The 58401-nt window shown below is 52.0% G+C and overlaps 2 protein-coding genes and 1 long non-coding RNA gene across 3 annotated transcripts; 2 read left to right on the top strand and 1 right to left on the bottom strand.

The window, feature by feature from the left end:
• Positions 1–3810: 3810 nt before the first annotated feature.
• LOC134472228 (uncharacterized) lies at positions 3811–5937 on the top strand. Its single transcript, XR_010042119.1, has 3 exons — positions 3811–3964; positions 5390–5517; positions 5812–5937. It is a non-coding gene; the product is annotated as an uncharacterized LOC134472228 (long non-coding RNA).
• Positions 5938–6947: 1010 nt separating this feature from the next.
• LOC101788027 (mucin-2-like) lies at positions 6948–24987 on the bottom strand. Its single transcript, XM_063233308.1, has 21 exons — positions 24675–24987; positions 23880–24014; positions 21991–22012; positions 21245–21333; positions 20949–21026; positions 20751–20849; positions 19487–19558; positions 18306–18428; positions 18091–18205; positions 16785–16837; positions 16605–16668; positions 16350–16488; positions 15514–15615; positions 14807–14867; positions 14653–14688; positions 14498–14565; positions 14305–14405; positions 14076–14219; positions 13136–13209; positions 12044–12980; positions 6948–11640 (listed from the first exon to the last, which is right to left on the bottom strand). The coding sequence occupies exons 1-21, from the start codon at positions 24783–24785 to the stop codon at positions 7334–7336; spliced, it is 6930 nt and encodes a 2309-aa protein (XP_063089378.1). The 5' UTR covers positions 24786–24987; the 3' UTR covers positions 6948–7333.
• A 21698-nt stretch (positions 24988–46685) lies between these two features.
• Positions 46686–49246, top strand: LOC134472157 (transport and Golgi organization protein 1 homolog). The gene is made up of 3 exons (XM_063233307.1): positions 46686–46756; positions 47935–48006; positions 49064–49246. Exons 1-3 carry the CDS (start codon positions 46712–46714, stop codon positions 49244–49246), a joined length of 300 nt encoding a protein of 99 aa, XP_063089377.1. The 5' UTR covers positions 46686–46711.
• Positions 49247–58401: the final 9155 nt, after the last annotated feature.

The raw sequence follows: 58401 nt of genomic DNA, 5'->3' as shown, positions 1-58401 counted from the left end.
AGATTACCTGAGTTTCTCTCAGCAGAACTGATAGGATTATTTCCAAACAATGAGAAGTATAAAACAAAAGAGGCCTTTATTCTAAGAACAGGGAGAGAGAGAACCAGCACCCCACTGCTGGAGTCTGGCTTTCTGTCTGGCGGACGCGAGGTGTCGGGGGTGTGTAAGTAGCCTCGGTTTGGGGTGGAACCTAAGGCGGCATCAGGGATGCACGGGTAGCCCATTGGTGGTAGGTTTGGCAGCACAGGTAAGTTCCCAGGGGCGGGAAAGAGGACATCACAGGTAAATTCCTAGGGGTGGGGGAGACAGGAGCTTCCTGGTTCCCCTTGAGGCTTTTCTAGCTACAGAGTCCTGTCTGGGCCAAAACCCATTCATATGCCATCTTATGATTATTATTATGAAAAGGAGGGAAGATTTTTTAAAACTATTTCCTGCTGGCAGGTGGCGCTGTACTGGAGTCTAGGGGAGTCCATGGGGTGGTGGTGGATGCCCAGGTAGATTCTGGTGCCAGGTGGTTTAGCCAGGACAAATCACTGGTGAATGCACGGATGTTAGACTGGAAAAACAAAGAGACATGATGTTATGAGGAGACATGGCACTGTCATATTTAAGGAGCCAGGTGAGGTAGAGGGAAACGTGCTTTTGATTTAGACATGTCATTATATCAGCATGACATTGAGGTAGGATCATTGTCACAGTGAGGTAGAATTCTGAAAATTAAGTGTGAGGTTAGGAGGAGTGATGTTATGAGAGGTGATTACTCCCCCATCTGAAAGCATAAACTTAAGAGGGTAGGTGTGTAAAACCTGTCGCCTGTCCAAGGAATGAACTGGAAAAAATAGGAGGAGTAGGGAAGGGGGTGGCTGTACCAGTATAGGGAAGGGAAGAGTTTAGGCTTTCAGGGATGTCACGCTTAACCAGACAGCTGAGGGTAGACAGAACTACCACAGTCATTGCATAGAGCATCATGAAGATGATCTTATGCATGATGTGGGAGTCTTTGGGAAAGACTGTCAAGAGTCCTGCTGTAGAAATGATCATGAATAGAACGGAAGAAATTAGGAACCAAAGTGGATAACAAAACATGACTTAGCCTGTTAACTGTGGCTGCGAGGCCTTCGTGAAACAGAGACAGGTGAGCGACAGAAGATGAGATGACCACTCAGAATGATCAGATTTAGGGCTGGGAGGGCACCTCTTAACCTGAGTGATGTGAAACCAGGATGGGAGTCCAGCAACTTTGACCACTGTAGGGGTAGCCAAGTAGACCAGATGGGGGCCACTCCACCTTGGTGGTAGTCCTGTGGATTTAGAACATTTGAGATAAATTAGATCTCCTGGGGATAGGGGAGGATCTGGCTTGGCTTCTCCAGAGGGTTGTGGAAGGCAGAGATCAGCATGTTGTCACAACAGGTGTCAGAGGAAGGAGAGGACTGGGACATAGTCAGCCAGGGGAGGGAGATTTTGGGGAGTAGGAAGATTGTGGAGTAAGAATGGCCTGCCGTACCTAAGTTCAAAAGGACTTAGGAAAGTAGGAGCCCGGGGGAGTGCCCTGAGCATGGCTAAGGCTAAGGGCAAAAGTTGAGGCCAAGGTTGATGTAGTTCTAAAGTGAGTTTTGTAAGGTGTGTCTTATGAGGCCACTTGCCTTTTCTACTTTTCCTGAGGATTGTGGGTGGTATGGGATGTGTAGGTGCCAGGTGATGTGTAAGCTCGAGAATACCTGTGAAGTGATCTGAGAAATAAGGCCGGACCATTATCTGATTGAATACTCTGAGGTAGACCAAACCTTGGAATGATTTCTTGTAATATGACTTTGGTAACTACATCAGCAGTTTCCCTGGTTGTGGGAAAGGCTTCTATCCATCCTGAAAAGGTACAAACAAAGGTGAGAAGATAATTGAGAGTGCTGTGGCGGGGCATGTGTGTAAAACCTATCTGCCAGTCCTGACCATGGGTGTGTCCTCGAAACTGATGGGTAGGAAAGGAAGGGGGTGCCATACATTCCTGAGGAGAGGTCCTGGCACAGAGGTCACATTTGTGAGTAATCTTAAGAATGATAGCTTTTAGAGGAAGGTGTGTGACTATTGGGGCTAAGAGTTTGTGTAGGGCCTGTGATCCTATATGTATGCTAGCAGCTAGACAATGGCAATGCTCTTTTTTCTTTCTTTCTTTCTTTCTTTCTTTCTTTCTTTCTTTCTTTCTTGGTACTGGGAATTGAACTCAGAACCTTGCGCTTGCAGACAGATAACTGTGCCACTGAGGTATACCCCCGGGCCCAGACAATGTTCTAGAAGCTGACTATATAACAGTAAGGGACAACTAAGTCCCTGTTCTCATTGAACTTACAGCCAAATAAGCATGGAAGAATCAAAATTCCTGACAAGGGAAAGATTGTCTGGTGCTAAGTGTAAGGAAGAAAAGGTGGATGAAGGTGCAGTTGGGGGACGCTACTGTGGACACATTGGACAGGGACTGTGTCTCTCCTAGGTGCATTTGAGGAGGGACCTGCAGCGAGTGATGCAGTGAGTGCGGGAGCAGGTCTTGTGGCCCAAAGCAGTGGTCTTGGAAGACAGAGTTGGGAGCGGATCTGTGGGCCAGGCAGGGGCCCGTCAGCCTGGAGCAGCAGGCTCCAGGGAGGAGTGGCAGCTGGGGGAACCCGAGAGTTGTTTAGGCCAAGATCAAGTAGAAGGGAAGCTGCTGGAATTTTTGAGCAGAGGAGTGTGTCGTGTAATGCAGGTTTTAAAAAAAATTGCTCTGGCTGCTGAAGGTTGAACAGTTTACAGCTGGGTGCCAGCAACAGCAGGAAACAGGAGCCTGCTGCAGGAGGCCGGGTAGGCCAGACGGGGGCTGAATTAGGCAATGGTGGGGCATTGCTCAGGTAGTGCATAGGTGAGCCAACAGAATTTCTTGATGAATTGCGGTGTGTGAGAACGAAAAGAGAACTAGAGATGATTTCAACCTCTTTTCTGAGCAAGTAGGAGAATAGGCTCTTATTTGCTTAGAAGAAAGGGAGCAGATTTTGGAAGGGCAAGAGAAATGGATTTGGAGATGGTAGTTTTTGATTTGTTTGAGTTAGAATTTCACTATGGAGCCCAGGTTGGCCTGAAACAGGTGAGCCTCCTGCCTCAGCCTGTCAAGTGCTGAGATTAAAGGCACGTGCTACCACATCTGGCTCACGACTCACTTGAGATCTGATTAGACATCCAAGTGGAGGTGCCAAAGTGGTAACTGGTTATAAGAACCTGCAGTTCAGGAAAACAGGAGACGTTTATCAGTGGGGGCTCGGGTGGAACCCAGAGACACCATTCATTTTTAAGTTTCATCTTGCTCTGCGGAGATGATCTTCAGGAGTCCTGGGAGCTGTGGAACATCAGGACGTGCTTTGAGTCAGGGATCACCAGAACTATGGAATATGTCTACTCTGTCCCTAGGTCCAGCCAGAGACTCATCCTTAAGAAACCCTTGTGAAGGGCCTCCTGCAAGCCCTGCCAGACAGCGAGCGTTGGATACACATACAGTGAAGAACAAGCCACAGTGGCTGTCTTCACAAAATGTCTCCTAGCAGATAAGGCCAAGAGAATGGAGATGTTAGTACAATGATTCAGGGGTAAGATGTGGATGCTGTTGGACACAAAGGAGGGGCATGGCTACTTTTTGTGGGGCCAGAAAGAGCTTCCCTGAGAACATGCTACGGGTGACTAAGGGAGCTGGGTAAAGGGGTGAAAGGGTGCATGGGGCGTTTCTAGGGGAGGCAGCAGCACGGGAGCGCAGGGAGTCTGCACCGGGGAAGGACAGAGGGAGGGGCAGTCTCAGACTCAGCACCCTACTAGTGAGCTAGGGATGTGTCCACATAATATGAGGCAGGGCCCTGTCTGTTTTGCTTAACCTCCACTAGTGGCAGATACTCCCCAGAGAGCCAGTTCCCTTGATGGAGATGAGGAAAAAGCCGCCAAGACCTTAATGGTGAGTGTGGGGTAGGATGTGGGAAAAAGCAGGGTGGGGGTGGCTCTGAACGGGATGCACCTGGGGTAGAGCAAATGGTAGTTGTGGGGGAGGGATGTATCAGGCACAGGAGTGGAAGCCAGAAGTGAGGCTCTGAAGGGTGTAAGGTGTGTACTGAGCAGTGTGAGTTCAGGAAGGGCCCGGATTCCACGTCACGGAGCTGATTGCTGGCCGAGTGTGCTTGTGTGGCAGGATGTGTGTGATGCGATGTTCTCCCTGACTCGGTGTGGATGTGTAGAGCTCTGGAAGGCACACCATGCAAGTACCTACCTGCAGGAAAGGGATTTGCATCCAGCCTATGCTGTGAGCATATGCCTTGCGTGGCTGGGGTTGCCCAGACTGCATCTCAGAGTGAACAAGCTACTGGTTCTGCTGGGGACGGGAGAGGCTCTGGGCTTATTCGGCACAGGGCAGGCACGCATGTAAACATTTTGGTTTTATTAATCATTTTAGGAAACCCATAGCTTTGGTTAAAAGTTTGCACTAGACGTTTTAAGAAAAATAAATTCACAGTCAGACACCAATATCTGTTTAGAAAATCAAGGGGTTTATATCCTGTGATGGAGCTGAGCCGGAGCCCTACTTCAAAGTCTAAAACTTTAAACATTTCCTGAACATCTCAGCCCACAGGCAAGACCTGGGCTTTGCTGTAGGGACTCGGTTCCCTTCCCTCTGAGCCACCTTAACCTGGGTGCTGCAGTTAAAGCTCAGTTCTGTGTTATTTCTATTGTTCCTTAATTGTTGCAAGGGCAGTAATTCCCCTCCTGGGTGGGTGTGTGACCCTCAGGACAGGGGCTATGCAGCAGTGTTTGAGAACAAATGGAAACATGGACATGAAATTGAATGGATTGGATTTGTTCCTTTCATAATAAAATCTAGAATCCCAACCTGCCATTTCTGGGAAGGAGGAGCTTTGTGTATTAATGGAACTGGTGCAGTCCCACACCTCGTTCCTCTTAATGAAAAACAGAGCTCTTTCCTTTAGGAGGACAGTTGAAAGGTAGCAGGAGGTTTTCAGGAATGACTCCAGAGCAGTGTCTTCCTTGGGCAGGACAAGTCAGAGGGGGGCGCTATTGACATTTTAGACAGGGCCACTCTTTGGCCTTGGGGGCTGCCTTGTTCCCTAAGGAAGTTTAGTAGCATCCTAGGCTCTGTCACCCTAAATCCAGTAGGCGGCACTTCCTCCCAGTTGTGACAATCAAAAATGTCCCCAAACATTGCTAAATGTGCCCTGAGAGCAAAATCAGCCCCAGTTGAAAACCTGCATCCTCTAGGAATTTTGGTTTGTGTAATTTTCTTATTTGGCACATTGTGGGCAACAGGGGAAGCACTGTTGGTGCTGATTTGCGAGCCACCATCTCTGCAGGATTTTATTTCATCTTCCAGGTAAAGAGGCTGATGTCACAACTTCAAGGCCCTGCTGAAGGTCACGCAGCCAGGTTAGCAGTTCAAGCAGGTTTGCCTTTGCTGAAGAAGCAGCAGGCCTGAAATTGTCCTGTGGTTTCATAAATCAGGTCGGAAAATATTTTTAAACTTTTTTTGGGTGGGGAGGTATGATTCCTCTTGTATGCATTAAATTCACAATATAAATATATACAGTGTGCCCTCAAAATAGACACCCTGGTCCCTGTACTACACTTGAGGCTCTGGTCTTATCTAGAACAAACACAGAGCAACACAATGGAACGGCTTCAATTCTACTTGTTACAAATTATACAAAAGCCAGGGCCTGATGGTACCAAAAGCAGCCAGTATTGTTTACATGAGGGTTGAATGCTAACAGTTAACTTTCTCCCATTGAATTCCAGAATCGGTAAAAAACACCTTGCCTTACAACTACAAACCAGGGAGTTGTCCTAAAGTGAGCAGGAGAACACTCAGAAGCAAATGGAAAGGTTGGTTTTCCTCCCTTGCGCTGTGCCATCCCGCGCTGATACCAGGGCCTCTAGTCCCTGTGGCCCGCTCCAAGCTCTGCACACACACCCCCCCTCCGCGGCCCGCAGTTTTCTGGCTTCCTCTCTAGCCCTGGGGCAAGCTGGGCCTCTCTCGGAGAAGCCTGTCCCAGAGCCAGGCCTGGAAAGACAACAGCGAGAAACTGTGGCAGGGTTTGCAGCAGCTCAGTACAAAAAAAAAAAAAAAAAAAAGTTTGGTTCGGGGCTGCAGCTGGCAGTTCGGATTTGGGGGCGGAGTCGAGGGGGGGTCACCACTAGGTCAGGTTCAAGTGTGCATGTGCACAGAGGGGCCTGGGCACTTATTGAGCGCCAACTGTCTACGTGGGGTGTGCTTCTCCTGTGCGAGGAGGTGGGGTGCGGGGTTGGGGTGGGCATGTGCCTGGGGCGGTGGAGGAAGGGAAGAGGTGGGGGAAAGAGACGGAGGAGGAGTGAGGGAGGGAGGGAGAAAGCCAGGAACGGGGCGTGTCCCTGATAGGGGCTGGCCGGCAAGCAGGCCCGGGATTCAGGCCAGGTTGTGGCCGTGGCTGTGTATGGGGAGCACTGTGTTCTGGGTAGGCAGCAGCCTATGTGAGCGCTGTGTTCTGGGTAGAGAGGGAGCACCAGGCCTTCAGGGCATCTTTAGTGGGGACAGGGAAGCAGGTGCAGCCCAGCAGCATCCAGCCCACGTGGGCCCTGGGCACTCCTGCCGTACTGAGGAGGTGACAGGCATCTGCTTGGTACTTGCCCTCCCTGTCTCTGGTGCAGCAGTGCACTTATCCCAGCAGAGAGAGGCCAGTGCTTACACTCTTTTGTTGCTGCTGAACATATTTGTACCTCACTGAAGTTTTTCAAAAAATAGTTACTGGTTGTGAGGTCTGCAATCCTAGCTGCTCAGGCAGCTAAAGCACTCAAGGATCACTTGAGCCCAGGGGTTTGAGACTGGCCTAGGAAAGAGAGTGAAACCTGATGCTAAAATGTAAAAAAACAAAACAAGTCATTCCACTATCCAGAAATAACTGTGCAATACAAGTACATTACTTTAATCTGTAGTTGGGGGCAAATCAGGAAACATCAAGGCTGCAGTTAACTGGAGAGAACTTTTATCAGTCCTAGAAATAAGCGCAGACCCATAGGAGAAAAAGGCGCCCAATAGGCGGCAATGGGTAGTCCTGGGGCCCAGCAGGCGGGGGTGGGTATTCCGGGGCCCAGCAGGCGGTGGTGGGTAGTCTGGGGCCCGGCAGGTGGAGGTGGGTAGTCCTGGGGCCTGGTACATGGTGGTGGGTAGTCTGGGGCCCAGCAGGTGGTGGTGGGTAGTCCTGGGGCCCGGTACATGGTGGTGGGTAGTCTCGGGCCCGGCAGGTGGTGGTGGGTAGTCCTGGGGCCCGGCAGGCATCGGTGGCTAGTCCTGGGGCCTGGCAGGTGATGGTGGGTAGTCCTGGGGCCCGGCAGATGGTGGGGGAGTCCTGGGGCCCGGCAGGTGGCTGTGGTTAGTCTTCGGCCACGGCAGGTGGCGGTGTGTTATCCTGGGGCCCAGTAGGTGGCAGTGGCTAGTCCTGGGCAGTCGTGGGTTGTCCTGGGGTCCGGCAGGTGGTGGTGTGTTGTCCTGGGGACCGGCACTTGGCGGTGGGTAGTCCTGGGGACCGGCACTTGGCGGTGGGTAGTCCTGGGGACCAGCACTTGGCGGTGGGTAGTCCTGGGGCCCAACATGGGGCAATGGATAGTTCTGGAGCCCAGCAGAGGACGGTGGGTTGTCCTGGGGCCTGACAGGTGGCCGTGGATATTCCTGGGGCCCGGCAGGCGGCGGTGGGTACTCTTGGTCCCTGCAGGGGGTAATGGGTAGTCCTGGGGTCCGGAACTTGGTGGTGGGTGGCCAGGTGCCCGGCAGGCGGCAGTGGGTAGTCTTGGGGCCCATCACATGGTGGTGGGTAGTCTGGGGCCGGCAGTCGGCGGTGAGTTGTCCTGGGGCCCGGCAGGCTGTGCTGTGTTGTCCTGGGGCCTGGCAGTTGGTGGTGGGTAGTGCTGGGGTCCAGCATGCGACAGTGGGTAGGCCTGGAGCCCGGCAGAAGGCGGTGGGTAATCCTGGGGCCCGGCAGGTGGCGGTGGGTATTCCTGGGGCCCGGCAGGAGGAGATGGGTAGTCCTGGGGCCCGGCAGGTGGTGGTGGGTATTCCTGGGGCCCGGCAGGAGGAGATGGGTAGTCCTGGGGCCCGGCAGGTGGCGGTGGGTATTCCTGGGGCCCGACAGGAGGAGATGGGTAGTCCTGGAGCCCGGCAGGTGGCGGTGGGTATTCCTGGGGCCCGGCAGGAGGAGATGGGTAGTCCTGGGGCCCGGCAGGTGGCGGTGGGTATTCCTGGGGCCCGGCAGGAGGAGATGGGTAGTCCTGGGGCCCGGCAGGTGGTGGTGGGTATTCCTGGGGCCCGGCAGGAGGAGATGGGTAGTCCTGGGGCCCGGCAGGTGGTGGTGGGTATTCCTGGGGCCCGGCAGGAGGAGATGGGTAGTCCTGGAGCCCGGCAGGTGGCGGTGGGTATTCCTGGGGCCCGGCAGGAGGAGATGGGTAGTCCTGGGGCCCGGCAGGTGGCGGTGGGTATTCCTGGGGCCCGGCAGGAGGAGATGGGTAGTCCTGGGGCCCGGCAGGAGGAGATGGGTAGTCCTGGAGCCCGGCAGGAGGAGATGGGTAGTCCTGGGGCCCGGCAGGTGGTGGTGGGTATTCCTGGGGCCCGGCAGGAGGAGATGGGTAGTCCTGGGGCCCGGCAGGAGGAGATGGGTAGTCCTGGGGCCCGGCAGGTGGCGGTGGGTATTCCTGGGGCCCGGCAGGAGGAGATGGGTAATCCTGGGGCCCGGCAGGAGGAGATGGGTAATCCTGGGGCCCGGCAGGTGGCGGTGGGTATTCCTGGGGCCCGGCAGGAGGAGATGGGTAGTCCTGGGGCCCGGCAGGTGGTGGTGGGTATTCCTGGGGCCCGGCAGGAGGAGATGGGTAGTCCTGGGGCCCGGCAGGAGGAGATGGGTAGTCCTGGGGCCCGGCAGGTGGTGGTGGGTATTCCTGGGGCCCGGCAGGAGGAGATCGGTAGTCCTGGGGCCCGGCAGGTGGCGGTGGGTATTCCTGGGGCCCGGCAGGAGGAGATGGGTATTCCTGGGGCCCGGCAGGAGGAGATGGGTAGTCCTGGGGCCAGGCAGGTGGTGGTGGGTAGTCTTCGGCCCCGGCAGGTGGCGGTGGGTTGTCTTGGGCCCGGCAGATGGTCGTGGGTAGTCCTTGGTCCCGGCAGGTGGTCGTGGGTAGTCCTTGGGCCCGGCAGGTGGTCGTGGGTTGTCCTGGGGCCCGGCAGTTGGCGATGGGTAGTTTTGCGTTCTGTTAAGGTTAAGAATGCTATGGCTAGGAGGATTGGGATAATTAGTAGTAATAGGTTGATTGGCGGTGGTGGGTTGTCCTGGGGCCCGGCACATGGTGGTTGGTAGTCTTGGGGCCTGGCAGCCGGTGGTGGGTAGCGCTGGCGCCCGGCACGTGTTGGTGGGTAGGCCTGGCGCCCGGCAGGTGGCGGTGGGAAGTCCTGGGGCCCGGCAGGCGCCGGTGGGTAGTCCTGGGGCCCGGCAGGCATCAGTGGGTTGTCCTGGGGCCCAGCAGGTGGCAGTGGGCAGTCCTGGGGCCCGGCAGTTGGCGATGGGTAGTTTTGCGTTCTGTTAAGGTTAAGAATGCTATGGCTAGGAGGATTGGGATAATTAGTAGTAATAGTTTGATTGGCGGTGGTGGGTAGGCCTGGTGCCCGGCACATGGTGGTTGGTAGTCTTGGGGCCTGGCAGCCGGTGGTGGGTAGCGCTGGCGCCCGGCATGTGGTGGTGGGTAGGCCTGGCGCCCGGCAGGCGGCGGTGGGTAGTCCTGGGGCCTGGCAGGCGATGGTGCGTAGTGCTGGCGCCCGGCACGTGGTGGTGGGTAGGCCTGGCGCCCGGCAGGTGGTGGTGGGTTGTCCTGGGGCCCGGCAGGTGGTGGTGGGTAGTGCTGGGGCCTGGCAGGCGATGGTGGGTAGTGCTGGCGCCCGGCACGTGGTGGTGGGTAGGCCTGGTGCCCGGCAGGTGGCGGTGGGAAGTCCTGGGGCCCGGCAGGTGGTGGTGGGTTGTCCTGGGGCCCGGCAGGCGGTGGTGGGTAGTGCTGGGGCCTGGCAGGCGATGGTGGGTAGTGCTGGCGCCCGGCACGTGGTGGTGGGTAGGCCTGGTGCCCGGCAGGTGGTGGTGGGTTGTCCTGGGGCCCGGCAGGCGATGGTGGGTAGGCCTGGCACCCGGCAGGCGGCGGTGGGAAGTCCTGGGGCCCGGCAGGTGGTGGTGGGTTGTCCTGGGGCCCGGCAGGTGGTGGTGGGTTGTCCTGGGGCCCGGCAGGTGGTGGTGGGTAGTCCTGGGGCCTGGCAGGCGATGGTGGGTAGTGCTGGCGCCCGGCACGTGGTGGTGGGTAGGCCTGGTGCCCGGCAGGTGGCGGTGGGAAGTCCTGGGGCCCGGCAGGCGGCGGTGGGTAGTCCTGGGGCCTGGCAGGCGATGGTGCCTAGTGCTGGCACCTGGCACGTGGTGGTGGGTAGGCCTGGTGCCCGGCAGAAGGCGATGGGTAATCCTGGGGCCCGGCAGGTGGCGGTGGGTATTCCTGGGGCCCGGCAGGAGGAGATGGGTAGTCCTGGGGCCCGGCAGGTGGCGGTGGGTTGTCTTGGGCCCGGCAGATGGTCGTGGGTAGTCCTTGGGCCCGGCAGGTGGTCGTGGGTTGTCCTGGGGCCCAGCAGGTGGCGGTGGGCAGTCCTGGGGCCCGGCAGTTGGCGATGGGTAGTTTTGCGTTCTGTTAAGGTTAAGAATGCTATGGCTAGGAGGATTGGGATAATTAGTAGTAATAGGTTGATTGGCGGTGGTGGGTAGGCCTGGCGCCCGGCACGTGGTGGTTGGTAGTGTTGGGGCCTGGCAGCCGGTGGTGGGTAGCGCTGGCGCCCAGCACGTGGTGGTGGGTAGGCCTGGTGCCTGGCAGGCGGCAGTGGGTAGTCCTGGGGCCTGGCAGGCGATGGTGCGTAGTGCTGGCGTCCGGCACGTGGTGGTGGGTAGGCCTGGCGCCCGGCAGGTGGCAGTGGGTTGTCCTGGGGCCCGGCAGGCGGTGGTGGGTAGTCCTGGGGCCTGGCAGGCGATGGTGGGTAGTGCTGGCGCCCGGCACGTGGTGGTGGGTAGGCCTGGTGCCCAGCAGGTGGCGGTGGGAAGTCCTGGGGCCCGGCAGGCGGCGGTGGGTAGTCCTGGGGCCTGGCAGGCGATGGTGCGTAGTGCTGGCACCTGGCAGGTGGTGGTGGGTAGGCCTGGTGCCCGTCAGGTGGCGGTGGGAAGTCCTGGGGCCCGGCAGGCGGTGGTGGGAAGTCCTGGGGCCCGGCAGGCGATGGTGCGTAGTGCTGGCGCCCGGCACGTGGTGGTGGGTAGTCCTGGAGCCCGGCAGGCGTCAGTGGGTTGTCCTGGGGCCCAGCAGGTGGCGGTGGGTATTCCTCGGGCCCGGCAGGCGGTGGTCGGTAGTCCTGGAGTCCAGTGGGTGGTGGTGGCATTCGTGGATCTGAAATGAAATACGCTCGGGCGCCGAGCGGGCCTGGAGGCCTGAATGGCACAGGTCCCGGCAAGAACTCGCCAGGATGTAGCGGCAGGTCGTGGCGACCGGGCAGCATGCCGGGCGCATAGTCTCTTAAGCCCAGTGGTGGGCCCATGCGTGTGACTGGAAAGCAAGAGGGACATGCGTACACGTCCTGAGGAGCAGCCCAGCTCTGCTGCAAGGGTTTCCCTTCCCCTGCACCAGGAAGTGGAGTGATGCACTGGACTTCACAGATAAGGAAAACTGAGGCTCAGTAAGGCTCAACCACAGCCTGACCCTCCCTTCTCCCACTGCCGGTGGCCTGTGGCATCCCAGGTGACCACCCCGCTGAGACTGGCACTTCGGCTTTGCCGAAAGGGCCCTTCTGGTCCAAGCAGCTGTGGAGGCTGCACTGGGCTCAGAGTGCTGGGCCTCATGCTTAGAGTCTGGCAGGCTGCAGCTGCCGATCAGGACAGGAGAGGAGAGAGGACAGGGTAGGCGAGAGGACAGGGTAGGCGGTGGTGCCAGCCCAAGTGTCCTACCGTACCGAATGGTGGCGGTGGCCTAGGAGGCATCGGCCGAGGCCCGAAGGGCCTGCAGAGCAGTGGTGGCGGTGGGGACCCATAGCCCATGTGGGGCGGCATGGGGCCTCCCAGGAACGGGGGCCCTGGATGGGCTGGGGGCCCCTTCACGGCCATGCTCACCTGCGAACAGAAGCAGGCCCAGTTTCCAGCTCGGCAGTGACACTGGGTGCCCGTCCCGAGAGGAGTCAAGGGATCCCCGGACCCTGCCGGGCCCTCGTGAGCAGCACGCCACACAGCGAGCATGGTCACCACGCTGTCCCCACTCGGGTGTGGAGATGAGCTCCAGAGGTGCCAGCGGGGCGCTGCGCCAGCTCGCTGCACTCTTGCCAGCATGAGCGAGTCCCTGGGCACGACAGGCAGACACAAGGGCTCCCAGGGACCCGGGGTCGCTGGGGAGAACAGGAAGCTGCCTCGGCCAGTTGACACTGCACAGGGAGGGGCTGGCGGAGGCGCCTGTGCCTGGGCTGCTTGGAAGGCAGTCCATGGAGCTCTGACCATTGCAGGCGGCCCCATGCGGTGCGAAGGCTGCCAAGGCAGCAGCCTCAGGACCCAGGAGGCACAGCAGCCTGGGCCGCCCAGGGTCGGATTCAGGGGGCCCTGGAACCGGCTTCCCACTCCCGGAAGAGCCCACGCCCACCTCATCCCCATCACTGCAAGGGGTCTGCCTAGCACAGACCATGAGGACCGCAACAGCTGCTCCCAAAAATCAAGGGCACGAGAGTGTGGCGATGCACACCAGTCATCCCGCACTCGGGAGGCTGAGGCGGGAGGACTGCTAGGGAACTGCAGGTCGGCTCTGGGTACTGTGAGGTCAAGTTCAGCTTGAGCTGCATAAGGAAACCCTGACTCAAAATAAGTACCAAACCAAACACTCAAGTCAGGGGCATGAGGTGTGCTGTGCTCCAGCACTCAGCACGTGGCCCCAGCCTTAGTGAAGGCCCCAGTCAGATGGTGACCTAGTCAGCAGGGTCGCCACGCCCAGGCCAGCTGGAGAACAGAGGGGAAACGGAGGGCCCATGGAGCAGCGTGGGCCAAGGCACGGGCTCCAGGCTCACCTTGGCGTTGTCCATGTCCTTCACTGGAGAGGAGCCGCGGGAGCTGCTGTTGGCCACGGGGCCAGGGCCGGGATCTGGGGGCAGACAAGGCATTCAGAGGACTTTCCCAGGACGAGGACGAGGACGGGGACGATGGCAGGGACGAGGTCAGGGACGAGGACGAGGATGAGGACGAGGACCGGAAGAGGCCACAGGCACGCCCTCGGAAGTGCCCTCGAGAACACTCCAGAGCCCCAAGGACAGTCCCTGGAGGGAGCAGAGGCAAGGCTGCCTCTGAGAGGCAGCTGCAAGGCCCCTGGGAGGCAGGAGGCCAGGGAGCCCTCGAGTGGAGCCAGAGGTACCAGGCTCACTGAGCAGGCGTCAAGTGGGGGTGGGGGTGGGGGTAGGGGGGGGTCGAAGGAGGCCTCTGAGCCTGCGCGGGCTCCACCTGGTCAGCACTTCGTGGACCTGGGGAGCTGGGAAAGCTGCGCTGTGGCAGCCCAAGCCAGAGGCGGAGGCTGCTTTAGGTCTCAGGCTGTGGAGGAGGAAGACAGGGCCGCGGAAGACTGAGCCCGCACACAGTGGCCACGTGCTTTGGGAGCAGCACACAGACCTGTAACACGCGGACCTGCCACCTCAGGAGCCTTCCCCGGTGGCCCGGAGTGGGATGAGTGGTGACGAAAGTGCGCCCACTCATTGAACACTGTGCAGAGAGGGAGAGGGCGACACTGCGGCCTCTGCCATGCCACAGCCAGAGAGGGTTGGGAGTGATGGGGTGGGCGACTGCTCCCAGGACCCTGCTCCTGCACTGCAATCGAGGTGGGCCTGCACAGGGCCCAGGGATAAGTGGAAACCCGAGCCGGGACTGCCCGGGCTCTGTACCAGAGCTCAGGGAACCATGCCCGGGGCAAGGCAGCATGGTATCCCGGAGTCCGGGACTAGAGGCCCTGGAGAGGCTCACCGAAGTCGGCTCTTGCAATGTCATGGCGTGCCAAGTTCAGGCTTGCAGAGGGCGGCCATCCAGGGGGCTGTGCGCCTGGGGGCGGGGAGCATTCACCGCCACTCACAGGGGACGGGCCAAAGGAGCCCTTCTGGCTCAGGGGACCTGAGGAGACAACACACGCGCTGGTTACCAGTTCTCTGCAGTGGCTAAGTTCCCCGAGTCCCACTCAGAAGGACAGAGTGCCCACCTCTGTGGGGCGCGTTCTGCACTCCAGGACAGTCTGGCATCCGATTGATGATCCCAGGCTCCTCTTTAAGCATATCCAGCTTCTGGGTAATTTCCACCAGCCTGCACACAGACACAGTAGGGCTGGGGGTGACCATAGCCACCCTGAGTGGGCTGAAACGTGGGCGCCACGCATAGCGCCATGCGCTGCTAACCTCTGCCGCAGGTTGGCGGCCTGCCGCTTCTCATCTGCCACCAGGCGCTCTGCGTTTCGGGCTTTGAGCTGTGGAGACAGAGAGGCCAGCTCAGCACAGTGGCTGAGTGAAGCTGGAGAGGGCGAGGCGAGGCGAGGCGAGGAGGAGGCTCTTACCCAGTTCTCATGGGCTTTTTTCTTCTCAGTAGCAAGCTGCAAGAGAACAGGGCAAGACGCAGGTTGAGGGAACAGTCACCGGGGCTGCAGCCCTCCATGACTCCTGTGTGGGGGATTAACGGGTGCTGTCACCACAGCGCACTCTATTCCTTGCCTGGTTTTTAAATGAGCGCTCCGTTTTCTCTAATTCTGCTTCCACTTCATGGATTCGCCGCCTAAAAATAATAATTAGCAGTTAGAATCAAATAAATTCTGCAACAATCTGACCATGTCTGACCTTTAAAGACTTCATCATACAGAAACATTTCATAACGTGATGAGTGCAGTGTGAACCTCAGTTTCCTGATTTTTCATTTAATGCCTAGAGATTATGAGTTGACAACTTGTCAATTTCCTTAACTGTCCTTGAATAACATTCTCAAAATAATCTGGCTAAGGCTACCTTCCCCATAAAGGTTTTCCCCTCAGGGGATGGGGATTTAGCTCAGCGGCATAAGCACCTGCCTTGCAAAGCGGGCGGTCGTAAGTTTGATCCCCGGTACTGATTAAAAATTAAAAGGTTTTCCCCTCAAATTATAGCCACAAGAAATGACTCAAAATGCTGCCCCCGGTCTGTCGGAGCACTGAGACTCTGGTGGGTGTGGATGTGTGACAGAAGCAGGCCGATTTCCTAAAAATGGGCACAGGACACATCTGCAAAGGAGCTTCGCTGTTAACAAGCTTCTGTCTGTTAATGTAGAACCCCTCCCTGTGTGAGTTAAATACATTCCATTCTTGGACTGCTCATGTGCTTCTGTGCCCATCTCTTCTATGTAACAAAGCAACTCAGCCCAGTTCCTCTTTCTCGGACGCCACACTCACTTGTAGATTTTCACCTCCTCTGTGGCCGGCACCACCTTCTCATCCACAGCCAACAGCGCCTGCTCTCGCTGCTGCTGTGCACATTCCGCCTGACTCAGTATCCTAGGAGAAAGGCAGCTGCCAGGGCTGAACTCGGCCCACAGGCCACTTCCCCACCCAGCAGCAGGCACAGGGTTTCAGGAGGGCAGTCAAGCTCCAGGCTCTGGGCCATTTGCTTGTGTTCTTATATTCTCTCACCTCTCCTTGTAATTGTCTAATCAGCAAACAGAACAAGTTAAGAGCACAGCATGCACCAGGCTCTAGCTGCCTGTGTGGGAGATGAGTGTTCCCCGAGGGAAGCCAGGATTGTCCAGCAGAGCTGCTGGGAAAGCAATAGGCGGAGTCCACCTCCCCCCATCCCCACATACTGTCTGGGAAGAGCTGTTTCTCTAGACCTAGGCCATGATAAGCACACAAGATAGGCCAAATGGGTGGATGGGAGACTTGGCCCCAGCCAGAAAGCGAAATGTGGGCCCCAGAGGCCAGTGCTGCCCTCCTTCAACCCACACATGGAGGACAATGCCAAAGATGCTGAACTGAGCCCTCGACAAATCCCTAGGCTTTAAGAAATAAGCAGTGGAGCTGAGGCTACAGAGGCAGGGACACTGGGCCCAACTGCTAGCTGGATGATGGTGATGGCGGACAGGCAGGAGCAGCCTCAGGTCGCCATCACAGGAAACCAGCAGCACCCTGGGCCCCAAGTTTCCTCTATGATCACTGCACATCCAAGCTGCTAGGCAATCAGAAGTGACAGGAATGGCCAGCATGAGACACTGGACAAAATCTCTGGGACTCACTTCTGCAGCTCCAGCTCCTTCTGGTGGGACAGCTCCTTCAGGATCTCCACCTTCTGCTGCAGCATGCTAAACTCCTCCTCCATCCGGGCCTTGTCTGCCTGCAGCCTGCCGCAGTCCTCACCTAGCTTCACGATCTGGTCTGGGAGGTGAGACACATCACCAAGGGCACCGCCAAAGACACAGAACCAGGCTCCCAGCATCCCTGCCTCATTCATGCCGGCACTCAGCCTGACCACCATGTGGTCAGGGACCTACCTTCCAGATCACATTTGGCAGACAGGGAGGCTCTCAGCTTCAACTCCAGGAGTTGGAGATCTTTCTGAAATACGGATATTGTGGAATGTGTCTGAAAATTGTGAGGGAGGGGCACAGGCTTGAAAGTAAGGCTCAGTCAGGACTCATGGGCCCCTGGGGGGACTCTGTGAAGGGACTCACCTGGGAGACATCCATCAGCCGGTGCATGTGAGCCTTGATCTTACTCTCCCCACCTACAAAGAGAACAAGTGTGGCTGTGTCTTCCTGTGCCGTTTCTAACACTGTTGTCTTGACTTCCACAAAACTAAACTAATGCTCATCAAACACTGTAAAGAAAAACAATTCACCAACAGAACTGACACACTGACTTTCATGACAACTGCACCCTTAGATTTTGTAAGCTCCTGCCAAGACAGCATGCCACCTGGCCTGTGGCTGAGCAAGCCTAGCTCTGCCACATGATGGTCTAGGGGGAGCTGGCCGGCGTGGGTCCAGACTCGCACTCTGAGCACCCTCTGCAGCTGGGCGGCACCCTGACCACTTTCCTCATCTCAGACCCTGCTGCTCTCCAGCCTCTGCCCTCACAGCCTGGGCTGTGGCTCCCCATCCCCACACTCTAGGTGACCCTGGCCAAGTGCCTGAGAACCACAGAACAGCAGAGGCCGTGAGTACGGACCCGTGTGTCATCTCCAGAAAGCTGAGTGAGTGTCTTCTCTGGCACAGAGGCCGACACAAAGGCAAAGGCTCCAGCGTACACATCCAGTTCTCAAGGGGTGGAAAAGCAGCTTTCCCCACTTGCCTGCTGCTACTGCACCCCAGTGACCCAGACATAAGTACAAATTATTCAGATGTTGGGAGCCATTGAAGCTGGAAACCGACCACATGTGCAGGGCTAGGGCATGGCTGGCCCAAGAACAAAGAGCCCCTGGGACTGCCATGTGAAGAAGCTGCCTCAGCCCAGAGATCACCAAACCCCAAGACAATCTGAACAGTGGGCTGCTAGGACAACAGGGCATCACATGACATTAAGTTGCTAAAACGTATAAACGCCCCTGCAGTAAGGGGCCAGTTCCTTTCTTCCCATGAGGAGGGTAAGGGCTCCACCTGACCCCAGATTTGTCTATTTTCTCATCCTCTTGTGGTCCTTCACACTAAGAACGTAAGAGCTGCATGGGTCAGTTGGGGCAAGAAGAAACTCAGCTGAGAAGCAGTATCCATGTATGGAATTAAAGACAAAAATGCTTAGGAGACTGAGGTAGAAATTTTGCTGTGGGTTTGAGGCCGGTATGGGCTACACAGTGAGTTCAAGGCCAGCCACTACATAGAGACCTTGTCTAAAATAACAATAAAGAGAAGAAGACAAAAAAGGGCCCTTGAAGGGCTGGGGATTTAGCTCAGTGGCACAAGCACCTGCCTGGTGAGTGCATGGTCATGAGTTAGATCCCTGGTTTAAAAAAAAAGGCCCTTGGGCTAGGGCCGGTCTTACCTCCCACTTCTCCATTGGCTAATTCACCTGGCTCACATCTGCCTGGACCTGGACCCTCAGATTCCGATCTCCTCTCCTCCATCCGGTTCAGCCGCATGATGCAGTTGTTCAGAGCCTAGCAGAGAAGCGAGCAGCAGTTAAGAGCCTCTCCATCCTCACAGTGGGTTTGTTTTCCAAGTGTTCATGATCAGGCTGGGCCGGCTGGGGTAACTTACACCAATGCTATCATCCTTATCATGGAGAGTGGCTTCCAGATCCCTCTGAGACTTTTCCAACGTCCTGACTCGCTGGCTGAGTTTAGCGTTCAGCTTCTTCTGGTCTTCAACTTCCTGCTCTAGCTGAAAGTCACATGGAAGGGTCCCTGCGGACTGGGGATTCCACAGAGGCACAGGACCATGCAAGTGGGATGGGGAAGCAGGAGTCCTGTCCCTCCTTGTCCCATCGCAGAGGCTAAGACTTGGTTCAGGCCTGCAGAGTGTGACTTCTACCCTGAGCTCTCAACGAAGCTGACCCCAGCCATCAAGTCCTTCTGAAAAATGCCTGTTGACTCAAATGCCTGACTTCCAGGTGGCACCCGTGGGCATGTATTGCTGGCGCTTAACATATTCCCACTGGCATGAACTGCTGCAGGGCATGCAGGACTGTCCTTACCACCTAATGGGACTATCCTGTGTATCCCCCTAGCAGGAACATAACCCATTCACATGGGAACTGCCGGCAGCTAGCTGTGGGATTTCTGGCCTCAGTGTGTGTGTGTGTTGATCACAGATCCCTGATCTAACCTTCCTATGGCCAATGTGAGGCAGTAACTATTAGAGGAGGCTTAGCAAAGCCTTAAATCTGAGGTTTAAAAAGTCAACCCCTGGCCTTGCTGAGGCCAAAGTAATGACTAGTATCTAACAAGACAAGGGCCAAGAACTGCCATCAATTTACAGAATTGAAAATCCACGAGAAACACAAAAGGAGCCTGTGCCCTCAGTAAGGTGCAAGCTGGGGAGGACAGACTCGATGCTCCCCAGCTTGCTGCAGGGGCCTGCATAAGCAGCTCCTCATGAGAGAAGATGACAGAGCTAAAGTCGATGGGTTTTGCACCCACTCTGACCAAACATTTACAAAATCTGCACTTTCTTCTCTTCTTCAGCCTTGTGTTTTCTTCCTGAACCTGGTGGCACTCAGACTTCACCTTCTCCTCACTCAACTTGCCTTCATTCAGGGTGACCTGAACCTAACGCACAACACGACTGTTCATGAGCCACGCCAGGGAGGGGCCCCCAGCCCTGCCCCTCAATCATGCACGGCCTCTGCCTTCCACGGCTCTCAGCACTCATCAGGTCACCACTGCTCCATGCAGCTGAGTCTCGACACTGACACCGGCAGGGAGTGTGGGCAGCCTTACCTTGGAAAATTCTGAGGCATTCATTGAAATAACCTCCTTTAGCTTCTCCACAGATTTCTCATTTTCCAGGACCTGCCACGGAAGCAAGGAACACACAGAACGCATTAGGACTGTGGGAGAAACACTGATACATATGCTAAAGAACAAAAACGTTACTACAAGGTACCCCAAACTATCCACTATGTTTTAGGTAAAATCGGGATTAAACATGGTCTGGGGAAAAAATCTGCTTAAAGAGCTGAGAGAAAAAACTGAAGTCAAGAGTTTCATGGCACCCTCAAGTTTTGGGGTAACCACATGACATAGTATAAAGAAATGTTCAAGCAAACCACGGAAAATGAACAGCTTTTTCTGGTGTCAGGAAAACAAGCCCCAAAAGGTCTGGAGATTTAGCTCAGCAGCATTAAATGCCTGCCCGCCAAGCACTGGGTCATGAGTTCGATCCCTGGCACCAAAAAAAAAAAAAAAAAAAAAAAAAAAGCTCCAAGATCACTTTAAACATGTTCTTGTCTGAATTAAAAATGGTAAGAATGCTGGGTATGGTGGAGGACGCCTGTAATCCCAGCACTCAGGAAGCTGAGGCAGGAGAGTTTAAGGCCAGCCTAGGCTACAAGGTGAGTTCACAGCCAGCCTGAACTGCATAACAGAACCCAGTCTCAAAAAGACAAAACCAAAATAAACCAATAGAAAAAAAAGTGTTTCTGGGGGAATAGAAAAATCTCATGTGCCAAATTTCTCAATATTTATGACAATACTGGCTCAAGGGGTGACCCTAACCCACCGTTCTTTTAACTGCAGGTTGTATGTCATAACTTCCTGCCAAACAGCATGCTGCACAAAGGACTGAAAATGGGCAATTCACCAGGTATGTGCTGAGCAAAGGACCAGGCCACACAGGAGGTGGGAAGCATGAGAACTCTCCTCACTACATTTCCGCTTAGGGGATTTGCAGACTATTCAAAAGGCACAGAGTTCACTGTGAAATAAAACCAGTTTACACAGACTACTCAGCTGGACCAATTTTTTAGTGACTGTGTGTTCTGGAGGACACAACTATGAAATTATCCAAGATTCAGGATCAAAACACTTCCCGTGCCTATAAAAACATTCTACTGAACTAGTACTAAAAATCCCACAAAATGGGTACAGGCATGTTCAGTTCTGTTATTCCTAGTCTTATGAAGTTAATAGCATGGAAACAGCTCAACTGATTTACGAAATAGCTAAAAATACACCTTTAGTAACACGCAGTGGCAGAACTCACCAAATCCTGATTTTTCATGTTGCGTTTCCGCTCACATTCTAACATATCACCAAGAGTTCTGGCCATATCATCCAGAAATTCCTTGCTTTCTTCAAGCACCTTGATTTTATCCAGAAGAAAAGAGATTAAAAGTAACAGTACGCATTAATGCTTGCTTTTGTTTTTAGACTATAATCCCCCAAAGAGAAGGACTTTTACCTTGTATTTAATTGCTTCCTCAGAGAGAATCCTATTCTGATTCTTGGTCTCCTGAAGAAGCCTCTGCGATTTATTGATCTATGTAAAAAACACATTCAGAACTAAGTAACAGAAGTCACTGTGCTAGTAAAACCTTGTTCCAAAGAAGCAAGCAGAGCGTTCCTTTTACACATGATGGTGCATAAGATCTGGAGGGCTCAGAGGAAATGATGAAGCGAGAACACAGGCCTTCAAAATACCGTAATAACTGAGCTACACCACAGACGCGCTAGAGGAGGGCCCGTGAGAGGTTCTACCTTCTGTTCATAACTTGACAATTTTTCTGCAAGTTGTGCATTGTCCTTTGTGGTAGTCTTCACCTTTTCGGCAATCTGCTGTTCAGTGACTAAAAAGAGGAAATAGCCAGGTTATTAGGAGCATTAAATGGAACTGAGCTGCACAGTGTCTCAGCAGCAAGGACACCTGTGAGGCTCTGTGAGAGACAGGGCTTAGCACAGCTACCTGCCTGTCCAGAGAGACCCGAAGCTAACAGCAACAGTGCACAGGACACTGTTAAACTTTAAGAAAACTATAGTAATACTTGTTTTGAGGAGATACCAATTACTGCAAAGGCAGGAGATACAGTAAAATGTTACACAGTTGGAGAGGCTCCTTTGACAAAAGGCACTTGTTCTCTGAAAACGGATCACTTCAAATGAATGTCATTTGCTACGAGAAAAAGAAACTTTAGGCTACAGATCTGCACTGCTGTCTCTCGAGCTCCTGTGCCGATAAACCTATAGGGGCCGAGGTGTCCCTAGCACAGACACACGGTCCTCTCTCCACGCCTGTGTGGCCCAGCCACGCTCTGTCTGCTCCAAGTAAGCAGTCACCCCTGCACCACATCTCCTAGCTCAGCCGGTACCATCACCCTCCCCACTATACCATGGTTAGTAGCAACAGTAAAATGTGGAGCAGTTAGTGAGTCAAATCAGACACCAAAGTCACTGTCACTCCTAGCCTGCCTAAAAGCCCTCCCAAACACCAACAGGAAGAGATTTACCTTGGTATATTCTCTCCTTTACCTAGAAGAGAAAGAGAGAAATTTGATGTCAAACATTTGATTAAAAGGAATACATAGTTCCTAACACAAGTCAGGATCATAACCAAGTGAAAATTTAGTAACTTTAGTTCAGAATAAACCCATACAATTAAAAATGTATTATAAATAGCCTCTGATACAGAGGAACAGTAAGGAGCGTGTCTTACTTCACAGCTACACACGGGCTTGTGTGCCAGGACCAAGTGAACACCAGGCTTCTGAGATGAGCATTTGGCTTCAACAGTGAAATGCTTGTTTTTATAATACACACATTATTGATTTACTTACTCGAAATTACTTGACAATCCCAAAAGCAAGCATGCAGTCTCGAAATGGGTGACCATATGGAGGACTGGCGAGCGAGATTACCAGCATGACCTTTGCACTAAGATACGCCTCTCTCACTCACTGGAAGATACCTCAGAAACCCTATTTCAAGTGATCTATTGACTCAATTAAGAAATAATCTAATACACCTCATCATCTGATTTCCCCAGACCACAAAAACAGTAATAAATCTAAGCGGAAGGGAAGACACCAGAAGAACACAGAGAAATGACAGCTAAAGGCTTCCAAGAAGAGCACAGACCCAGTTCTTACTCCCAGTGCCTTCTGGGGTCATAAATCCTAAACTGCAACTAATTAAATACCACAGCAGCGATCACTGCACTTCTCTGTAACGCAGACTCTGTCTTCTCCTTCCGAGTGCTATAAACAGTATAGGACAGCAGAGCGCAGTGGCCAGCTGAGGGGCGTGGGGGGGAGGGCGACTGTGCTCTCCAGGATCAGGAGTGTCCCCTCAGAGCCATGTGACCTCAGGGAGTGGGAGGAAGTGAGCCCAGGGGCAGGGTGTGAAGCTGCAGGGCTGAGCCTGAGAGCCCTGCTGGGTAGCAGCTGCAGGGGAACCAAAGGAGAGGAGCAGGGGAAACAGCACCTTTTCACCCCCAAACACTCTGCGTACCCTTCCAGGCGTGCTTTCATCCAAGAAGCTGTTCGGTGAGATTCCAGAAGTCCTCACAGGAATCTTTCATAGGGTGCTGTTTTGGGGTTGTTTTTTGGTGGTACCTGGGACAGGGCTTTCACAATGAACTACATTCTCAGCCTTCCCATTATTCTTGAGACAGGCTCTTGCTAAGTGACCAAGTTGCCCAGGCTGGGCTCAAACTTGCACTTCTCCTGTCTCAGCCTCCCTCTCCTCCAGGGCCACAGGAATGCACACACCACTCTGCCTGATCTTGCCTGGATGTTTCTACCATCTTACTGTATTTCTTGCCCTGTATGTTTCTACAGCACAGTTCATCAGTACCTCACGGTCTGTTTCCCCTTTTCCCACTTCACATTAAATCGTGAACACCTTCTTTGTCCCCTGCCTTTGAAATACATACAGCAGCGTAATATTCTGTTCTGTGGATATAAATAAGATGAAACATGATATTCCCTAATATAGATCATTTAGGTTTCACCAAGTTATTAGTCTATTAAATACTACATCTAATACCTTTGTATAAAATCTTAACATGTAATTTATTTCTTTAAGATCATTTACTGACGTTATCATACCATATAAAAGCAATTTATATTTCTTATCCTGTTTTGTATCCCATTTTAAAGGCTTATGATATATAGAATTATTAAACTGCTTTTCAGGATGGCTGTACGAGTCACCAACTCTACTAATAAGTGGATATGGTTAGCTTGCTCTTAAGTCTTTGCCAGTACCAAGATTAAATTATTTCAGAAAACTAACTTGAATTATAACCACTGATTTGTTTATGTTAATAACTGAAAGGGCCAATGATAATAGAATCCTCAATATATTCAGAAGTCAAAGAGCAAGTTAATTCACTCACTGGAAAAACATTCCTCCACAAGAAAATCGCAAGCATAAGGATTCCAACACAGGTAGTGAGCAATACAGGCTCCCAGGGGAGCCCATAAAAGTCTCCAGGCCCGGGCTGGAAATTCTCAGGTAACACTGCAACCAGCTGAAAAGGAAGGGCACAAATAACGGAAACGTTAACAGAACTGGTGGAGCAATCACAAAGGATCATCACAGATACTCTCAATCTACTCTCCATAGTCTAAACCAACTTCCAGGTGCCCTGAAGAAACTTCCGGAAAGGGGATACAGGCAGGCTCGCGTTGTTGTCCCGTATGTGGAGTCTCTAAACTTAGGGAGTGAGTTGAACCTACTTCCCAGTTGGCCAACAGCCCTTCTTCATCGCAGTGTCTGAGCGGTTTTCTATTACTGCACACGCAGGCACATACACACACTCACACACACACACACACACACACACACACACACACACACCCCACATTGTAAATACATGATAGGTTTGTGCGTCTGCAAACAAAGGCACTATGACAATGATCGCCACAAGTCAGGCATCACTCCTCCAGGAGGCTGCATGTCAATTTGCTGCACCCTCATGAAACAATCCGTGCGAGGAAACAGGTGGGGCGTGAACGTGGCTCCCAAGGCGATGGCTGGCTTCAGACCATGCCGCTCCCTCAGCCCGGCCCTCTGCAGCCCACACCACGCTCCTGCCGGCTCCTGCCCGTCGGGTACGGCTCTTCCGAAGGGACCGTCCCACCAGCGGGCGACCAGCGCCCCTTGCCCAACCCTGGTTCCCCCGCCTCACCTTCAGTAGCAGGGTTACAAAGGCCGAATACAGCTTCGACAGGCGCCTCAGCAGCTCGGGGGTACCCGGGGACGCGAAGACCCCGGCTACAGTGGCTGATACCGTGTCCATAGCGAAGGACCGCTCGCTGCGGACCCGGCCGGACCGGGCAGGACCGGGCAGGACCTGGCCCGATCGGGCCGGACCCGGCAGTGGCAAAGAAGTCTTTCCCAGTGGCAGCGGCAGCAGAGGGCGGAACTGCACAGCTACACCTTCGGCTTTGTGCTGCGCTGTGAACCCTAAACTTAGGTAACAGAGGGTCTCCAGGACGACCACAAAGGGGCAGGGCTTCACAGAGGGGGCGGGGCGAAAGCTGGACACCGCGCGGGAGCGGGGCGGGAGCGTCCAATGAACGAGGCCAGTGGGCGGAGCGTCCAGTGAGCGCAGCCGGGGGCGGGGTCCCGGGGTCCCCTGGCCATAGAGCAAGGCTGGCCAGTAGCCGCGCTAGGGCACCGAGCTCAGGCGCCTTCACCGCTGGACCTGGGCACTAGGCCTGGCACGCCGCTACGTGGCTGCTGGCCTGGTTGGCACCTTCGCCTGGGTGGGGCGGGGCCACGCGTCAAAGTTCAGGGTGCAGACCCCTGGCGCTGCGGCTCACCTCAGAGCCAGGGCCCAGTCGCAGGTGGCTGGCATTGTAGGTGATGGAGCCTCCCCTCCTTATTCACAGTGTGGATTAAAAGGATCAGCAACTGATGGCAGAAACAAACGACTGTATCAATAAAGCGTTGGGTGATTTTTTTCTATGTACTCAACAGGTCTTTCCTGATTATGTCTCAAAAATCAAGAAGCAAAAAGGGAAAAGACTGTAAATCTGATTACTTAACACAAAACAGAAAATGTGGAAAGGAAAGTTTGTAAATGGATAAGGGGAGGAACCTTGAAGGGAGGGTAGGGGAATGGGAAAGTAAACAGTACCATGTAGAGGTACAAATCCTCTATGATGATCATTGGGTATGTCCCAAATGTACCAATAAAATCTAACTGAAGTGAAAACACACAACGCTTGTTCAGCCCCTGCCTACAGAAACAAAACACACGGAGAATAAGCTAGTGAGGCTCAGAAAAGATGTGTAAGTAGCTGTGCCACGGGAACACGGCTGCATGGCTCCTAACTGCACAAAAGCTTGCTGAGGTGGCTGGCCAGAGCCCTGAACTGAACAGCACTGGGGAGAGATGGGGTGCGGCACTCTCCCAAGGTGCCTCGCTGTATGGAATGACAAGGGCCCTAAATGACCGCTGCCAACCATTTAAAGAGATTATGTCAAATTAAATTTGAAAGGGTTTTGGCCCAGACGGGACTCTAGCCAGAAAAGCCTCAATAGGGACCAGGAAGCTCCTATCTCCCCCACCCCTAGGAATTTACCGTGATGTCATCTTCCCGTCCCTGGGAATTTACCTATGGCGCCAAACCTAGGACCAGGGATTTGGCTCAGCGGCTCAAGCACTTGCCTGGCAAGTACAAGGTCATGAGTTCAATTCCCGGTACCAAAAACAAAAAAATGAACACTAGTGGTCCTGCCTACCCCCGACAACCATGAAAGCATTTTATAGGCACTACTGCAGACCCCCTCCACAAGCCCATACAGGTCACTCCTGAGTCTCCATCACCCTATTCTCCCTTTGTGGATCAAGTCCTGATGCTCAGGTTCCTTTAAAATCACCCCAGGAGTCCAAAGGTCATATGACCAAGGTCATTAAGACTGGATCCTGGGATTCTCCACTGGCTTTGATATTTGGAAAGCCTCAACCCACTGAGGACTCCACGCTGAACTCATAAATGACAGAGAAAAAAAAAACACAAGACTTTCCACCAGACAGCCTGGCCTTCCACAGTGGCCTGTGCCAGAGTCAGGTGCTGGGTGTTATTTTGTGAGAGTGGTATCTAAGCCAACACTTGACACGGGGCAGGTAGGTACTCAACAATAATCTCCACATGAATCATCTACTCCATCCTGTCCTCAAACAACAAGATGTGTTTAAAGTAGCGGTTCCCCCCCCACTGGCAAATAATAAATTTAAAAGCATGAAAAAGAGAAAGTCACTTAGCTCAACCCATCTAGAAACAAGGAGGTTTGGTATTATTAGGACGCTTCCTTCCAGTTATTTTCTAGGCATGTTTTTTAAACCTTTGGAATTAGATGGTAGGCACACTGTAACTTTTACCAGAAACATCCTCCCTGGTTATCTTTTAAATTGCTCCTAAATATTATTTTGCATAACTTCATAAACCTCCATTTTAAAGACACATCCACTGGAATTCACCTATCCACTATCTCCAGCCCACACCAGTGGAAATATAGGTTGCTACTACTAGAGTTTTTAAAAAATCTGAATGATGGGTGCATAAAAATATCATTTATATTTCATGTTTTGTCTCAGCTACATCCCCAGAAGAATAATTATCTTATTAGACTATTTGGCCATCTTGAGATTTTGGCCCAAATCTGTAAAACTAAACCACGCTTTATATTTATTCTTTACAGAAATGAGGGAAGGGGCTGTGAGCTACAACCCTAGTTAGCCCCATTTGTTTATTTATTTAGAGAAAGACGCTCACAGTTACCCAAGCAGGGCCGGAACTTGCAATCCTCCTGCCTCAGTCTCCCAATTAGCTGGAATCACACACGTGCACCGCCACACCGGCTGTTTTTCTTCTTCTTTTTTTTTTTTTTTTATTTAAGAAGAAAAAGAGAAAAACACAAAACAAACCAAAGCGGCGTAAGGGTACACGCAATACAGAACTACAAAACAAAACAAAACAAAACAAAACAAAACAAAAAACCATAACAGTAAGAAATTACCTGCTAGTAGATTACACACTATTTTCTTGAAAATAGTTCCTCAAATCACAGTATCAAAGAACACAAGGTGGACATTCAAACAGGGAGACTGCAAACAGCTGTGTTCAATGTTCCAAAAACATTGATAAAGTCAGCTATTTAACACCCCCAAACACACTTGCTGTTATATCCGTTAAAGCTCTTTTTCTTTTTTTTTTTTTCCCTCTCTTTTTTACAACAAAATTTACACATCTTGGAAGGTGGTGAAGTACTAGGTTATTGAAACAGTCATGCTGTGACCTCTATTGTTATATTGTTATGTCCTGTTTTATCTCAATCTCCCCCTTATTGTTTCAAAAAAAAATTATTTAGTCATTTCTTATGTTTGTCTTAATTAAAGAAAAAATTCAAAAAAATTAGGATATATAAATAGTAACTCTTTTCGATTTCCTATTAACTTGTTTTGAAGTCCTGTAGTACTCCCACGATCTTGTTTTGACTGATTAGACTCTGTTCCATTCTATATGATAGTATCAAGTTTGAAGACATAGGCAACTACTTTGAAGACAATAAGATTCACTAAGATACCCATTCTGGTTTGACTATTGTCTTCTTTGGAAGTCCTGTAATGTTTACAATGCCTAAGTTTTATTGGTCTTGTTCTCTACTGTTTTGTCCAACTTTATAATATCTAATAAGATAGACAATTCTTCTTAAGGAAACAAGGGACAACGTTGATAACCATTGTTGATAAACTTGTACTCTGTTCTACACCATGTGCTATGTCTATCCTTGGTATTGACTGACAGCTTTGTTTTGCCATATTTGACTGTATTCTTCCCCCCCCCCCAAAGAAAGTAATAAGCTCTTTTTCTTCTTAATTTGAGGTCTTCATCCTAGATGACTCTGATTTATCTACAGACTAAGCAGTCCTTCCCAGCTCTGGGCCTCCAAATCAGACAAACACATCTTCCTTATACTCAACCCAACCCAAGCCAAAATCAGAGCCCTGTGGTGCTCACTTTCTGACCTCCTCCCAGGCTGACTCTGCACCAGTAACTAACAGCGTTTGCATAGGATCCCTAAATTAAACCAATACCACCACCCAGCCCCTACTATTAAATCATACTACTTATGATTTAATACAGACAAGTGTATCTTAAGAAACTGTGAACTACTTTACTAAAGCTGCTGCATCATTCCCTTCTGGTTTAGTAAGCAAAACATCACATAAAACAGGAAATAGATTCAACTTGATGTAATTCAGCTGACTTCTAGGTACCCTTGCATCCTATGGCCATATGCTTTTAAGAAAATTCCTAACTTGTATCTGTGTGTTAAAAAAAAAAAAAAAGCAATACTTTTAGGTAAATTTTGTCCTACCTGTAAAAAGCAGGGAAACGATTGGTCAGGCCCTATCACCTGCAGCTCACCTGGGAGGAGCTCTGAATGGTGGGTAGTTAGGACTCCGGGAAAAGCCAGAGTGTCCTCAGCCATAAAGACTTCCCACACCAGCTGCCCCAAACACACCTACTCTTCTGTAGCCATATGCATTAATACCTGGGCTTGAGCCAGCTACTCTGCAGCCACTATGAACCTCTCCAGACTATGCACCCTTCCCCGCTGGGGCTCCCGCTTCTCCTTGGTCTTCTTTCATGGGCCCACAGAACCAAAGCATCTCAGAATCTAATGTCACAAGGCAACTGACAGCTGTGACTCACAACTCACCAACTCATAACCCCAACATCCCTTTCAGAGCGACATGCCAGGAGCCACAATCTATTCACGCCAGCCAGAAGTAGAGGCAGGAGAGAACTTCAGATCCCTAGAAGTCTGCCTCGATTTCTAGATGACAAGGCAAAGCCCTCTCTAGTAAATCCCATGCTGTTCATCATGAAAATATTTCCAAGGCCCAGCCAGCAGCTCCCCAGCAAGAGCTGCTCACTGGCCTAAAGCAAAGCATGGTGCTGGAATCCTCGGATTCCACAGTCTCTGGCTCCTGCCAGAATCCTTGGGGCAGGGAGGGGGGCACCCATGGCCTGTGACAGCAGCACACATTCTCCAGCATGGCATCCAAGACTTGAAAACTGAGGTCACAAAGCCAAATGCCGATGGGACACAGTGAGAAATGCCAAGCAACTGGACCCAGGCAGGCAAGAGAGGACGCTGGGATCATGATGCTTGGGAGCAGCAGGCCTGACCCTTTCCATAGGCAATGGCCACCCCTCTGCTGGAAATGACAGTCAGATCTGACTCTTTTCAAAAAGCCCACAGGTTTTCTTGTTTATTCCTAATGTTTACAAGCCTTTATGCTATCCAAACTGTAACAGCATATAGGCTTGAAAATGTCTACAAATCCCTCCTTAATACAGACATATATACTTCCTACCTCTCCAATCTAATTTGCCCCTGCTCTATCACAAGAGTCCCATGTTCTTCACACCCACACGCACATGCTATGTCACTCCTAACTCCTCTAACTTGCACACGAGTCTCTCCCATGCGACATCTGAGACACCCAAACTGTTCACCCCAGACTTCCTTCATCCCAAGAGTTTTCTCTATCTACACTGCACGTATCATGATCCCTTTTTCCTTTTTTTTTTTTTTTTTTTTTTTTTTTTTGGTACCAGGGATTGAACTCACAACCTCGCACTTGCCAGGCAGGTGCTTATGCTACTGAACTAAATCCCTGGCTACCACCCCGTTTTCATGCACTGCAGGCATTTGTTTTTCATTGCTGGCATTTAATCATCTTGCCCTGCTCCTTAATCCAAGCTGCGCCTTAAACCTCCAAAAAGACCGAACAGTTTCTATCTCTCATTTGTATCTTTCTACCTTCAGTACTGCGAACGGTATGTTCGCACACACACGACTTAATAAATGTTTACTGAATGTGAAAATTCTGCGCTTTTCAAATGGTTCATGCATTGTGACCCACTGTTTCATCAGAGAATAACTCCATGAATTTAGGAACAACAGCTGTTTTGATTTTTAGACAGGGTCTCCCTAAGTTGCTCAGGATGGCCTTGAACTTTCAATCCTCCTGTCTTAACCTCCCTCCCAAGCATGTATTACCATGCCCAGCTAACAACTGCTCTTCTAAAGAAAAACACTAAGACAGACCCCCCCAAAAAATGTTAAAGAAGATGGGACCATGCAAAGGGAGGTAGTCCTGCATGAACTGAAATTAGATTGTAACATACATGCTGTATGTTCAGGGTCATAATGTAAATTTTATTTTTTAATGTAGGTCACAGCCAGAACAGTACAGAAAACATTGCTCTAGAATGAGTGAGCTCAACCACTGCTCACTCACTGCAATTATTTTTCACGCAGTCAGATATTTGCCATTAAAAAAATTCTGATCCACACCCCTGCAGGTCTCCTCCCCTAAGTTCTGTTCCCCTACCAGTGCACCGATCCTGCAGCTCAGAGAAACAAGGAGGCTAAGTCACTAGTTACATTCTCGGCTCATTCTGCAGACTTCTGCAACCATCCTCCAAATTCAGATGTTGCAAGTCGAGGCTTGGGGAATTTGTTCCGCAAATCACCCTAAGTCAGCCTTGCAACAAGACAGCAGAATTCAGTACTCAGCAAAAAAGCACCCCATCCCTTCCATGTGCAGGTCCTCAGACTCCTGGGAATGGGAGACTGCACGGGCTTGGAAGAGCCAAGCCCTAGAGAAGTCAATACCCCCAGCAACAAATCTCCACCCACCCCCTCTCTCCTGCAGAAATGAAACATGGGACTAGGCTGAAGATCCTGGTAGAGTCCAAAGTTCAACACACTTCAAAGTCCAACAATATATACCTTTAGCAAATCCTATGCTGCTTCTCTCCAACCTCCAACTGCATGCACCCTCATGCCTAGAAGAATAAATGGCCCCAGTTTCCCAGAAGCCCCGAGTCTTCAGACTTGTTTCTCCAACTTCAAGGTCAAGACCAGGCAGTGTCATGTAAATGGCAGCACAAAGAGGTGAAAATGACAGGTGGTACATGCCTGTAATCCCAGCACTTGGAAGGCAGAGGCGGGAGGATTGCCATGAGTTCAAGGCCAGCCTGGGCTACACAGTGAGTTCCAGGCCAGCCTGAACTGCAGGATCCCAACCCCCACAAACAGACCTCCCAGGCCGGACATCCTCAGCTACCTCTCTGACCACTGAATGCCTGCTCTCTCTAACACTCTATCCCTGGGGTTCCCAACAAACCCGGTGCAGCACTTGCTGGCAGCCCACTTACACTTGGATATCCTGGCAAACACAGAAACTTCCACACAGCCCGAGTGTCAGTTACTTCTCTGCAAAACAAACATTTCTGATTTCTCGAGTTGCCAGCTACAGTGGCTCTAAGCCCCTGGCATGTAATCAATTTCCACAAAGAATTAATTTCCATTCATCTCTTTCCTTCACCCTGGCCCTGTCAAGGTAATGTCTCACCCTTTTTTCATTTCCAGTTAAATCCAGTGCAAACCCTGGGCACACCTGGAGTGAGGCAGCTTACTAGCTGATGTGTCTCCTAAGGTTACTTTCAAAATCCTTTCCAAACACCCCTTCCTTGCAGTCCTCCCTGACCCTAAAACTTTTAATGTCTGCCGGGACATACAGACAGAACAGCAATTCCCCAGTCTGATTTTCTAGGACTTGCACAATCTCAACCACTGTTCTCTCCATCTTCAGGAAACAGGCAAGTTGGCCAAGGCCATGCTCATGGTCACTCTGTCGCCATCTCGAGGGTCTCCGAGAGCGCCCTCCTCTGACCTGCAACAGCACCTGTGTCTGCACCTGCCCACCACACCGTTCATGTGTCCTATCTGGAGGTCTTACTTCCCACCTACCTGTCTTCCCATGCTTCGCACAAGATGACAAGTCCCAAGGCCAAGGATCAAACCCAGGCTTTGCACATGCCAGGCATGTATGGCACCACTGCTGTGCTACATGCCAGCTTCATTATCTTCTGTATCCTCCCTCCTCCATAACTGCTCCTCTGATCCTCCTTTCTTGGCCCTTTCTACCTGCTACTCCTGTGGACTCTGGGTTCTGCCATAGGCACACCTTCCTCCAAAAGAAGTGAGCCTTCCCCAACTCGGACTTTTCCTCTCTCTGCTGTGGCTCCTGGCCTTCACCAACTCGGGAAGCCATGGCTCATGCATCTGAAGTTGAGCTCTTAAAGTCATTTCCACCTAGCAGAATAGGCTTCATAGGGCCTCAGATTTCTTGGGTACCTCTTGACATCTCCCAGGAAGCCGGGGGTCCTGCTGAGAACACAGCAGCTCCCAGAAGGACCTGTGGAGTCCAACATAACTACTCTGTCTCTGTTTACAGAGCCTCAGGCTCTGTTTACACAACACCCCGGGAAAGGGTCCCAAGACCTCCAATACCTGTTGAAGCAAACTGTCCCAGTCACACCTTCCTGCACAGCGGGTGTGAAGAAAGCAGTGAGGGCCTGCAGATACCCAGCGCCTGCCCAGCTGCACCGCAGGAGTGCCAGAGCCTGGGGAGTCTCCAGAGCTCCACAACCAGGCAGCAGGGCGGCTAACAAACAGGAGGTGTGGCGGTGCCCACCACTTGGCAGGTGGGCTCCTTTAGATCGCTCTCCACTAGCTGCAATGGAAGGCACAGATCTAAACTCAGAGGCATGGAATTAAACGCTGCCTCTGAAATTGTTTGCAGATGCCAAATTCCCAGTCCAGGCCCCAACCCGGAAACCCCCGATGCCCAAAGTGCCACCGCCTGGCAAGGCCGACCGGCCTAGCACGTGGGGTGAGGGGAGCCAGGCCGAAGGCACAGGGCCAGAGAGGGTAGTGGCCAAAGCCTGCTTGAGAGAGGATGTGGGGCCAACCCGCCAGGAAGAGGGTGTGTCCCGGAGTGGACAGGCGCGAGCTGGGCATCCGGCCGGAAAGGGTCCGGGAAGGGGCATGGAAGGGCCGGGCTCTCCGTGCAGGGTCCTCCGGAGAGGTGACTGCCAACCCCCACTCAAAGTTGGGAGGGTCCTGGGTCAGGAGCTCAGGCTCCAGCGAGATAAGGTGGCGTGGAGCGGACAGGCGGCCACCACGGTCCCCACCCCTTGGCCACAAGGCCTGCGCGGCCACTGTCGCAGTGCCCCCCGCGCCCCGCCCCCGGCCCTGGGCCATCAGCCCCCGCGTGGGCGCAGGGCACTGGAAGCGCTCGGCAACCCTGCCACCCCCCAGCAGCAGGCTGCAAGCTTTGGCCTGGCGCAGCTCACTTCCCCACGCTGGGCTCTGGCTGCAGCTGGCACTGTCCTTCCCGCCCCGCCCCGCGCCCTACGCCCCCCCCCCCCACGCGGTGGGCTCCCCGACCTCGCGCCCTCTGCCGGCTCCCTTTGCGCCCACCTGGCCGCCCAGAAGCCTCAGGGACAGGAGGGTGGGAAGACAGAGCACAGGGCTCAGCCAAGGAGGTAAGGGCTTGACAACCTTCACAGGGCAGGAGCCCTTGGCAGGGAGACTGTGTGGTTCTGGTCAGCACCCCAGAGTCAGAACAGCAAGACGAGCTAGAGGCTGGGGCGAGCAGATGGGGGACACGGAGAGAACAGGGCCTTGTCACACACAGACACACACACACACAGACACAGACCAACTCCTGGCAAGGAAGGGAACTGAGGCATACCCCACACAGGGCTCATGTAAGCGTGCATGCCAAAGAAAAGGCTGTCACAGTAAATCTGAAGAGAACAAAAGACAGACAATCTCCCAAGCAAGGGTGCAAGTTACAAAAAAAGGAAAAGGAAACTCTTTTCAGTAAACGCGTCAGAATGGTTAGTGATGGAGCAACATTTCTTGCAGAAATTCTGCCTCATTGTAAAGTGGATTAAAATGAGTTGTCATAGATACAAGACATGCCTCAAAAAAGTGTGGTAAGTTAAGAGTAATGTGAGAGGGAAAACCCAACTCGTTACCCTTTACGCTGACTGTAATGTAAGGATCCATGCACTGCCCGGCATCCTTCAGGCCAATCTTCTCGATTGTGATGGTGAACAGTGTCATGCCCAGCCTGAGGGCGGCCGTGATACTAAAGTATCTGGCAACAAGGAAGGCCCAGTAACAGCCAGCTCTGCAAACAGTTTCACAGTAAATCCTGTCAGCAAACATGGAAATATTCTACCCGCTCTCAACCCATAACCAGGCAAGCACGATGCAGTCTGGCCTGCAAGCCTTCTACACGCTGCTCTTTACAGATGTATTTTATACACAACAGTGACGTACACTTCCACATCTCATCACCCTAAAGCAGACATCAATTCAAGTTCAATCAAGGAAAAGTCAGGTGAAAACTTCCAGTAGGTCAAGGAAGCCAGTTATAAATAACCGCAGAATAGCTACGGTGTCCTCTTGCATGTACCTGGGGACATGCGATAGGTTTTACATCTCAGCATTTGGTAGGGTGTGGAAGATGCTTTTTAAATAGTTTGCTGTCCTGCAGTCTCAGAGATTCAGTCAGATCAACACATCCTTTAGTTGCCGTGATAAAGAACGTCATTTGAAGTTTACCAGTTATACTTAGTTAGGCCTTTTCAGTCCCATTTCTCTTCTCTTTGTCCTGTTCTGTCTGACGAAGCTCACAGAGGTTCCTGCCACAGAGAATGTCACACGACACCACAAAAACAGTTTGCGTGTTTGAGATCTTCGGATGGCTGGGCCAATTGGGATGCCAGCAACATTACAGACTGGATCAGGAAAATCTCCACAAACCAGGGACTACTTTCCAGAACATGTGGTTAGCTTAGCACATGTATCAAGGTAGTTCACATTAGCAGGTGAGGAGAAAAACTTTTGTAATCTTGTCAACAGATGCAAAAAAAAAAAAGTCTTCAATTAAGTCTTAAACATTATTAGCAAGTTTTGTTTCGCTTTGTTGCTTTTTGAGACAAGGTCTCACTGTGTAGTCCAGGCTGGCCTGAAACTCATGGTAATACAGGCAATAAAAAGTCATTATCCTAGAACCAAACTGCATAATAATGTGGGCACAGGTTAGTCATCACTGAAACCCTGAGTCCTCCCTCAGAGAAACAAAGAATCCTTTCCTCTATATGATTAAGCTAAAGGTTACATGTTCTCTTGCTGTTCGATGTCATTTCTGTTCTGTTTTTCAATGTTTACAGATAACGTCAGTGCTGTACACAGTACACTCATCGTGGGAGCTGGCACACATACCAAACAAGCTGATTCCTCTTCAGTCTTCCCTGCCCTCCCTCCTGATGGCACTTTCAATGACTAGAATTTTACAAGTCTTTTTTCCAGTGAGGCTTACATCCCAGGACAGCATGGTTCCAAACCAAGTACAGTCAATTAAATGACACGTTCTCTTTCTTACTCTGAGAGGAGAAAAAATTCACACTAAAAAGGTTCAGTGAGCTTCTTGTATCTCTAAAATGAAACAGCAAATACCATACAGAGCACAAACATCTCAACTGAACTTGCATTTAACTTTATACAGTCAGTGGATTTCATTCAACTCGGCAGCCCCAGCCACATACAGAGCACACCTCTGCGTCTCATGACTTAGCTCTGCTGCTCTAAGGGCTGCGTTTTCCATGGAGCTACGGCAAGGAAGCAAATGGCCAGGCAGGTGGGAGTTTATACAGCTGCAGCTGCACGCGCTGCGGTATAGTCTGCAAAGCAGACTGGCAACATACAAGACCTCCACTTAAACACATATAACACGGATAGGAAGAGTAAGTTCTAGTTCTAGTCTTTCACAGCACATATATTGTATAAACATCTAAAAGGGAGAAGTTGGAAGGTTCCCTGCACAAACAAATGACTAAGGGGCTACAACTGCTAAATATTTCAATTTGATGGCTCTACATTGTATATGTGTACTGGCCTCGAACTCAAGATCTTCCTGCCTCAGCCTCCTCAGTAGCTGAGATTACAGACAGACACCACCATGCCAGGCTCTTACTATGCATTAGTACGTACTGTACTCCATAAATATGTAAAATTTAAATAAATAAAATAATGTTGAACAACAGCAAGCCAGCTATGGAAACGGCATGATTGGGAAGGAAGGAAGGCAGAGTGCATGCCGACATCAAAGGACAGCGCCGCGCCGGGAGCCAGTCCAAGCCCCCAGTGCACTGGATTGGCCTTCAACAGTGACTGCAATACTGAAATGTGTCCTAGGCGGGCTTTTTTTATTCACTGACACCAGCAAGGAATGGCCACTAGACGGCGCGCCTGCCCGCCTCTGAGCCCAGGCACTGTGCCTTTTGAGTCCATTCAGGCCTCCTGGGGCACACAACTCAGCAACAGCCAGGTTGCTGGGAACTCAAGTTTTCACCTCTCTGGAGCAGGGACTTTGGGGAATTTTGACTCTATATCCCAATCCTGTTAGGGAAACACTTATTTATTCAGTTTGGGCTTCTCATTTTTTTGAAATCAAACAAATCCGTTGTCAGTTTTTAAAAAACTCATTTTAATGAAGGAACATGAATTACAAAAAGTCACCAGCCTGTCACCTATCAGGACGTCTGTGATCAATTAAAACAGAAAGAAAACAAGTTGTCAGGGAAGTGGTGAAATTGCAGGTAGAATTTGACTGGTACCGGAGGTGCGTCCAGGGGGAAACTCACCAGGATCTTGGGGTCCGGAACAGAGAACTGAGTGAGACACAGAAAAGGTAGCGAGGTACACATTCACTGAAGGGTGGTGACACATGCTCTGCAGGGACAGCATAGTTCGGGTCAGACTCCTAGCAGCTCCAGCACAGGGGCAGGGGGCTTTTGGAGCTGCAATTCCTGGACTGACTTCTTTCTCATGCAAATAAGCCTTTGGGACATTGTCCTATCAGAAATGCACTGGGGCTGAAGCCAGGTTTAAACTGCCCTATGGAAGACTTGCTTGGTTTCCTGCGGATGTAAATAAAGACTTGCAAAGAGGGCTTTTCTGATTGGTTCAGTGTGACCCGGCAGGACCCGGGTGCTTCAGGGTCATCCTGGAGCCTGTGTTCTGTGCATGTGCCCTGAGTCTCCAAGACTTTGACAGCTTCCTCCCAGCAGGTTTTCCCCAGCCCTAATCTACCTCAGTTCCCTCTGAGGGACAGAATCTCCAGTTCTTCATGGGATGCTGAGGCAGCACTGGCCTCTTCTGACAGCTGATTCCTGCTGAAAAGGCCTGCAGGCCCTACCTGCTGCTGGGGGCCTGTGCTCTCTGACTACCCTGGGATGTTGGGCTCACTGGCTGGGCTGGCAAGAATTTGCCAGAAGACAAGGAAAGGGCTGAGGATTTAGCTCTGTGGCATAAGTGCTTGCCTGGCAAGTGCAAGTTGTGAGTTCAATCACACACACACACACACACACACACACACACACACAGAGTGAGAGAATGAGAGAGAGAGAGAGACAAGGAGAGAAGAATTAGTGCCCACATGTCAGGAACTGTCAAACTGCCTGGCCAGTGGGAGAAAGCTGTAGGAGAGTCATGGACTGGATCATCATCTGAGGATGGATCTGTTGAAGCCTTCAATGGACAAATCTTACTACCAGGTTTAAGAACCAGCAGCCAAGTATGAGAAGGAACAGGTCGGAATAATTCTTGGTCTCTCTCTTGAAAAGAGTACTATGACTGAGCCAGCAAAAAGACAGTGTTTTTTCTTGCTATTATTTGAGACATTTTCTAGCAGTTTTATTTCCACGTTTCTGTGGACAGGAAAGCATTGTGAAGGGATATTAGGCTACCAAGAGCCTGAGAATGCAGCCCTGGCAAGATTACCCAGTAAAAAGCAGGAGTCCCAGTACCAGTGCCCATATAAGCTGTGGGCACAGTCAATCCTCCAGTGCCATAACTCATTCACACCAGCCACCTGCTACATGGAGCAGGGCCCCAGTAGATGCCTAATATAGTTGCATGCCCAGTGTCCAGATTCCTTGCGTTTAAAACCTGAACTCTTTCTTTGATTGGCCCTGGGTTTCCCTTGGACAACCTGGGTGTGCTTAAGCTACTGCCACTCATGACAGTACAATTTTGGTCTGCCTTTGCTGTTGGTTCCTCTCCTATTTATCCTCCTCTAGATCACGATTGAAAAGGATGAGTTTCACAATGCGGTCCCAGGGGTCCAGGATCTCATCTGAAGTTTTTTAATTTGTGCTGAACAGCTGGCTGGGGCTGACTGATAGTGAGAAACGCTGTCCCACTGGTACCTGACCTTCCTCTGGAGTCAGAACTGAGTTCATAGATTTATGGAAAGCTTCTACTAATCGACTAGGAGAGGCAGCTGGACTGTCCTCTTTGCCCTGCATGACCTCTCTCACCCTTTCATAATTAACATGTTTATTAATGCATCTTTTTATTCCCATAAGAGCAGTAATTATTTTAGACCTCATTTTCAGTCCTTCCCGTTTGCTTCTACTGGGAGGACAGTGCCTTCTCTGGGGCGACTCTGCTCTTTCCACAGCACACTGCTCATCTGCGTATGTCTTAGCCGCCTCTAGGAGTCCTCATGTTTTTATTTAGGGTGCAGAAAGTGGACAAATTGGACATCTTGCTATGCAAGGTCAAAGACAAGGGTCGAAGTCTGAAGCCCCACTTTCTTGCTTCCCGGGCCTCTTGGGGGCTGCTCTTTGTTTGGGACAGTCACCCACATAAAGCAGCAAGATGGTGGCTGCAGAGAAGATGAAAGAGCCTCTGGAGTCCATCAGCTCCAGGCTCCAGCTTGTCATGAAAAGTGGAAAGTGCACAGTGGGGTAAAAGCAGACTCTTAAGAGTACTATGCCATGTTGGCCAAAGCTGGCATCCATCACTACAGTGGCATAATATTGATCTGGGCACAGCATGTGAAAAGTACTACAGAGCACGCACACTGGCGATCACTGATCCAGGTCATTCCGATATCACTTGAAGCATGCAAGTACACATTGGGGAGAAATAAACCATGCAAAATTCTTCATTGATATAACTTGCTACAGCTTGTTTAAAAAAAAAATGGAAGCTCATCTCCAAACCTATTAGGATCTCCTGAAAATCGGCCTGAGTCTTCCTTGCATTTTTAGAAACCTGCCACGGAAGAGGAATGTGGACTTGAGTAGTCCCAGGTGTCTGTTAGGAGCAGGATGTGAGCTGCAAGGGCAGGAAACTCTATTCCGCATGTGTCCTGTGGGGCTCCGAGCCATGTGAGGAGCAGGAGGAGGGGTCTGAGGAGTCCTGGGTCTTTCTAGGGAGTGGCAGATGGTGGAGTTTCTGAGTCACTTGAGAGGGTGGCCCTGATTTACTGGCCTGAGGATGGAAGGAGGTGGCTCAGGAGACCCCTCCTCCAGTGTGGCTGTTTTCATGAAACATGAAGGGGAGCCCCACGTCTCCCTGAGAGATAGGCAGGACCTAAGGAATCATCAGCCATCTCAGCCTCCTCTTCAGGGGTCTCTTGGGCCTTTGCAGAGGATGCTTCCAGATAGAACCATGAAAACCTGGACAGACGGGACTTTAGTCCACTTTCCTTGACTTTTATGAGGAAGATCTAACTGAAGAAGAGCATTATAACTTATAGACTGCTGTTCTGTGCTCATCTCTGGCCATTTCTGAGTTGATGTGGAAGCCAAACAGTACTGCCATAGAAAGTAAGTTTTTTTTCCTCAGATCCTCCGGGTCAAATGTTGCCATTTCTTAACGCTAATGGTGAGGTCTCTGGGATCTTTGGAAGTTTCCCATGGCACATCATGGGGCTTACGGAAAGAGATTAACCAGGTCTGGGATCCTTCTGAGGGTGGCTCTGCAGAAGGACAGAGACTCATGGGGCTGATTTCAGTCAGTGATTTGTATAATCACTACAAGTACTGCTGTCAAATAGCCCACAAAAGAAAAGAAGCTAAGGAAGGAAGGGAAAGGGAACAAAGCAATCACAATTGAGAAGAAGAAGGAAATTGTGGAGAAATATGAGTGGCTTTTGTGTAAACAATTTCACCAATATGCACAGCATGTCAAAATTCGCCATCTCCACAATCTTACAGAGAAAAGATCTGTATAAGGAAGCTAGTGTTGCTAAAAATGTCACTCTGGTTGGGGACTTAGTTCAGTGGTGCAGCGCCTACCTGTCAAGTGTGAGGCCCTGAGTTCAATTCCCCGTACCCCAACCCACCCCCAAAAAGGTGTTACATTAAGTCACAATCAAGAGTGTTAGACAAGGCAGAAGGCTATCGGTGTGGATAAATGAAAGGCAGATGGCCAGTTATATTGCCTGAGCCTATAATTTGTGAAAAAGCTGGGGCTAGCTATAAATGCAGATTTCACAAAGGATAATCCATTCATGAGTGATAATGGTGAAACCTTTTGTGTCAGTAAGGCGTGGTTTCACAATTTCAAAACGAGAACTGTGGTCTAGAGCATGTCTAGGCATGGTTGTGCGGCCAGTGCTGATACAAGGGTGGTTGAAAACTACACACACCACTTCAAAACGACAACACAGAAAAATGACTTTTGCTCTCATCAAGTTTTCAACTGTGATGAAACTGGCCTCTTCTGGAAGGGAATGCCCAGGAGAACATACAGTACATTATTCAGGAAGAGAAGAAAAATGCCAGGCCATAAGCCTGTGAAGGACAGGCTAGCCTTATTGCTAGATGCCAATGCAGGTGCCTCAGGATAAAGCCTCTCTTGGTTGATTGCCCTGAGACCCCAGGCCTCTTCAGAAAACATAAAGTCATGATGAATTGGCTCAGGGTCATGTGGAGATCTAACACAAAAGCCTGGGTAACAGGAGTACATTCTCTTGAGCAGATCAAGGAGGCTTTCTGTCCTGCTAAACACTATCTAGAGGACAGATGTTTACCATTCAAGGCTCTCCTTATCATGACAATGCTCCTGCTCACCCATGAGATCTGGAAGAGGAACTGGCTGAAGAATTCTCTCAGTCAAGTTCCTCCCACCTAATACAACTCCTGCACTGCAGCCTGTGGAGCAGCAGGTTATACTGAGTTTTCAGAAGCGATCCACCAAGAAGCTGCTCCTGCAGTGCTTGCAGGTGGTCTCAGATACAGGTGTAACCTTTAAAGAGTTCTGGAAGGAAAATTACATCCTTTCCGGTGTGGGTTAGTTGAGAAATCCTGGGCCACTGTTTATCTAAGGACCCTGACATCCACCTGGAACCACATGTAGCCTAAAATTACACAGGAGAGACTCTGAAGGGTACACAGAGGAGCCTCAGCCTTCCAGTGACCCTGTGCTAGACCACACTGTCATGACAGCAGAGCCTGCAGGCTTGCTGGTGGACAGTGGTCGAGTCCAGGAACTGGTGGAGGAACACTTGGGGAACTGCCTATGGAGGAACTGCACCAACTTCTGGCTGCCAGCAGAGAATGGCAGTGAGGAGCTTTCTGAACGGGTGGGTGGGGGGCATCAACAACCAGTTCGGCAAAGTTCTTCTTCTAAAATAAGGGAAATCCTGAAAAAATGCACAGAGTTTTAAACATTTGTAGAGACGGCCCACCAGACAGAGAAAAAGCCAATCGCTTATTTACTTGTTAATGACAAGGTCATTTCACACTCCAGACCAAAAAGGAAAGAAAGACACAGGCCAGTTTTTAGCTCTGAAAAGGCTGAGACCTAATGAGCCAGAAGCAAGGCCTAGTGGGCTGCAGACTCTCCCAAGAGAGAAAAGACACCCGAGAACACATTCCTGATGCTGTGGAGGAACTCTGCTTCCAAACAATGCCCACCTCCCACTTCATCCTCCCTTTCCACCAGCCAAAGATGTCAACTTGAAGGTGAGTGAAAGGGTTGTGGCCCAGACAGGACTCTGTAGTCAGGAAAGCCTCAACCTAAAGCAGGAGCCCCTATCTCCCCCACCTCTAGGAATTTACCTGTGATGTCATCTTCCCGACCCTGGAAATTTACCTATGGCACCAAACCTAGGACCAAAGAGCTACCTGTGCATCCCTAATGCCCCCCTTAGGTTCCACCCCACAACGAGGCTGCTTATGTGCCTCACTGCACGTGTTCTGCAGGAGAGATGGCCAGGGAGGTGCCGGTCATCTCTCTCCATATCCTCAGAAAAAAGGCTGCTTTTTTGTTTTATACTTCTCATCTTTTGGAAAGATTTTTCAGTGAGTACAGTATGAAACTGTTGTTTCTGGTAAACTAGGCACATTTTATATCTTCCCAGTGGATACACTGGGAAAACAGTTGGTGTTTCTGGTACATTATGCACATTATACAACCATTTTTATTATGAAAGGGTTGTTAAGGGGTGCTTTGGGAGGTTCAGAATGCAATATGGGTATTTCCATTCTTTCTCATGGGAAAAATAATCTTGACTTACAAACAGTTTGAGTTACAACCAGCCCTCAGAATGAACGAGTTTGTAAGTCAAGGGTCCACTGCTTGTGGAAACAGGATCCTTTCCATTTATGCTGATAATTAAAGACTGTGCTGATCAGTTTGTTAAGGCAGTAGAGGTAGAAGCTTATTTTTTCAGCATTAAAAAAATGCTTGGAAAGTTCCAAGTACAAACCTGGGTCTGTTATCTGCTGACTAAAATATGGCAGCTCTATTTCCACAGGCTTACCAAGGGGGTGACATTCGGAGCCCTCCCTTTTTCCACCCAGGCCCCAAGGCACGTGTTTCTAGATTACCTGAGTTTTCTCTCAGCAGAACTGATAGGATTATTTCCAAAAGATGAGAAGTATAAAACAAAAGAGGCCTTTATTCTGACAACAAGGAGAGAGAGAATCAGCACCCCTGACTGCTGCAGTCTGGCTTTCTGTCTGCGTGTGCAGTAATAGAAAACAACTCACCTAAGCGTGATATGGGCCATGCGTGAAGAAGGGCTGTTGGCCAACTGGGAAATAGGCTCAACTCACTCCCTAAGTTCAGAGACTCCACATACGCGACAAGAACGTGAGCCTGACTGTATCCTCTTTCCGGAAGTTTCTACAGGGCACCTGGAAGTTGGTTTAGACTATGGAGAGTAGATCGAGAGTGTCTGTGATGATCCTTTGTGATTGCTCCGCCAGTTCTGTTAACGGGTTTCCATTATTTGTGCCCTTCCTTTTCAGCTGGTTGCAGTGTTACCTGAGAATCTCCAGCCCAGGCCTGGAGACTTTTATGGGCTCCCCTGGGAGCCTGTATTGCTCACTACCTGTGTTGGAATCCTTGTGCTTGCGATTTTCTTGTGGAGGAATGTTTTTCCAGTGAGTGAATTAACTTGTTCTTTGACTTCTGAATATATTGAGGATTCTATTATCATTGGCCCTTTCAGTTACAAACATAAACAAATCAGTGGTTATAATTCAAGTTAGTTTTCTGAAATAATTTAATCTTGGTACTAGCAAAGATTTAAGAGCAAAGCTAACCATATCCACTTGTTAGTAGAATTGGTGACTCGTAAAGCCATCCTGAAAAGCAGTTTAATAATTCTATATATCATAAGCCTTTAAAATGGGATACAAAACAGGATAAGAAATATAAATTGCTTTTATATGGTATGATAACATCAGTAAGTGATCTTAAAGAAATACATTACATGTTAAGATTTTATACAAAGGTATTAGATGTAGTATTTAATAGAGTAATAACTTGGTGAAACCTAAATGATCTATATTAGGGAATATCATGTTTCACCTTATTTATATCCACAGAACAGAATATTAGGCTGCTGTATGTATTTCAAAGGCAGGGGGCAAAGAAGGTGTTCACGATTTAATGTGAAGTGGGAAAAGGGGAAACAGACCGTGAGGTACTGATGAACTGTGCTGTAGAAACATACAGGGCAAGAAATACAGTAAGATGGTAGAAACGTCCAGGCAAGATCAGGCAGAGTGGTGTGTGCATTCCTGCAGCCCTGGAGGAGAGGGAGGCTGAGACAGGAGAAGTGCAAGTTTGAGCCCAGCCTGGGCAACTTGGTCACTTAGCAAGAGCCTGTCTCAAGAAAAATGGGAAGGCTGAGAATGTAGTTCATTGTGAAGGCCCTGTCCCAGGTACCACCAAAAACAAGCCCAAAACAGCACCCTATGAAAGATTCCTGTGAGGACTTCTGGAATCTCACCGAACAGCTTCTTGGATGAAAGCACGCCTGGAAGGGTACGCAGAGTGTTTGGGGGTGAAAAGGTGCTGTTTCCCCTGCTCCTCTCCTTTGGTTCCCCTGCAGCTGCTACCCAGCAGGGCTCTCAGGCTCAGACCTGCAGCTTTACACCCTGCCCCTGGGCTCACTTCCTCCCACTCCCTGAGGTCACATGGCTCTGAGGGGACACTCCTGATCCTGGAGAGCACAGTCGCCCTCCCCCCACATGCCCCTCAGCTGGCCACTGCGCTCTGCTGTCCTATACTGTTTATAGCACTCGGAAGGAGAAGACAGAGTCTGCGTTACAGAGAAGTGCAGTGATCGCTGCTGTGGTATTTAATTAGTTGCAGTTTAGGATTTATGACCCCAGAAGGCACTGGGAGGAAGAACTGGGTCTGTGCTCTTCCTGGAAGCCTTTAGCTGTCATTTCTCTGTGTTCTTCTGGTGTCTTCCCTTCTGCTTAGATTTATTACTGTTTTTGTGGTCTGGGGAAATCAGATGATGAGGTGTATTAGATTATTTCTTAATTGAGTCAACAGATCACTTGAAATAGGGTTTCTGAGGTATCTTCCAGTGGGTGAGAGAGGCGTATCTTAGTGCAAAGGTTATGCTGGTAATCTCGCTCACAAGTCTTCCATATGGTCACCCATTTCTAGACTGCATGCTTGCCTTTGGGATTGTCAAGTAATTTTGAGTAAGTAAATCAATAATGTGTGTATTATAAAAACAAGCATTTCACTGTTGAAGCCAAATGCTCATCTCAGAAGCCTGGTGTTCACTTGGTCCTGGCACACAAGCCCGTGTGTAGCTGTGAAGTAAGACACGCTCCTTACTGTTCCTCTGTATCAGAGGCTATTTATAATACGTTTTTAATTGTATGGGTTTATTCTGAACTAAAGTTACTAAATTTTCACTTGGTTATGATCCTGACTTGTGTTAGGAACTATGTATTCCTTTTAATCAAATGTTTGACATCAAATTTCTCTCTTTTTCTTCTAGGTAAAGGAGAGAATATACCAAGGTAAATCTCTTCCTGTTGGTGTTTGGGAGGACTTTTAGGCAGGCTAGGAGCGACAGTGACTTTGGTGTCTGATTTGACTCACTAACTGCTCCACATTTTACTGTTGCTACTAACCATGGTATAGTGGGGAGGGTGATGGTACCGGCTGAGGTAGGAGATGTGGTGCAGGGGTGACTGCTTACTTGGAGCACACAGAGCGTGGCTGGACCACACAGGTGTGGAGAGAGGACAGTGTGTCTGTGCTAGGGACACCTCGGCCCCTATAGGTTTATCGGCACAGGAGCTCGAGAGACAGCAGTGCAGATCTGTAGCCTAAAGTTTCTTTTTCTCGTAGCAAATGACATTCATTTGAAGTGATCCGTTTTCAGAGAACAAGTGCCTTTTGTGAAAGGAGCCTCTCCAACTGTGTAACATTTTACTGTATCTCCTGCCTTTGCAGTAATTGATATCTCCTCAAAACAAGTATTACTATAGTTTTCTTAAAGTTTAACAGTGTCCTGTGCACTGTTGCTGTTAGCTTCGGGTCTCTCTGGACAGGCAGGTAGCTGTGCTAAGCCCTGTCTCTCACAGAGCCTCACAGGTGTCCTTGCTGCTGAGACACTGTGCAGCTCAGTTCCATTTAATGCTCCTAATAACCTGGCTATTTCCTCTTTTTAGTCACCGAACAGCAGATTGCCGAAAAGGTGAAGACTACCACAAAGGACAATGCACAACTTGCAGAAAAATTGTCAAGTTATGAACAGAAGGTAGAACCTCTCACGGGCCCTCCTCTAGCGCGTCTGTGGTGTAGCTCAGTTATTACGGTATTTTGAAGGCCTGTGTTCTCGCTTCATCATTTCCTCTGAGCCCTCCAGATCTTATGCACCATCATGTGTAAAAGGAACGCTCTGCTTGCTTCTTTGGAACAAGGTTTTACTAGCACAGTGACTTCTGTTACTTAGTTCTGAATGTGTTTTTTACATAGATCAATCAATCGCAGAGGCTTCTTCAGGAGACCAAGAATCAGAATAGGATTCTCTCTGAGGAAGCAATTAAATACAAGGTAAAAGTCCTTCTCTTTTGGGGATTATAGTCTAAAAACAAAAGCAAGCATTAATGCGTACTGTTACTTTTAATGTCTTTTCTTCTGGATAAAATCAAGGTGCTTGAAGAAAGCAAGGAATTTCTGGATGATACGGCCCGAACTCTTGGTGATATGTTAGAATGTGAGCGGCAACGCAACATGAAAAATCAGGATTTGGTGAGTTCTGCTGCTGCGTGTTACTACAGGTGTATTATTAGGTATTTCGTGAATCAGTTGAGCTGTTTCCATGCTGTTAACTCCATGAGACTAGGAATAACAGAAGTGAACATGCCTGTACCCACTTTGGGGGACTTTTAGTACTAATTCAGTAGAATGTTTTTATAGGCACGGGAAGTGTTTTGATCCTGAATCTTGGATAATTTCATAGTTGTGTCCTCCAGAACACACAGTCACTCAAAAATTGGTCCAGTTGAGTAATCTGTATAAACTGGTTTTATTTCACAGTGAACTCTGTGCCTTTCGAATAGTCTGCAAATCCCCTAAGCGGAAATGTAGTGAGGAGAGTTCTCATGCTTCCCACCTCCTGTGTGGCCTGGTCCTTTGCTCAGCACACACCTGGTGAATTGCCCATTTTCAGTCCTTTGTGCACCATGCTGTTTGGCAGGAAGTTATGACATACAACCTGCAGTTAAAAGAACGGTGGGTTAGGGTCACCCCTTGAGCCAGTATTGTCATAAATATTGAGAAATTTGGCACATGAGATTTTTCTATTCCCCCAGAAACACTTTTTTTTCTATTGTTTTATTTTGGTTTTGTCTTTTTGAGACTGGGTTCTGTTATGCAGTTCAGGCTGGCTGTGAACTCACCTTGTAGCCTAGGTTGGCCTTAAACTTTCCTGCCTCAGCTTCCTGAGTGCTGGGATTACAGGCATCCTCCACCATACCCAGCATTCTTACCATTTTTAATTCAGACAAGAACATAATTAAAGTGATCTTGGAGCTTTTTTTTTTTTTGGTGCCAGGGATCAAACTCACGTTTCAGTGCTTGGCGGGCAGGCATTTAATGCTGCTGAGCTAAATCTCCAGACCTTTTGGGGCTTGTTTTCCTGACACCAGAAAAAGCTGTTCATTTTCCGTGGTTTGCTTGAACATTTCTTTATTCTATGTCATGTGGTTACCCCAAAGCTTGAGGGTGCCATGAAACTCTTGACTTCAGTTTTTTCTCTCAGCTCTTTAAGCAGATTTTTTCCCCAGACCACGTTTAATCCCGATTTTACCTAAAACATAGTGGATAGTTTGGGGTACCTTGTAGTAACGTTTTTGTTCTTTAGCATATGTATCAGTGTTTCTCCCAAAGTCCTAATGCGTTCTGTGTATTCCTTGCTTCCGTGGCAGGTCCTGGAAAATGAGAAATCTGTGGAGAAGCTAAAGGAGGTTATTTCAATGAATGCCTCAGAATTTTCCAAGGTAAGGCTGCCCACACTCCCTGCCGGTGTCAGTGTCGAGACTCAGCTGCATGGAGCAGTGGTGACCTGATGAGTGCTGAGAGCCATGGAAGGCAGAGGCCGTGCATGATTGAGGGGCAGGGCTGGGGCCCCCTCCCTGGTGCGGCTCGTGAACAGTCGTGTTGTGCGTTAGCTTCAGGTCGCCCTGAATGAAGGCAAGTTGAGTGAGGAGAAAGTGAAGTCTGAGTGCCACCAGGTTCAGGAAGAAAACACAAGGCTGAAGAAGAAGAAGAAAGTGCAGATTTTGTAAATGTTTGGTCAGAGTGGGTGCAAAACCCAGCAACTTTAGTTCTGTCATCTTTTCTCATGAGGAGCTGCTTATGCAGGCCCCTGCAGCAAGCTGGGGAGCATCGAGTCTGTCCTCCCCAGCTTGCACCTTACTGAGGGCACAGGCTCCTTTTGTGTTTCTCGTGGATTTTCAATTCTGTAAATTGATGGCAGTTCTTGGCCCTTGTCTTGTTAGATACTAGTCATTACTTTGGCCTCAGCAAGGCCAGGGGTTGGCTTTTTAAACCTCAGATTTAAGGCTTTGCTAAGCCTCCTCTAACAGTTACTGCCTCACATTGGCCATAGGAAGGTTAGATCAGGGATCTGTGATCAACACACACACACTGAGGCCAGAAATCCCACAGCTAGCTGCCGGCAGTTCCCATGTGAATGGGTTATGTTCCTGCTAGGGGGATACACAGGATAGTCCCATTAGGTGGTAAGGACAGTCCTGCATGCCCTGCAGCGGTTCATGCCAGTGGGAATATGTTAAGCCCCAGCAATACATGCCCACGAATGCCACCTGGAAGTCAGGCATTTGAGTCAGCAAGCATTTTTCGGAAGGACTTGATGGATGGGGTCAGCTTCGTTGACAGCTCAGGGTGGAAGTCACACTCTGCAGTCCTGAACCAAGTCTTAGCCTCTGCGATGGGACAAGGAGGGACAGGACTCCTGCTTCCCCATCCCACTTGCATGGTCCTGTGCCTCTGTGGAATCCCCAGTCCGCAGGGACCCTTCCATGTGACTTTCAGCTACAGCAGGAAGTTGAAGACCAGAAGAAGCTGAACGCTAAACTCAGCCAGCGAATCAGGTCGTTGGAAAAGTCTCAGAGGGATCTGGAAGCCACTCTCCATGATAAGGATGATAGCATTGGTGTAAGTTACCCCAGCCGGCCCAGCCTGATCATGAACACTTGGAAAACAAACCCACTGTGAGGATGGAGAGGCTCTTAACTTCTGCTCACTTCTCTGCTAGGCTCTGAACACTGCATCATGCAGCTGAACCGGTTGGAGGAGAGGGGATCGGAATCTGAGGGTCCAGGTCCAGGCAGATGTGAGCCAGGTGAATTAGCCAAAGGAGAAGTGTGAGGTAAGACCAGCCCTAGCCCAAGGGCCCCTTTTTTTTTTTTTTACCAGGGATCTAAATCATGACCATGCACTCACCAGGCAGGTGCTTGTGCCACTGAGCTAAGTCCCCAGCCCTTCAAGGGCCCTTTTTTGTCTTCTTCTCTTTATTGTTATTTTAGACAAGGTCTCTCTGTAATGGCTGGCCTTGAAATCACTGTGTAGCCCACACTGGCCTCAAACCCACAGCAAAATTTCTACCTCAGTCTCCTAAGTATTTTTGTCTTTAAATCCATACATGGATACTGCTTCTCAGCTGAGTTTCTTCTTGCCCCGACTGACCCATGCAGCTCTTTAGGTTCTTAGTGTGAAGGACCACAAGAGGATGAGAAAATAGACAAATCTGGGGTCAGGTGGAGCCCTTACCCTCCTCATGGGAAGAAAGGAACTGGCCCCTCACTACAGGGGCGTTTATACATTTTAGCAACTTAATGTCATGTGACACCCTGTTGTCCTAGCAGCCCACTCTTCAGATTGTCTTGGGGCTTGGTGATCTCTGGGCTGAGGCAACTTCTTCACATGGCAACCCCAGGGACTCTTTGTTCTTGGGCCAGCCATGCCCTGGCCCTGCATGTGTTGTCAGTTTGCAGCTTCAATGGCTCCCAACATCTGCATAATTCATACTTATGTCTGGGTCACTGGGGTGCAGTAGCAACAGGCAAGTGGGGAAAGCTGCTTTTCCACCCCTTGAGAACTGGATGTGTACGCTGGAGCCTTTGCCTTTGTGTCAGCCTCTGTGCCAGAGAAGACACTCACTCAGGTTTCTGGAGATGACACACGGGTCCGTACTCATGGCCTCTGCTGTTCTGTGGTTCTCAGGCACTTGGCCAGGGTCACCTAGAGTGTGGGGATGGGGAGCCACAGCCCAGGCTGTGAGGGCAGAGGCTGGAGAATAGCAGGGTCTGAGATGAGGAAAGTGGTCAGGGTGCCACCCCAGCTGCAGAGGCTGCTCATAGTGTGAGTCTGGACACACGCAGGCCAGATCCCCCTAGACCATCATGAGGCAGAGCTAGGCTGTTTGCTCAGCCACAGGCCAGGTGGCATGCTGTCTTGGCAGGAGCTCACAAAATCTAAGGGTGCAGTTGTCATGAAAGTCAGTGTGTCAGTTCTGTTGGTGAATTGCTTTTCTTTACAGTGTTTGATGAGCATTAGTTTGGTTTTGTGGAAGTCAACAGTGTTAGAAACGGCACAGGAAGACACAGCCACACTTGTTCTCTTTGTAGGTGGGGAGAGTAAGATCAAGGCTCACATGCACTGGCTGATGGATGTCTCCCAGGTGAGTCCCTTCACAGAGCCTCCCAGGGGCCCGTGAGTCCTGACTGAGCCTTACTTTCAAGCCTGTGCCTCTCCCTCACAATTTTCAGACACATCCCACAATATCCGTATTTCAGAAAGATCTCCAACTCCTGCAGTTGAAGCTGAGAACCTCCCTGTCTGCCAAATGTGATCTGGAAGGTAGGTCCCTGACCGCATGGTGGTCAGGCTGAGTGCCGGCATGAATGAGGCAGGCATGCTGGGAGCCTGGTTCTGTGTCTTTGGCAGTGCCCTTGGTGACGTGTCTCACCTCCCAGACCAGATCGTGAAGCTAGGTGAGGACTGCGGCAGGCTGCAGGCGGACAAGGGCCGGCTGGAGGAGGAGTTTAGCATGCTGCAGCAGAAGGTGGAGGTCCTGAAGGAGCTGTCCCACCAGAAGGAGCTGGAGCTGCAGAAGTGAGTCCCAGAGATTTTGCCCAGTGTCTCATGCTGGCCATTCCTGTCACTTCTGATTGCCTAGCAGCTTTGATGTGCAGTGATCATAGAGGAAACTTGGGGCCCAGGGTCCTTCTGGTTTCCTGTGATGGCGACCTGAGGCTGCTCCTGCCTGTCCGCCGTCACCTTCATCCAGCTAGCAGTTGGGCCCAGCGTCCCTGCCTCTGTAGCCTCAGCTCCACTGCTTGTTTCTTAAAGCCTAGGGATTTGTCGAGGGCTCAGTGCAGCATCTTTGGCATTGTCCCCCATGTGTGGGTTGAAGGAGGGCAGCACTGGCCTCTGGGGCCCACATTTCGCTTTCTGGCTGGGGCCAAGGCTCCCGTCCACCCATTCGGCCTATCTTGTGTGCTTATCATGGCCTAGGTCTAGAGGAACAGCTCTTCCCTGACAGTATGGGGGAAGGGTGGGTAGACTCCGCCTATTGCTTTCCCAGCAGCTCTGCTGGACAATCCTGGCTTCCCTCGGGGTACACTCATCTCCCACACAGGCAGCTAGAGCCTGGCGCATGCTGTGCTCTTAGCTTGTTCTGTTTGCTGATTAGACAATTACAAGGAGAGGTGAGAGAATATAAGAACACAAGCAAATGGCCCAGAGCCTGGAGCTTGACTGCCCTCCTGAAACCCTGTGCCTGCTGCCGGGTGGGGAAGTGGCCTGTGGGCCAAGTTCAGCCCTGGCAGCTACCTTTCTCCTAGGATATTGAGTCATGCGGAATGTGCACAGCAGCAGCGAGAGCAGGCGCTGTCGGCTGTGGATGAGAAGGTGTTGCCGGCCACAGAGGAGGTGAAAACCTACAAGTGAGTGTGGCGTCCGAGACAGAGGAACTGGGCTGAGTTGCTTTGTTATATAGAAGAGATGGGCACAGAAGCACATGAGAAGCCCAAGAATGGAATGTATTTAACTCACACGGGGAGGGCTTTTACATTAACAGACCAAGGCTTGTTAACAGCGAAGCTCCTTTACAGATGTGTCCTGTGCCCATTTTTAGGAAATTGGCCTGCTTCTGTCACACATCCACACCCACCAGAGTCTCAGTGCTCCGACAGACCGGGGGCAGCATTTTGAGTCATTTCTTGTGGCTATAATTTGAGGGGAAAACCTTTTTTTTTTATCAGTACTGGGGATCAAACTTAGGACCGCCCGCTTGCAAGGCAGGTGCTTATGCTGCTGAGCTAAATCCCCAGCCTCTGATGGGAAAACTTTATGGGGAAGGTAGCCTTAGCCAGATTATTTTGAGAATGTTATTCAAGGACAGTTAAGGAAATTGACAAGTTGTCAACTCATAATCTCTAGGCATTAAATGAAAAATCAGGAAACTGAGGTTCACACTGCACTCATCACATTATGAAATGTTTCTGTATGATGAAGTCTTTAAAGGTCAGACATGGTCAGATTGTTTCAGAATTTATTTGATTCTAACTGCTAAGTATTATTTTTAGGTGGCGAATCGGTGAGGTGGAAGCAGAATTAGAGAAAATGGAGCGCTCATTTAAAAACCAGGCAAGGAATAGAGTGCGCTATGGTGACAGCATCCGTTAATCCCCCACACAGGAGTCATGGAGGGCTGCAGCCCCGGTGACTGGTCCCTCAACCTGCTTCTTGCCCTGTTCTCTTGCAGCTTGCTACTGAGAAGAAAAAAGCCCATGAGAACTGAATAAGAGCCTCCTCCTCCTGGCCTTGCCTCGCCCTCTCCAGCTTCACTCAGCCACTGTGCTGAGCTGGCCTCTCTGTCTCCACAGCTCAAAGCCCGAAATGCAGAGTGCCTGGTGGCAGATGAAAAGCGGCAGGCCGCCAACCTGTGGCAGAGGTTAGCAGCGCTTGGCTCGATGAGTGGCGCCCATGTTTCAGCCCACTCAGGGTGGCTATGGCCACCCCCAGCCCTACTGTGTCTGTGTGCAGGCTGGTGGAAATTACCCAGAAGCTGGATATGCTTAAAGAGGAGCCTGGGATCATTAAGTGGATGCCGGACTGTCCTGGAGTGCAGAATGTGCCCCACAGAGGTGGGCACTCTGTCCTTCTGAGTGGGGCTTGGGGAACTTAGCCACTGCAGAGAAGTGGTAACCAGCGCATGTGTTGTCTCCGCAGGTCCCCTGAGCAAGAAGGGCTCCTTTGGCCCATCCCCTGTGAGTGGCGGTGAGTGCTCCCCACCCCCAGGCGCAGAGCCCCCTGGATGGCCGCCATCTGCGAGCCTGAACTTGGCATGCCGTGACATTGCGAGAGCCGACTTCGGTGAGCCTCTCCAGGGCCTCTAGTCCTGGACTCAGGGACACCATGCTGCCTTGCCCTGGGCATGGTTCCCTGAGCTCTGGTACAGAGCCCAGGCACTCCCGGCTTGGGTTTCCACTTAGCCCTGGGCCCTGTGCAGGCCCACCTCCATTGCAGTGCAGGAGCAGGGTCCTGGGAGCAGTCGCCCACCCCATCACTCCCAACCCTCTCTGGCTGTGGCATTGCAGAGGCTGCAGTGTCACCCTCTCCCTCTCTGCACAGTGTTCAATGAGTGGGCGCACTTTTGTCACCACTCACCTCCGGGCCACCAGGGACGGCTCCTGAGCTAGGCAGGTCTGAATGTTACTGGTTCTGTGTGCTGCTCCCAAATCATATGGCGGCTGTGTGCGGGCTCAGTCTTCTGTGGCCCTGTCTTCCTCCTCCACAGCCTGAGACCTAAAGCAGCCTCCACCTCTGGCTTGGGTTGCCACAGCGCAGCTTTCCCAGCTCCCCAGGTCTGTGAAGTGCTGACCAGGTGGAGCCCGCGCAGGCTCAGAGGCCTCCTTCGACAACCCCACCCCCACCCCCACTTGACGCCTGCTCAGTGAGCCTGGTACCTCTGGCTCCACTCCAGGGCTCCCTGGCCTCCTGCCTCCCACGGGCCTTGCAGCTGCCTGTCAGAGGCAGCCATGCCTCTGCTCCCTCCAGGGACAGTCCGCAGGGCTCTGCAGTGTTCCCGAGGGCACTTCTGAGGGCGTGCCCGTGGCCTCTTCCGGTTCTCGTCCTCATCCTTGTCCTGGTCCCCGACCTCATCCCTGCCCTCGTCCTCATCCTCGTCCTCGTCCCCAACCTCATCCCTGCCCTCGTCCCAGTCCTCGTCCTCGTCCTGGGAAAGTCCTCTGAGTGCCTTCTCTGCCCCCAGATCCCAGCCCTGGCCCTGTGGCCAACAGCAGCTCCCGTGGCTCCTCCCCAGAGAAGGACATGGACAACGCCAAGGTGAGCCTAGAGCCCGTGCCTTGGCCCCTGCTGCTCCATGGGCCTTCGGTTTCCCTGCTGTTTTCCAGCTGGCCTGGGCGTGGTGACCCCACTGACTAAGTCACCATCTGACTGGGGCCTTCACTAAGGCTGGGGCCACGTGCTGAGTGCTGGAGCAAAGCACACCTCATGTCCCTGACTTGAGTGTTTGGTTTGGTACTTATTTTGAGTCTGGGTTTCCTTATGTAGGTCAAGTCCAGCTTGACACAGTACCCAGTACTGTGAGTACTGTACCCAGAGCCCACCTGCAGTTCCCTAGCAGTCCTCCCGCCTCAGCCTCCCGAGTGCGGGATGACCGGTGTGCATCGCCACACTCGCGTGTTCTTGATTTTTGGGAGCAGCTGTTGGGGTCCTCAGGGTCTGTTCTAGGCAGACCCCTTGCAATGATCGGGATGAGCTGGGCGTGGGCCTTTCCAGGAGTGGGAAGCTGGTTCCAGGGCCCTTGAATCTGACCCTGGTCGGCCCAGGCTGCTGTGCCTCCTGGGTCCTGAGGCTGCTGCCTTGGCAGCCTTCGCACCACATGGGGCCACCTGCAATGGTCAGAGCTCCATGGACTGCCTTCCAAGCAGCCCAGACACAGGCGCCTCCGCCAGCCCCTCCCTGTGCAGTGTAAACTGGCCGAGGCAGCTTCCTGTTCTCCCCAGCTACCCCGGGACCCTGGGAGCCCTTGTGTCGCCCCTGTCGTGCCCAGGGCCACGCTCATGCTGGCAAGAGTACTGGCGCAGCGCCCCGCTGGCACCTCTGGAGCACATCTCCACATGCGAGTGGTCACAGCGTGGTGACCATGCTCGCTGCGTGGCGTGCTGCTCACGAGGGCCTGGCAGGGTCCAGGGATCCCTTGACTCTTCTCGGGACGGGCACCCGTTGTCACTGCCGAGCTCGCAACTGGGCCTGCTTCTGTTCGCAGGTGAGCATGGCCGTGAAGGGGCCCCCAGCCCATGCAGGGCCCCCATTCCTGGGAGGCCCCATGCCGCCCCACATGGGATATGGGTCGCCGACGCCACCACCACTCTGCAGGCCCTTCGGGCCTCGGCCGATGCCTCCTAGGCAACCGCCACCATTCGGTACGGTAGGACACTTGGGCCAGCACCACCGCCTACCCTGTCCTCTCGCCCACCCTGTCCTCTCTCCTCTCCTGTCCTGATCGGCAGCTGCAGCCCACCAGACTCGAAGCATGAGGCCCAGCACTCTGAGCCCAGTGCAGCCTCCACAGCTGCTTGGACCAGAAGGGCCCTTCCGGCAGAGCGAAAGCCAGTCTCAGCCGGGTGGTCACCTGGGACGCCACAGGCCGCCGGCAGTGGGAGAAGGGAGGGTCAGGCTGTGGTTGAGCCTTACTGAGCCTCAGTTTTCCTTATCTGTGAAGTCCAGTGCATCACTCGACTTCCTGGCACAGGGGAAGGGAAATGCTTTCAGCAGACCTGGGCTGCTCCTCAGGACGTGTCCACATGTCCCTCTTGCCTTCCAGTCGCACGCATGGGCCCACCACTGGGCTTAAGAGACTATGCGCCCTTCATGCTGCCCAGATGCCATGACCTGCCACGACATTCCCGCGAGTTCTTGCCGGGACTTGTGCCATTCAGGCCTCCAGGCCCGCTCGGCGCCCGAGCGTATTTCATTTCGGATCCGCCAATGCCACCACCACCGGCTGGACTCCAAGACTACTGACCACTGCCTGCCGGGCCCCAGAACAAGCCACCACCACCTGCCCAGCCCCAGGACAACCCACCGACGCCTTCCGGGCCCCAGAACAACCCACCTATGCCTGCAGGGCCCCAGGACAACCCACCACTGCCGCCGAGCGCCAGGACTACCTACCACCGCCTGCCAGGCGCCAGGCCTACCCACCACCACGTGCCGGGCGCCAGGCCTACCCACAACCACGTGCCAGGCACCAGCACTACCCAGCACCGCCTGCCAGGCCCCAGGACTACCAACCACAACGTGCCGGGCCCCAGGACTACCCACTGCCGCCTGCTGGGCGCCAGGCCTACCCACCACCACGTGCCGGGTGCCAGCACTACACACCACCGCCTGCCGGGCCCCAGGACTACCCACCGCTGCCTGCCGGGCTCCAGGAATACCCACCGCCACCTGCCAGGCCCCATGACTATGCACTGCCGCCTGCCAGGCCCCAGGACTATCCTCCGCCGCCTGCCAGGCCCCAGGACTACCCTCCGCCGTCTGCCAGGCCCCATGACTATGCACCGCCGCCTGCCAGGCCCCAGGAAGACCCAGCACCACGTTCCGGGCCCCAGGAATACCCACCACTGCCTGCCAGGCCCCATGACTACAAACCGCCGCCTGCCAGGCCCCAGGACTACCCAGCACCAAGTTCCGGGCCCCAGGAATACCCACCGCCGCCTGCCAGGCCCCATGACTACGCATCGCCACCTGCCGGACCCAGGACAATCTCTCCCCCCCGGCCTGCCAGGTCAAAGGACCACCCATCAACATGTTCTGGGCCGCAGTATTATGCACTGCTGCCTGCCAGGCCCCATGACTATGCACCGCCGCCTGACGGGTCCCAGGAGTATCCTCCGCCACCTGCCAGGCCCCAGGACTACCCACCACCACGTGCCGAGCCTCAGGAATGTGCAACGCCGCCTGCTAGGTCCCAGGAGTACCAACTGCACGAGTTGAGCCCCAGGACAACCCACAACCATGTGCCAGGCCCCAAGAATACCCACCACCATGTGCCGGGCCCCAGGACAACCCACAAACATGTGCCAGGCTCCAAGAATACCCACCACCACGTGCCAGGCCCCAGGACTACCCACTAACACATGCTGGGCCCCAGGACTACCCACCACCACATTCCTGGTCCCAGGACTACCCACCACTGCCAGCCATGTCTCAGGAATGCCAGCCACCACGCACTGGGCCCCACGACTACCCACCACCACCAGCCGGGCCTCAGGAATGCAAACCACCACGTGCCAGGCCCCAGGACTACCTGCTGCCTCCTACCAGGCACCAACATTAACCACCGCCGCCTGCCGGGCCCCAGGACTACCCACCACCACCTGCCGGGCCCCAGGACTGGCCACCGCCACCTGCTGGGCCCCAGGACGACCCACCACGACCTGCCAGGCCCAAGGACTACCCACGACCATCTGCTGGGCCAAAGACAACCCATTGCCACCTGCCGGGGCCGAAGACTACCCACCAGCGTCTGCCAGGCCCTAGGACTAGCCTCAGCCACCTGCCGGGTCCTAACTGTCCAAAACTGCCTGCCCGGCCCCAGGACTACCCACCACCGCATGCTGGGCCCCAGGACTACCCACCGCCTCCTGCCGGGCCCCAGGAATACCCACCGCCATCTTCCGGGCTCCAGGACTACCCACTGCCGCATGCTGGGCCCCAGCACTACCCACTGCCAACTGCTGGGCCGCAGGATAACCCACCTCTGCCTGCCGGGGCCTAGGACTGCCCACCAACGATGCTGGGCCCCAAGACTGCCCACCACTGCCTGCCGGGCCCCAGGACTACCCACCGCTGCCTGCCAGTTCCCATGCCACTCACCAACAGGTTCTGGGCCCCAGGACTAACCATTACTGCCTGCTGGGACCCAGGACTACCCACTGCCACCTGCCAGGACCAGGACTAGGCAGATCCATGTGCCAGGCCCCAGGATTAACCGCCGCGCCTAGCCATGCCCCAGGACTAACCTCCACCGCATCCTGGGGCCAAGCACAACCCACCACCACCTGCCGGGGCCAAAGACTACCCACCACTGCCTGCCAGGCCCTAGACTAGCCACCACAATGTGCCAGACCCCAGGACTACCCACCGCTACCTGCCGGGCCGCAGGACTCCCCACCACTGCCTGCCGAGCCCAAGGACTACCCAGCACTGCCTGCCGTACCCAGGACTCCCGACCACTGCCTGCCAGGCCCCAGGACTATTCACCACCACGTGCCGGGGCCCAGGATTAGCCACTGTCATCTGCCAGACCGAAGGACTTCCAACCGTCGCCTTCC

The sequence above is a fragment of the Cavia porcellus genome, unplaced genomic scaffold (assembly GCF_034190915.1).
Source record: "Cavia porcellus strain 051 isolate PalLab524CR breed Dunkin Hartley unplaced genomic scaffold, mCavPor4.1 scaffold_22, whole genome shotgun sequence".
In the NCBI taxonomy this organism is placed as follows: domain Eukaryota; kingdom Metazoa; phylum Chordata; class Mammalia; order Rodentia; family Caviidae; genus Cavia; species Cavia porcellus.
Note: the sequence above shows the minus strand (reverse complement) of the source record. Positions and strands in the feature narration are given on the sequence as shown.

Coding starts and splice junctions, on each gene's coding strand:
- LOC101788027 (XM_063233308.1), bottom strand. CDS start 24,785: ATGGACACGGTATCAGCCACTGTAGCCGGGGTCTTCGCGTCCCCGGGT. Junction 16,489..16,604: donor TGCCAAATGTGATCTGGAAG/GTAGGTCCCTGA, acceptor CTCACCTCCCAG/ACCAGATCGTGAAGCTAGGT. Junction 14,868..15,513: donor GAGGAGGTGAAAATCTACAA/GTGAGTGTGGCG, acceptor TATTATTTTTAG/GCGGCGAATCCATGAAGTGG.
- LOC134472157 (XM_063233307.1), top strand. CDS start 46,712: ATGTTAGAATGTGAGCGGCAACGCAACATGAAAAATCAGGATTTG. Junction 46,757..47,934: donor ACATGAAAAATCAGGATTTG/GTGAGTTCTGCT, acceptor CTTCCGTGGCAG/GTCCTGGAAAATGAGAAATC. Junction 48,007..49,063: donor ATGCCTCAGAATTTTCCAAG/GTAAGGCTGCCC, acceptor TGTGACTTTCAG/CTACAGCAGGAAGTTGAAGA.